The sequence below is a fragment of the Cornus florida genome, unplaced genomic scaffold, assembly GCF_030987335.1.
Source record: "Cornus florida cultivar Cherokee Brave unplaced genomic scaffold, ASM3098733v1 CherokeeBrave_3.0.0_Hap2_Chr02, whole genome shotgun sequence".
In the NCBI taxonomy this organism is placed as follows: domain Eukaryota; kingdom Viridiplantae; phylum Streptophyta; class Magnoliopsida; order Cornales; family Cornaceae; genus Cornus; species Cornus florida.
In genome coordinates, this window is record NW_026775572.1 from 45,237,217 (window position 1) to 45,309,305 (window position 72,089).

The window sequence follows — 72,089 nt, forward strand, 5'->3', positions numbered from 1 at the left end:
GCCGATACATAAGCCAGCAACCCCAAACTCCTTAACCATGTTGTTGGCAATATGACAAGGGCAGTGAGCAGAACAAAGCCGTGTTTGCCTCCGAACTTGAGGCCAGCAATGTGAAAGTCGGTGTTGGGGAACAGCTTATTCAAATTGTCCCCTTCCAATATCAGAAACTCAACTGCAACCAAATAGAGCTCAAGATACATGAAAGTGGACACCATGGCTCTTCCTTTACCCCCAAAGGCCAGCTCGCCTATGTCCGGATAAGTTTTGATCAGCGGGTGAGCATCCATGCATCGTTGTAGTAGTAGTCCTGTGTAAAAACAGAGAACTGCTACAACGAAAAGTATAATCAAGCTCAGCCACCCTCCCTCAGACAGTGCATATGGAATTGACAGTATCCCAACACCTGAGAAAGCAAAGTATGAAACATTAGTCCTCTATGAGTGCATTTACAATAGCCAAAGTCATAAATGTGATTGTATATATTGATAATGTCTGCTTTGCATACTCTCCGTATTCAGGATTTTCAAATCGTCTTTACACAATTATGAGACATCCACACATGTAAGTGCCAACAATCTCTTCCCCAAGTAACAAGGGACATCATTGTTTGGGAGATAATTTTAACTCCTTGAATGATATGGAGTAGGAAATGATGGAGAATGCATCAAGAAAACACACATGCAAACTGATATATATATATATATATTTATATACATAATACATATATATGTAGAGAGAGAGAGAAAGAGAGACCTGATAAGGCATTAAGCCCATTGAAGCAAGTTCTAATAAAAGAGGTGCCTTTGCTTGGTTGCTGTAATTGTGGAGGCTGGTTTTGGCTCTCTATCTTCTCTGCGCTATGTGAGTCCATCTTTTGGTGTCTACAATCCAAAATGTTGGTTGATATAATAGAGAAGATGATGAAATATGAAAAGAGGTGACAAATCAAATACATATATAGTCTTCTTTTTGTTTAAAAATAAATAAATAAATAAGAAATTTTTTTAAATACTTGGTTGTAGAAAGAAGATTGTGAGGATGAGTAGATTGCCATTCAAGTTCAGCATCAAAAAAAATATATATAAAATAAAAAAATATACGGTCTAGTACAATCTCAACAGGCAAAAAATTTGCTTGGTCAGGTACAATCACAATCACATTGCCAGAGTCCACAACCGCCCACTAATAAATCAAATTTCCTCCTCTCTGAGGTGCTCCCTTAGGAAAAAACGTGTATCTTTTTTCTTTCAAATTTTGCAATATTTATTAGCCTTTCTGATCATAACAAACTTTCAATCCAATTCTTGCATATGTACATGCTCAACTATACCTATCACTTAGGAAGCACGAATTCGGAAACGAGTATGACACGATGCGAATATGAATTTGACACGTTATGGACACGAAGATATATAAAATAGATAACTAAATAAAAATATATTATTGTAAAAAAAATTAACTTTTTTCAATTTCTCAATAATATATCATACACATTTTAGAAGATGTCTCCACTTTTTGTTCTATTAATTATTTTATTTCTCCTTGTTTTATGCTTCTTCCTCTTCTTCTTTTGATTTTCTCTCATTGATTTGACTTACATAATCTAACATTTAACACTTCTTACCTTACCAAAAAACAGAAAAATAAAAAAAAAAAAAATTTGGCTTACATTTTGATATGAGAAGTGAAAACAAAGCTCAGGCAAAAGTACAACCAGAAATATGCATACGTTTAAGATATGAATAAGCTTATGTTAGTGTTGGCGTATCCACGCCATACCTGTCTCAAGAAAATAATCATTTAAAAATGTGAACACTCTAACCGTATCTGACATGTGTCTGGCTGTGTTTGTGTTCGACACCATCACACCAATCTCATTGGAGTGTACATCCCCTCCAAGGAATTGTTTGCATTAAAAGAGGAATCGATCCTGAGACCTGATACTTCATAGGGCACCAGGGTCCAAATCTTTTCCAACTAGGCCACCCTTAGGGTTAAGAAATATTCATACTTCTTAGCTTAGGTTTATTGGGTTTGTGTTTTTTAACCTAGGACCGGCATCATCTAATGAGATTGACAATGCACAGTGATACAAAACGCTACAGGATTTATAGGGTAAAGTGAAAATAAATAAATAAATAAAAACTCTCTGCATTTTTCAAAATTGTGTAAATAAAGATCTTCAATTCAAAGATTAAAATACCTAAAATGTCTTCATTTCAAAATTTTGAAATTTTTATAAATAAAAAGGGGGGATTTTGGAGTATTTTAGGGTCTTTACAAAAAAATAAATAAATAAATAAAAATAAAAAAAATGGAATTTTTATACAAATTGAAGATTAAAATACTTAAAATGCCCAATTTTTTAATAAAAATTTTGGTCAAAATTATAGGAATTTAAAAACATTCCACTAACAATGGTATCACCAATAAAAACACAGTATATTTATATATCATTACATCAATTGTTCCTATCCAGAGTAAAAGCTTACCCTTTTGAATTTTGTCTGGTGTGTATTTCCACAACCTTTTTTAGAAGTGCTTGACATTTTTAAGTTGAACACTGAAGGTTAAAGTTGAGAGCGTCAAAAAACATGCCTAAAAAAATATGTAATTTTCAAGTAAAAATGTAGTGGAACATTTTCATATTGCAAAGGTTGAACAAACATGGACAAAGATCTTGAAAAATCTATAGAAAGCCACAAAAGTAACCATGATTGATGTTCACAATATTGAATTATTGTCAATATGGTGAACCCTGATCGAATATGCTAGTCTTTAGTTCAACCAGACAGATTTTGATGCACAAGCCAATCTTTATATAAAAGAAATTCCATTAACTAGAAGGGGAAGGTTTGAACAAAAGAGGGTCACATCTTGCTGGGTAGCAAACTTCATGATGTCATTCAATCAAATTTCACATTGTATTGTGTTTGATGCACCCTTAGTATGGTTGCTGCATTCAGTGCCTAAATAAAACTAACAGTTTTGTTTGAACATATATAAAATGTGAATGTTAATTTGAACATATATAACATGTGAATACTGGGAGGAAATATGAATTTCGGTATTTAGGCCCTTATGAGGGTGGGCTTTGACGCAATGTTAACCTTGTTCCATTGTGATATGAAGGTCACGAGTTCAAATCAAATAACTAGCCTCTTCGCATGCAGAGATAAACCTGTGCACCCTCCCCAAGAGAATATATTTGGTGTGCCTGATACACCGTATACTGGGCCATCAAAGCTGTTTGAGCTTGTGCGTGTTGTGCATGGACGATTCTGATGTGCTTGGTGCACAGTGCACCGGACACACCGAATACCTGCTCCCTCCCTAGACCCTGTGATTACAGAAGTCTCGTGGAGTTAGCCCTTCTCAAAAATAATAAAATAACAACCCAAAAAAAAACTCAAAAAGTCTACAATTGAAGTATAAAATAGTAAGTTAAATAGGAAATGTATAAAATAAAAAATAAAAAGATTTAAGGTATGATCATTTGATGAAAAATAAGAAAAGAAACTTCCATGGGCACATTAGATTGTTTTTCTGCAAATCCAACTGATTTTGTTACCATTTTTATTTGTTTTTCTGCAAATCCAACTGATTTTGTTACCATTTTTATTCACCATAATCAGAAGCAGGATTAAATATATTAAAACTTTGGATTTAGAGGAATTGTGCCTAAATTACCATTTTGTCATAGCAACAATACACTGCATGGTCAGATATAAGGACTAGCAACTTAAGATTATCCTACTCTCTACTAGTATCTTCATATTTATACGCATGACATCACCTGTAATTGTAGAATCAAACCACCAACGTTCAACTAAATTTCATGATGTGTTAGCCACAACATGAATTGAAATGTCAACCACATACAATGTCCCATGATCATAGGAAGTTTGTGTCATCCACATTATGTGGCAAAGACAATCCTATATATGGGGGACCCCTCTCACTCTCTCTCTCTCTCTCTATCTCACACATGGACCAGTCTGTAAATGAACAGTACTGTTATATTTGAAAGTATCAAATTAATAGATTGGATTTACGATAATAGGAATTTTAAATTCAAAGCATTGATTCAATGCTACCAAACGCAATATAAGTGTATTCCACTTTGATTCAGTGATAGAATACTTATCATTCATGATAAAAATAAAAAATAAAAAAAGGCTTCTACATCAATCAGGACGAATATGTGAAGGACACAGTGTGGACGCCCCCACTGAAATTTTTTATTATTGCATTTTACACCCTTAAATTTATACTTCTCTTTATTTATACCTATAAAATTTTGAAATTGTCCCCCACTGAAATTATGAAAAAACCCTTCTATATAAATTTGTCCCCCTCATATGAATTCCAAGATCCGTCCCTGACCTCAATGGTATAATTTCGTTCTCAAATGGAAAAGTTGAAAATTCAAATACCATAAGATATGTTTACTTTAACTTAAATATATATACTCCTATAAAAAAAAAATGTCTTATTTTGAAAACTTGACTTTTTAATAGTGTAGTTTATTTATTTTTTATTATTATTATTATTTTTTTATTACACATGTAAAGAATAAATTTTTAAATATACCTTTCTTAATGGTCCACATAAACTTTAATTACTTTTATAACTTCGAGACAAGGAGGCTAAATTAGGGATATTAAAAAAATAGTACATTTTAATTATTTTGAGACATTTTTGTGAAACGGGAAGTATATATATAGATTATATAGTTACCATTCATGCATAGAAATCATAGGACATGTATCCTAGAGACCTTGGTTTTGGGCCTTTCATAATGCACATTAATTAGATGCCCTTTTATCATCCAATGCTGTAATGCACCTAAATGTCCACGATAAAGTGGAGCGGACTGTTCTAAGATGATGAAGCAAGAGCACTTGAAAAACCATTAAAATAATGCACATTCAAAAGTGACGAGTGCACAGAGCAGAATCACCAGCACCAACTTTGAAAGGAATCCACTTTGGTAGAAAAAAATATCATATAAAGTATTTGCATTAGCAATTATTCTAAAGCAGACCCACAAAAATAAAAAATATAAATTTCTGTTTGATGAGTGTGATCATCCATTTTAAGGTCTCTCGCTGGCATTTCAAGCCATGATCATTCTGCCGTATTCAGGTGTATATTCATTATCTTGTATGGCTGTACCATAAGAAATTATTCTACATTTGAAAGTACAGAGTATTACATTGTTGGTACTATCGAGATATTCAATAATTTTTCACTATAAAAAGTTATATAGTCTGAATTCATTATGTCCTTTTTGATACATGGTATTTATTTTTAAAAATATTTTAAACCATTTTATTGGTTGTTTTGATGCTGCAACTTAAGAGGATTGGAGGTACAACTCAAACTCAATTTGATATATAAAATGTCCAACCCTAATTACTTTACATGTACCCAAACCATCCTTGAAACTTTATTTTCGGGTTAGAATTTTGAGTTAAAAAGTCGGTTAATTCGAGTTACCTATATAGTCAATCTCGTGATCTTGACTTAGTTTCGTATGAGAATACTCCTAGACGCAATTTTTTTTTTAAAAAAAAAAAAAAAATTTAATGCAAATTTCTAAAAAAATAATAATCAAAATTTTTTAAAATTAATTACCCAAAGTTTTAATGTGTAATAAATTAAGATTTAAACAAAAAAGTTTGAAACAACAGTGATTCATAGTTTAAATATTAAATATAATATATTTAAAATAAAATATATAAAAATGAAACATTTCCTGCATTTCAGCATTCCAAAATAAGTGTTCACCTTTACATTTTTATCCATCCAAAATAAGTATCAATATAGTATTTTTGTAATTTTTTTTTTTCCTGGTCGTTACTTACACACATTTGTCTCTTCTGAGACTTGAACCCGTGATTTCTCTTTAGAAAGGAAGAGGCTGGTTATTTTTATAACATTAACAATTTAACTTTCTTGCATTGAACTTATAATAAGTAACCATTCACATCACTGTTGATCCACTCGGACTAAATTTGATAATCCATTCAAATTTCTTAAGAAGTTAGATTACCAAAAAAAAAAATACTTATTTTGAGAGTAATGGAATTTGGGTTCAGTAGCTCTAATTAAGTTTGTCTTGATATTTTTCAACTCAGATTAAAAAAAAAAAAAAAAAATACAAGGCCAACCCTAATTATAAAAATAATTATTCAAACTCGTGAAAAATCAAATTGGATTCAGATTGGTCCGCCCAAATTGTACCCCTAGTCTCGACTTATATTCCACCCGCTCTATTGGGTCAATAAATGGGTTACTTAATCTGGAAGAGTCTGATAAAATATTACTAAAGTTATTGGGTCAATAAATCAAAAAATTGATTGATCTTAAGTTCGAGTTATTAGGTCTGTTGTCAATGGCCCATTATGTTCCGGAGCCCAAGATAAACTGAACCAGACTGGTCGCATACCAGTCAACGACAAACCTGACTAGACCGGACCGGCCATGGACTAACACGCTTGGAAAGCACAAAGCTTCGCGACTCATCGTCTGAGAGAGAGAGAGAGAGAGAGAGAGAGGTGGACGATAGTCTCTCTTGTTCTCCTATCAGAAACCCTAATAACGATAATCTCACAAATTGTTAATTCTTGAATTCTTAGCTGATCAATCATCGTTCGTCACATGGTTTGCTACAGCACTCTCCCATCACCTCCTCTCAGATCGCCAGGTTTTGATGCGACGATCCAATGCTCGTACGCGAGATCGTAAGCCCAATGACGATTTGGACTCGATCAAGCTTCACCATCGCCCAAATTCGCCAGATCGATCCAATGATTTCCCTCGGAACCCTAAACACAACACCACCAATGTCCTCGTAGTCTTCGCATCAATTGCACTTACCCTAGCTTTTTTGTGTTATTTGTTCGTCTACTTGAACTGTTATCGGAATTACGGGAAGCGAAAGTTTGGGATTGTGATTGATGGAGGAAGCACAGGGACTCGAATTCATGTGTTTGAGTATGTGATTAGGGGTAGAGTTTTGGATTTTGATTTGGGGGAAAATGGGTTGGCATCAATGCGGGTGATTCCCGGGTTGTCGGCCTATATGGATGATCCGGGAGGGGCGGGTGGGTCTTTGGTGGATCTGCTGGAGTTTGGGAGGAAGAGAATTCCGAAGGAGCATTGGGGGGAGACGGAGATTCGGCTTATGGGGACGGCGGGGCTGAGGATGCTGGAGTTGGGTGTTCAGGAGCAGATTTTGGAGTCTTGCCGGAGGGTTCTGAGGTCGTCTGGGTTTAAGTTTGGAGATGATTGGGCTTCAGTTATTACGGGTATGAAAGTTTTCATATTAACTTTTAACTTAATTATGGTGTTTGGTTTATGCATTTCCTTTGTTGATTTTTGACATCAATGCTAGTGCTCCTTTTTAGTATGTGATAGTGGCAAATGTGTTTTATCCATTTCCTTTGCTGATTTTTGACACCAATGCTAGTGCTCCTTTTTAGTATGTGATGATTGAACCAAATGTGTTTTATGCATTTCCTTTGCTGGCTGATTTTGACATCAATGCTAGTGCTCCTTTTTAGTATGTAGATAGTGGCAAATGCGAGGTAAAATTGCAGTGTCTAGTTTGACCAATTAATGACATTCAATATTACTAGAATTGAAGATTGAATAAGAAAAAAAAAAATTGAACAAGCTTTTAGCATCTTGTTTTGTTGTAGAACCTAGAAATGGAATACCTGTGTTGTGTGTGTATATATTTGCCCAGTAAATAAAATTTTATATCGAATCAAAGAGAAATAGCAATAGGGGACAAACCATATCCTGGCTGGGGACGACATTAGGGGCTTGACCTCACCAGTTAATATTATAAAAGTAAAATTTACTACATTACATATTACATGCTCCTACAAATTCTTTAAATAAATCAAAACAACCACATGACAGCAGCAGCAAACCCACCTGGTACCATCCTGTTACCAGATTGTTGGCTTTAGCACCAAAATTCGAAGTCTAACATAGCTTGTAGGCTGCTGAAGTTTCTTTAATGTACTTATGCTCATAGAATTTGCCACACATACCTTTTTATATCAACTTAGAGAACCCTTATCATGGAAAAGAATTCTCAAATTCTTCGATTTGTATCTATCCAAACAATTACTATATTAAAAATATATATATAATGTATCTGAATGTTGGATATAATTACCTCAAGTAGGTGTTATATTCTAATTGAAATCACATAATATATGTGGGAGATGATGAAGCATGAACCTGACATGGGATGAACATGGCAATGTGACAAGTTCTCTATAAAAAAAACTACAAGAAACTGATACGATGAGGACACAACAATACATATGCATGTATACATTTGTGTATAAATGTATAAATAACATATTTTTATATGTATGTATAAATTTAAAATAACAATTGTTTGCCATGCTATATATAACTAGCAGTTCTGTATTATATATATATATATAATATACATATGATGAACAATATTTTAGGTGTCATTGTTTTGTACTGGTAAATGTTGGGCTCTCAAGTGTGAAACCAGATTCAAATCCTGAGAGCAGTCGCTTTGTGTAGGTGATGCCAAATGTTAGGTTTGTATCCATTTCACTTCTCCCAGCACCCAGACTAGGTAATGAACCTTTTTCTAAGCAGAGAGTTATGTTGCACAGACATGAACCCTGGACAAAATTAGCTATTCTCATTATGTCTCAATTTTATTATTATTATTATTATTATTATTTTCCTTTTTAAAGAATGTCTTGAGTGCTTGGAAGTTGGAACTATTGTTATGCTTTTGCTAACAATTATAGTATGATACTATGTTTAGAAAATTTACATTTTAATGTTCAAGATTGTTGGTTGTGTATGGCTTATGTGAGAAGTATTAGATAAATGTTTGAAATAAAAAAATTATTTTAAAATTTCGGATACATTAGGAAGTATTGGAAACATATCCACGATTATATAAGGGTATCGGTATTTGATCCTGATATGATACGGATAAGGCTCCTTACAGGAGCATCCATGCTTCATAGGTGGGAGGTTTAGGTTAGATAGGAATTGGAGTCGCATTGTATTTTATTTTATTTTATCCTTTTTTTCAAATTGTTTTTGTTTTATATCCAAATTGAGGGAGATTTTAGATGCTTGTGCTAACTTAAATTGATCTTAGAAGGTCACTAAAACAGGGAGAAACATTGATAGGATATATAATTGTATGATGGATGTCATGCAGTTTTTTTTCAAGGATATCAAAATCGCGATTCTAGGTCGTAGAATCGCACGATTCTATGATCCAGCCACATAATCGATCCAAATCGCATAAAAATTGCAAACTTCTACGATCCCAGCCACAGAATCGATCCAAATTGCAAACAGTGCTTGAATCACCCCAGAATCGGTAGAATTGGGCCTTGAATCGCAGAATCGTACGGTTCTAGCAACTTAACCCGATTCTGACTTATTCCTTTCTTGGGCTAAATTTATGGCCCTGTTCACTTTTTTTTTATGGTTGGGCTTCTGAAAAAACAAAGGCGTGGCCCAAAACAGCAATATAGCATTACAACTCAAATCCGAAGCCCTAATTTTCTGCATCACAACACAACCCGTTGCTTTCGCCTCTCTTCTACTCTTCTCTCGTCTCAAACACATCGCGACACAAGTCACACAACCCGTAGCTCTCTTCTACTCTTCTCTTGAGTCTCGATATCGTTGGCTTCTCGAGAAGTCATCTCTTCTCCACAAGTTGGCTTCTGTTCGACATCGCTGGCTCCTCGACAGACTTCAATCGACATGGATAGCTTCAATTAGGCACTCAAACTCATTTGCTTGCTCTTCGACCTCGATTTGGTTGACAGTTTGACACTCTCTTCAACAGACTTCTCACATCACTCAAACTCAAAAGGTGTACTTCTTTTTCTTTTTTCTTTTTTCTTTTTTTTCTTTTTTTCTTTTTTTTTTTTCTGATATTTGTTCATTTTTCTGAATATGATGATTGAAATTTGTTCCTTACTTCATTTTTTTGTTCAGATATTTTTTTTTGTTCTGCTTCTGTTGAATGATTGAATCTGTTCTCTTCTTTCTTTTTTTGTTCAATTTTTTTTTTTTTTTGGTTCTGAAGGGACTGTTATCCGCCCAGATTAACTCCCTCAAATCAAACCAAACTTCTGTATTGCAATGTTTTACTTGAAATTATGAATCAATCAAGTCTGTGCACTCCTTTATTAGAACACATCTTGCTTCTGTTCTGTTCTAGTGTTCTTTTTTTGGATGAATATGATGATTGGAATACAGTGATTGGACAAAAAAAAAAACACAGTTCTTTCATGTAAGTTAGTAATTAGCTAAATTAGCCTAGTAGTTAGTAACTTAGTACTTAGATAGTATTTAAGAAGTTAGTTTGAACTGTTTTTTTTACTAGTTGGTAGAATCTTACGATTCTCGATCCGATTCTACGATTCCGATTCTACGAAGCCCAAAACGATTCTAGGTAGAATCCCGATTTTAACAACCTTGATTTTTTTTTTTTCCCATTTTATTTGAGAGTGACATGTCCAACACTTGCATGGATACTCTTTACATCTTTTTTGTGCTCACATATGTAGAAACACATACGTGCACTAGTATTTCTATTTGTACTTTTATCTATTTTTATATAAAATTGCTTGTATTGGTGTGTGGTGACATTTGTTTAATTTTGGTTGATAGCCTTTTGGTGGTTACTCTCTCTCTCTCTGGTAGTTTGAACCTCTTGAATTTTTTTCATAACATCCCTTGGTTCATTGTAATTTGATTTAATACTACACAATCTATAAGCTTAATGTTAGGCATTTTGATTATTTTAGGCTCTGATGAAGGGATTTATGCTTGGGTTGTTGCAAATTATGCCCTTGGCACTCTTGGACAGGATCCTCATCAAACAACTGGGATTATTGAACTTGGTGGGGCCTCTGCTCAGGTTCAATTTCCTTTTCCTTTTCCTTTTTTGTTGGTGGATTGTATTTGTGAAAAATGTGGATCATATTACGTGGGACATGGACATGGACCAGTGTAACATATTCTGGTAGGATACATATCTAGAAAAAATTATTGGCCTAAACTTTTGGACAGCAATTTCTCATGGAACATATGGAAGATCTCCAAGCATACTCAATTTTGGAGACCTACATTGTTCATTTTGCACTTAGAATAGTCGGAGCTCCATATTTCGCTTCTTCCTGAGGTAGATGAACAGCATCTCAAGATATTGGATGCTGTTAAAAGCAGAGTCTACTGGGTGGAGTGCTTTTTGGTGCTTTCACCTTGAGAACCAGTTAAAGAGCTAAAGTTTTGTATGCTGATAGAAATATGGTACCTCAACCAATAAATCATTCTATTCTTTCTGTTTCAGTGTTTTTTTTTTTTTTTTTGAAATGACTTAAAACAATTTTGTGTAGTTAATACTGTTGGAAAGCATAAGACGTGATTGTCAATGTGAATGATTGAAATAACTGTTATTTCAGGTGACCTTCATTTCAAGTGAGCCAGTGCCCCCTGAATTCTCTCATATAGTTAAATATGGGAATATCACTTACAATCTCTACAGTCACAGCTTGCTTCATTTTGGTCAGGTAAGCTTTACTTTTTTCCCGCCAAATTATTTGTGTTCACTTGGTGCTATTAAAATGTTTGTTTATAAAATGTTTCAAATATTCAGCTTGCAGTAGTGAAATTCACAAAGTATACCAATATTATTGTTGGTCTTGTCTTCTCACTGAAATATCCTGACGTTCACATGTTTACATGTAGTTTATTTCATTTTTTATTTCTTCTATATACGCATATATTTTATCTTTCAGGCCTTTTCTGAGTTCTAGCTTGCAATGAAACTTCTGCTCTACATTGAGAGCCCAATAGTTCCTCTTTAAGCGGACTTCTCTTCAGAATCTCAGTATCAAATAGTGATGACCTCAAATTGAACATGGGTATCAGCTTTGGATATGATTCCATTTATCACTCAGTTGGGACTGGATTATCACAAGAAGTATGTGTGAATATTGGAATTTTATACAAAAGGTAGGAGCTTAAAACGTAGATGGTAAAATTTCTCACCATTTCTGGCCCATCTTAGAAAATATGATCCAGATTTTGTGATGTTGTTATCAAGAATCTATTCAAAAGTCTGACTCACTATTGATATTTCTCATTTGTTATAGGAACGTGGTCATTAACTAGTGTTAGTCCCATCTATGAAGGATGATAGGAAGGGTAGCCTGGACACAAACCCTTCCTTCAGTATAAATTTGCTCAGTTCGACAATTCTCAGATCTTAACTCAGCTTCTTGCTCTTGGAAGTACCATTGCTTCAAGCAATAGTGCACAACAAGCAGGGCTGCAAATGAGTACTTCCACTCATTATCGAACAAATAGGACATACGTTCGGGCTCGAGCTTGAGCTTTACCTTGTTCCGGCTCGAGCTTTACCTTGTTCGGGCTCGGCTCAAGCTCACCTACATAGTTAACAACATACAAAAAAATATTGATAAATAAAATAAAAAATCGAAGAGATTCAGATCTGTACAGTGATGTATTCGAAGAAGGAGGAAAATCGTTGTCCTCTCTTTCGCTGACCTCCCATTTCCGATCATCTTCCTCAAGAAGACAACGGCGAGTCGGCAATAATGATTCCATCAACACTGATAAGGAGTCTTCACTCAGACTGCCATACAAGTCTATAAATCAAGATAAACTCCAAGTGTCTCGGATGAAGATGAGCATACGTTCCCCCTCCGTGTTGGAGAAGTAAGAGGTATAACACTCCTATTTTAATGCACTTGACAGCTCTATAAAGGGGGTGTTCGGGTCAACAGAAAGGGTACGACACAAGTCCCTAGGCCGGTACCACAACGGTGTCCTCCCAATTATCCTTTTTCTCCTTTCTTTCCCACAAACGGTGCCAACTGTTGATGCGGGATTCCGCGGCGACCCGAAGCGATGTCGTACCTGGAAAAGAGAGGAAAAAAAGGATGATCGGGAGGGCACCGACCTAAGAGCCTCAGACTATCAAGTTAGTACTAGATCGGCCGGTACCACAGACGGCACCAACTGTTGATGTAGAATTTCGCGGCGACCCGAAGCGACGTTGTACCTGGAAAAGAAAGGAGAAAAAGGATCATCTGGAGGGCACTGGTGTGGTACCGGCCTAAGAGCCTCAGACGATCAAGTTAGTACTAGATCGGCCGATACCACAGACGGCGCCAACTGTTGATGCAGGATTCCGCGGCGATCCGAAACGACGTCGTACCTAGAAAAGAAAGGAGAAAAAGGATGATCGGGAGGGTACCGGTGTGGTACCGGCCTAAAAGCTTCCAACGATCAAGTTAGTACTAGATCGGTAAAGGGGAGAGAGAGAGAGGTATTGCTTAGGGACTTGAGTTGTACTTTTTATGTTAAGCCCCCTTTATAGAGTTGTTAAGTTGCATTAAAATAGGAGTGTTATACCTCTTAATTCTCCAACACGGAGGGAGAACTTATGCTCATCTTTATCCGAGACACTTGGAGTTTATCCTAATTTATAGACTTGTATGATGGTCAAACTTCCTGGGTGAAGACTTTTTATCAGTTGCCCCCCATTCTCGTGTTTATATGTCAAACGTAGAGAATGTAAATATTTATGTCTTAAGTTATCCTTCACCCTGACATATTTAACTAGGTGAATCAGTAGAGATAGCATATACATATTTTATTTGCTGAATAAATACACATTAGTCTCATGTAGCCCACATGGTTAGAGCCTCTTACTACTATGCCAGAGGTCTTGGGTTCAAATCCCTTCTAGCACTAAAATCCTCTTTTTAATTAAAGGAGGAATCTTGCAGGAAGAGGCCGCCACGTGGCGATATGTGGCTAGCATACTATTGGAGTATGCTGGCTGGCATTGTATGTTCAGAAATCAATTAAAGTAGACTAAAAAGTAGACTAAATGGTGGGAATCAATGTACAAGCGGGAATCAAATAAAGTAAAAGCAAATAAAGTAGGTAATTTGAAGAATCAAATTAAAGCTATGAAGCATCCAACAAAGCTTACCGTGGTAGGCAACCGAGCAACATGCTTCAAAAGCAGTCAAAGCAGCTGCACGCCTTCATCAAATTTTTTTATTTTTATAAATCACCTTTTCTCCTTATTTAAGGACCGTGAAGGGAAGAACATCACTCTTGCTATCTTCATAATCCTAAAAGTAAACTTCCTTTCTCTCATACTGTTCTTCGTCTCTTTGTAATGGACACTATCAATGTAAATATGGGAGACAACGTCCAGTCTTCTATTTCGGAATCTGATTAGATAAATTTCTGATTTGTGTAATCCATTCCTTCTTGTATTTCTGTCTGTGCTCCCTTTCCCCATGAAAGAGCTTCCGAGGCTCCAAATGGTGAACTTTGTCTTTTTGAGTGCGCTTTTCTTGCTGGGTTACACCTACCCTTTCCCCCCTTTTATTAGAGAATTTTTCTCCTTCCTCTGTATTACACCCGGACAATTTACCCCAAATGCCTGGAAGGTTTTAATAGGGTATGTTGTCTTATGGAAGGCGTGTGCAACCCTTCCTTAACTATGAGCGAGATCCGACTCTGTTATATTCCGAAGATGGTAGATCGATGGTGGTGGAACTAGACCAGTCAATGTGAATGTCCCTTAGTTGATGGACCATCCAAATCTAATGCGGAGTGAAGAAGCCGTTTCTTCTTTGTCTCAGGAAGGAATTGTGAATTTTCTTACCAAGATACCCGTGTTGAACTAGGCTTCACCGTTCCCCAGACTTTGGGTCAATTAGATCTCAATGGTGGGTTACTTATGTATGCACGTTTTATTACATAGTAGATGACATCTACTTCTTTTTGTAGGTTTTCACCCGTCGTCTGCTCCACCTGAGGCAAAGAAAAATATAGACAGAGCCACTCTGCATTCGTCAAGGTCTTTCTCCACTTTGGTAACCCCACTCTCCCTCTTCTCTGCTGGACTTTGTCACGTGGTCAGGATTTCTTCTTGTCAAACCTCTACAGAAGGTATGACTCTTTATGACTCCCACTTTGTATGACACTTTTTTTTTTTTTTTAATGACTAAGTTCACTATGTCGTCGACGCAGAGATTTGGGAAGGACATTCTTGCCCCAGGTTCAGGAGGAACGCTCTAAAAACAAAGCCTCGCCACAGGGCTCCGATTCAACCCCGTCAACAAGGAGATTTGGGAGTAACATTCTTTCCCAGGTTCAGGAGGAGCGTTCTAAGGAGAAGACTTCGTCTCGGTATCCTAAGAGAACTCAACCACTCCAAAACCAAGGGAACCCTCTCCGACTGACGGCTCGCCTTCCCTCGTAGTCCCCACGACCATATTTTCGAGATGGGAATGCACCTCCCTCTAGATGCATTTACCCCATCTACCTGGCACATCCGTTGTGAATGATGTGACTTATGCCTGGTCGATCAGGTGCTACTTTTCATACTTTCAGGCTTAGAATGTTTGTCGAATAAGGTTATCTTACTTCCTCGCACTTAAGGACTCAGGATGAATGAATCACGTAATCCTTATCCTTGTACTATAAGGGATATATACTCGAATGACTTGCATTAAATGGGTTAAGAAGAGAAGGTGTGCTGATGGAGTTCTAAAAAGAAAAAAATAATAATATCACCCTAGTCGAAGAAACTTAAAGGTCCATACTTATAACAGTAACAAACATTGTTCAAAAGGAAATTTAATAACGACATTCACACATTCACAGCATAGTAGATAATGCCCACTGGCTTGGGTTTCCCTGGCTTGGTCCTCCTTGGCGCGGTCCTCCTTGACTCCGATCTGCAGGAGCAATTGGCCGAAAATGATGGAAATCCAAGTCTTCATAGGCAGCATTGGCTCAGTGTCTGAACTCGTCAAATCCGTTAGAATACCAATTTGCATTGTTCAAGTCAAATTTAGAGGAGAACTTGTACTCCTCCACGACTGAAGATTTTGCAATGGCTAATCTACCAAGGAAGCTCCTCTCGAGCCTCTCTTTCTCTAAAGCCCAACCGATTTTGACCTCTTTGCGAGTCTTCTTTTCAGCTGCAATTCCGCGTCCAGGGCAAGTGCACTCTCCTTGGAGAGCTTGGCGTGTCGAGATAGCTCTTTAGCATATGCCCCCATCTACGTGGGAAAATAGAATTATTTACATGAGAGGTTAGGTTTTAAAAAAAATACCTTAATAATAATAAATACTCCGTAATAATTAAGGGTAAGAGGAAGCAAGATAACCTTACCCGACAAACATTCTGGGCCTAAAAGTATGAAAGGTCCTTGGTGAGAAGTCCCTTGAGCCTCTCAGAATCATATGGAAGCACTAGCACCTGATCCACCATGTCATTGGCATAAGTCACGTCATTCACAACGGATGGGCCAGTAGGAGGGAGGTGCACTCCCATCTCGAAGATCTGGTCATGAGGGACTACGAGGGAAGGCGAGTCGTCAGCAGGAGAGAGTTCCCTTGGTTTTGGAGTGGTCGAGTTCTCTTGGGATACCGTGACGAAGTCTTTTCCTTAACACTCCCCCTGAACCTGGGAAAGAATGTCATTCCCAAATCTCCTTGTTGACGGGGGTGAATCGGAGCCCTGTGGCGAGGCTTTGTTTTTAGAGCGTTCCTCTTAAACCTGGGCAAGAATGTCCTTCCCAAATCTTCGCGCCGACGACATAGTGAGTGAATCTAAGTGAGAAAAAGTGAACTTAGTCATGAAAAAAAAAAAAAAGTAAAAAAAAAGAGTCATACAAAGTGGGAGTCATAAAGAGTCATATCTTCTGTAGAGGCTTGACAAGAAGAAATCCTTACCACACGACAAAGTCTAGCAGAGAAGAGGGAGATGGGCTACCAAAGAGGAGAAAGACCTTGATGAATGCATCGATGAATGCAGAGTGGCTTTGTTTATATTTTTCTTTGCCTCGGGGGGAGCAGACGACGGGCGAAAACTTGCAAAAAGAAGTAGATGTCATTTACCATGTAATAAAATGTGCATGCATAAGTAACTCACCATTGAGGTCTAATTGACCCCAAGTTAGGGGAACGGTGAAGCTTTAGGTCGACACTAGTATCTTGGTAAGAAAATTCCCAGTTCCTTCCTGAGACAAAGAAGAAACGGCTTCTCCACTCCGAATTGGATTTGGATAGTCCCTCAACTAAGGGACACTCACATCGGCTGGTTAGGTTCCATCACCATCGATTTACCCTCTTCGGAATATAACAAGGTAATATCTCACTCATAGTTAAAGGAGGGTTGCCACACGCCTTCCATAAGACAACACACCCTATTAAAATCTTCCAGGCATTTGGAGTAAGTTGTCCGGGTGTAATACGGAGGAAGGAGAAAAATTCCCTAATAAAAGGGGGAAAGGGTAGGTGTAACCCAGCAAGAAAGGCGCACTCAAAGCGACAGAGTTCACCATTTGGGGCCTCAGAAGCTCTTTCTTAGGGAAAGGGAGCACGGATAGAAATACAAAAAGGAATGGAGTACACGAATCGGAAATTTTATCAGATCAGATTCCGAAATAGAAGACTGGACGTTGTCTCCCATGTTTACATTGATAGTGTCCATTACTTATCAAAAAAATTGATAGTGTCCATTACAAATAGTCGAAGAATAGTATAGAGAAAGGAAGTTTACCTTTAGGATTATGAAGATAGCAAGAGTAATGTTCTTCCCTTCCTTAAATAAGGAGAAAATGTGATATATAAAATTTAAAAAATTAAAAATAAAAAAATGATGAAGGTGTGCAGTTGCCTTGACTGCTTTTGAAGCATGTTGCTCTGTTGTCTACCACGGTCAGCTTTGTTGGATGCTTCATATCTTTAATTTGATTCTTCAAATTACCTACTTTATTTGATTCCTGCCTGTACATTGATTCCCACCATTTAGTCTACTCTTTAGTCTAACTTATTTGATTTCTGAACATACAATGCCAGTCACCATACTCCATTAGTATGCCAGCCACATATATCCCCGCAGCAGCCTCCGGCATCAATACATGTCAGCCTCCGCCGCTGCCACGTGGCAGCCTCCTCCTGCAAGATTACTCATTTAATTAAAAAGAGGATTTTGGTGGTGCTAGAAGGGGGTTTGAACCAAAGACCTCTGGCATAGTAGTAAGAGGCTCTAACTATGTGGGCTGCATGAGCCTCGTGTATTTATTCGGCAAATAAAATATGTATATGCTATCTATCTCTACTGATTGACCCAGTTAATAAATATGTCAAGGTGAAGGATAACTCCAGACATAATATTTACATTCTCTATGTTCGACTTGCAAACACGAGAATGGGGGGCAATTGATAAGGAGTTTTCATCCAGGGAGTTTGACCGTTATACAAGTCTATAAATTAGGATAAACTCCAAGTGTCTCGGATAAAGATGAGCATAAGTTCCCCCTCCGTGTTGGAGAAGTAAAAGGTATAACACTCCTATTTTAATGCCAACTTGACACCTCTATAAAGGGGGCGTTAGGGTCAACAGAAAAGGTACGACACAAGTCCCTAAGCAATACCTCTCTCTCTCTCCCCTTTACCGATCTAGTACTAACTTGATCGTCAAAGGCTCTTAGGCTAGTACCACATTGGTGCCCTCTCGATCATCCTTTTTCTCCTTTCGTTTCCAGGTTCAACGTCGCTTCGGGTCGCTGCGGAATCCTGCATCAACAAACACTATAACGGGAGTGAGAGACATGAGAGAGAGATCTCTGTTGGAGACTTGTTTCCGGAGAGAGAGAGAATGTATGAGAGTTTGGGCTTACAATGAGTAAAGGAGTTTGGCTTACAAAAGATGTATGAGTTTGGGCTGAATTTATACCAACTATTGTATATAAGAGTTTTAAAAAAATATATTTAAAAATGGGCGTTTAACCATACAAGCTGAGCTCAACATTGTTCAAGCTCAGCTTGTTTACCAAATGAGCCTAAAAAATGTGTTCAAGCTCGGCTCATGTACTTCACAAACGAGCCCGAGCCAAGCCCAAGTTGTTCATGAAGAGATCGGTTCATTTGCAGCCCTAACAACAAGCAGTGACCTATGTGTCAGTTGTTATATATTAATGAAATAACCATTTACATGGATTGTATTGTTGATGTTTCATTGACAAATTTAGTAGTACTAATATTAAATATATTGTTGCTGAATAGCAACACTATGCATACTTCTTTATTGTAGAATTGTCATTGATTTATAATTTAGAAATCTTAAACTTGTTTTTGCAGAATGTTGCATTTGACTCATTTCGGGAATCACTTGTTACAAGAGGCATAGAATTTGGTAAGTGCACATACTTTTCTCTCAGTTTTCGTTTGGTACATTTAATGGCTTGCACAGCGTTAGAATTTTGCATTTGGCTTATTGTTGAACTGCTTGCTTTGAGAAACCTGGGATTGGGCAAATATATACGCTCTTCTGTCACCTTCGGTTCTGTATAGTAAATATTCTTAGGAACATGTTGTGATTCTTTATCTATCATGAAACTCAGATCATTGAAATAATCCATGTTGAATACAATGCTTAAAATGATTGCTGCAAGATCTGCTTAAATGAACCTTGGCATGCTGTTGGAGATTTATGTTTAAATTTTCTGGCGTGTCTTATCACAAACATAATAAGCTGGGAATCTTATAATTGGAAATGAGTCTTTGCATGTTAAATTCTTTATAATGGGTTCCCATATCTTCAAGCATTAGTTGCTGATTGTATATATATTCAACTATGCAATTACTGAAGATCAAGAAAGGGTAGTTGATCACTTGATCCGAAACTTCAGCAGCACAAGAAAGTGCAAACCTGGAGAAGATAAATAGAACTATGAAATTTGACTTTATATGTCACTCCCAGTTGTCTTCTTTGCCTTGATGTTTTCTGCTCATGTTCGTAAAATGGTAGGCGAAATGTGGATGTTGAGGAGAGGGTAATTTATGATAGGATGGAGAATAACAAATCTAGAAATGATTGTATTTGTATGAGAAATAGACACAAACAGTTTGGTATAGTAGGCGAAATGTGGATGTTGAGGAGAGGGTAATTTATGATAGGATGGAGAATAACAAATCTAGAAATGATTATATTTGTATGAGAAATAGACACAAATAAGTTTGGCCATGTGGTGAAATCCAATAACTACATCAATGGGGGAGAGTGATGTGTTCCACATTGGTGGTAATGCTAGGGGAATGAATAGACCAAAACTAATATGGTTGTGCTAGGAATAAAGACATCGTACAAGTTTGGTGGATTAAACCACTCATATTTTAATTTTACTTGGGATGGCAAAATACCCCGCCCCGTCAGGTACCCGCCCCACTGCGAGCCGTTTAGAATGGTTATGGGGGTGGTTAAATTGTTTTGGGGCGGGGATGGGGTTTAGGATTGAAGACCCACATGGTTATGGGGCAGGGATGGCCCCACACCATCCCGTTTACTATGATAAATTACAATTTTGTCCTTACACTTCATTTTATATTCAATAATATTAGGTATATATTAAGCAAATTCTAATTTATTCTATTTCAATCACTAAATATCTCTTTGTATTGTTCTTATTTGAGAACTTCTGTGTATATTATTCTGGTGTTCCTACAATAAAATTAAGTCTCAAGTGAATTGAGAAGATAAATCTTGTTTTTATCCGCATAAGACAAAAATATATATATTACCATAGTTGAAAATTTATTTCATTATTTACTTTCGTTAGATTCTGAATACAATGACGAAAATACTCTACAAAACCCATCCCATCCCCGCCTCGCCCGCCCCGTTTAATAAACAGTTTTTAATGAGGATGAGGGTAGTTATGCTAAACAGGGATGGGGATGGTGTTCCCGCCCCGTTGCCATCCCTATACTTGGCTTATCCTTACTCCCGTGCTTTAAAGTTTGAGTCTAGAATTTTTATAGGATTGGCATATATACATGTGGTATACTGACATAATTTGTAAATCCATTGGCTCAAATCTTAGCTTTATTTATTCTTCAAGTTTACTCGACTTGTCCTGTGCTTTCAAGTGTTTGAGCCTAGCTTTTAGTTGTGTACGTGAACTCTCCTGTTGCCACCAAGTGGCAAGAGCAAACCTAATGCATTTCAATGGGCCACATCTTAACCTGTGCACAAACTATATAAGGTTTTTTTTTTTTTTTTTTTAAAATAAAAAAAAAATTACTAGTTGTGTATGCATTTATGCCCAAGTGGTTACGGGTGAACAAACGCTTAGTTTGGTGTTCTAGTGATTCTTCAGTCCTTTGATTTGGAGAAGACTCATATCACTCTCTTAGGTGCTGTTTGATAAAACTGAAAATTAAGCACTAAAAATTTCAAGTACTGAATTTTAAGCGCTAAAACTTTAAGTGCTGAATGTATTAATTTGAAAACTTGTTTGATAACATTTTAATTTTAAATGCTGAATTCATTAAGATTGTTTGTTATTAACAAAAGCTGAAGTCTGAAAGTTGTACATATTACATTTTTGCCCTCAATATCTAATACTCATAACAGTTTTATATTTATAATACAAAAATATTAATAAAACAATCACATTCACTCAATGAAATAAATAAATATGAAAATTTAAAATATATGAATTTTATATTACATAATATTTATATATGGTATCGAAAAGGGTGTTACAAAGATTAAAGAAAGTAAAATTTAAAATATATGATTTTGGATTGAATAATATTTAGGTAAGGTATTGAAAAGGGTGTTACAAAGATTAAAGAAAATACTTGAAAAATAATTCTTATTTAGGAATAAAATTCTATTATATATATAACTGATGGAAATTTTAAATCTATCGGTTTTGGATTACATAACATTTATGTAGGTATGGTGTTACAGAAATTAAAGAAAGTAAAATTTAAAATATATGTGTTTTGAATTACATAATATTTATGTAGGATATTAACAAATGGGTCACAAAAATTAAGGAAAATGAAAAAGAATTCTTATCTAGGAACATAATTCTATTATATATTTTCAGGGCCTCGTGGGATTAGTCGGGGTGCGCAAAAGCTGGTCTGGACACCCACGATTACTAAAAAAAAATAATAATAATTATTATTATTATTATATTATATAAATAATTAATAAAAATTTAAAATATATAGGTTTTGGATATCAAAATGAATGTTACAAAAGATTAAAGAAAATAAAATTTAAAATATATGGGTTTTGGATTATAGGGTATTGCAAAGAGTGTTAAGAAAGTACGTGAAAGACAATTATTCTATGAAAATTAAATTCTATTATATAAATAATTACAAAATATTTATGTAAGGTATAAAAATGGTGTTAAAAATATTAAAGAAAGTACGTGAAATTGAATAGAATTTTGTTATATAAATAATTGTTTTCTATAATGAATCAATATAAATGGTAACCAAAAGGCTATATACGTGTTTAAAATATATTAGGTAGAGAGAAACCCTAAAAGATAGAACACAATTATATGAGGGTAAAGTAGTCATTAAAAAGTTATTTTTTAAACCCAACCACTTACCGTCTTCTGCGATATGCAATAAGTAACATTCCTAACGCTTAAAATTTTGGCCTCTTTTAAACGGTACTTACCATGTTAAGTGGTGTTCTAAAATTTATCAAACAAACTTATTTTTAAAAATCACTTACCGTATACTGCATTCAGCGCTGAATAAGGAAATCAAACAGGCCCTTACTCTGTTCAACCACTACTCATTATCTAATGGTTGCACCTAGGACCTTGAATGACTAATTTGCAAACATCACAGCCAACCCACCAAATTGCATTGTTCTCTCTGAGAATACTGCGGCCCGGTTTGAGATTAGGCCCGCTACAATCAGTCTGTTACCCAAATTCTACGGATTTGAAAGTGAGATAAATCTTATATCCATTTAGGAAAGTTTTTACCTATTTTGTAACACTTTCCAAAACCAGAATTTGGATGAAGAGGGTATCAAATTGCATCTTTTCCCCCTATCCCTAGGAGATAAGATTGCCTCATGGCTAAACTCCATCCCTCCAAATTTTATTAGATTATGGGATGAACTTGCAAAGAAAGTTATGAGCAAGTTTTGTCCCATGTAAAAGACCAAGCCAATGAGAGATTCTATACTTTTAAAGGGAAAAATGATGAACAGTTTCACCAAACTTGGGAGCGCTTTCACGATTTGCTTCTCAAATGCCCACACCATGGCTTTGATAAAGCACGACTAGTCCAAATTTTTTATAAGGGGCTTTCACCTATGAACCGAACCATGGTCAAGTTTATGCACTCAAGGCACAAACCCTTGACCAAGCCTACACATTTTTAGAGAAACTAACTGAGAATGCCCAAAATTGGAATTGGAACACTTCTGATGATGAATTTTCTAAAATGACCAAACTAATAGAAAATCTAGTCTAAATGAGATCAAGCCTGAAGATGAATTAAAATTTGTGATGCAAAGTCTAGCCGAATGAGTGAAAGACTTGGGCAAAAAGTTTGATGCTTTTGTGCTCATGTCCATACGTGCGCAATGCAATGTGTGTTCTAGTTCATCTCAACCCATTGATTCATCTGAACGTTCAGATGCACAAGTGTGTGCCTTTAATACATGTTGGAGACCAACGGCTAATAACTTTAGCCAAACTTACCATCCTGATACTAGAAACCATCACACTTTTCATGGAGACAAAATTTGCCTCCACAAACTTAGGTGGTCCACTCAGTTTCCAAGGTAACTCCAATAGGCAACCACAACCTTAAAGATTACTTGTTCCTTAAAGGTCAGTTCCCATCGACCAACCAGTTAAGTAACAAAGATGTAGTACTTGATTCCATAAGCAATTACATTTCTCTTGCCTCACAGATGCAACTTGTTTTCAACTATGAGGACACTCTTAAGATACTTGAACTTAATCTTAACCAATCTAAAAGCAATCCAATCAAAAAATTCAAAAGTTAGAGAGTCATTTTGACCTCTTTACTCAAAACCAACTGCAATTTCAATAGTCGATCCAAAATGTTCTGTTTGAAAGGCAGAGGGGTACCTTGCCTAGCCAACCTGAAATCAACCCTAAAGGCAAAGGGGTTAATCACATAGAAACTTCCTCTATCACTAATCAATCAAATGGCTATGTGAATTCCATCACAACACTTGGGTCAGGAAAGTAAATAGATAACAAGGTTGAGCCACCAACCCAAGAATAGACTACACGATCAAAGTTTCATCCATCAAACCCTCCCAAAGCCAAGAAAGACTAAGGTCCTGAAACTATTCAGCCATATGTTCCCCTGCACCTTTTCCTACTAGACTAGTCGACAATAAAAAAGGATTTGCAATATAGTGAGATATTAGAGATTTTTCAAAATGTTTAGATTAATATATAATTTCTCACTACCATTAAACAAATACCTTCCTATGTAAAATTCATCAAAGACTGTCAAAAGAAAAATCAACATCCTTAAAGAAGCCTTCATAGCCCAACATTGTTCCTCCTTCCTACAAAATCAAGCCATTGTCAAACATAAAGAACCCGGAAGTCCAACTATCACTTGTAGGATTGGAGAAAATTATGCTGATGAAGCCTTGTTGGATCTAGGTGCTAGTGTATACTTGTTTCCTTTATTCAGTCTACCAAGGTTGAATAATTTGAGGAAAATCAATGTTAGAATTCAATTAGCCGATCGATCAGTTAAGATTACAAGGGGTAGAATTAAGGATGTGATTGTCAAAGTGGCTGATTTTTATTACCCTATAGACTTCATTGTGCTAGATACCCAACCCACTCAGGGTAAGCAGATTCCAATCAGTTTAGGTTGACAATTCTTAGCTACCACTAATGCATTAATCAACTGTTGAAATGGTAACATGACCTTGTCCTTAGGTAATATGAAAGTGGAAGTCCATGTGTTTAGCCTGATGAAACAGCCTCGACTCAGATTCCATTGAAGTGGTCTGTATCATTGTCCTTGGCAGCTCACACCATTGAGCACTCCTACCTTGAGGATCCACTCAAGTAGTGTCTAGCATATTTTGGTGCTGATTTTGATGAGGATAGTTACATTAGTGAAGTCAATGCATTTTTAGCTATCACTCTAATCTTTGAAACGCCCAACTATCTGCCTAAGTTTTAATCATTGTCTTCGCCATATGCCACTGAATCTGACGAGGTGAAGAAACCCCTTAAGGTCAAATTAACGCCTATATATGATTCTTTAAAATACTCGTACCTGGGTGAGGCTGATACTTTTTTGTGGTAATAGCTTCTGACTTAACTGAGCTCTTGAAACCCAACTACTTGAGTTTCTTAAGGCAAATAGGGAAGCCATAGGTTGGTCCATTGATGATATCAAAGGCATTAGTCTTTTAGTGGTGCAATATCGCATTCACTTAGAAAACGATGGTAAAACTTGTAGACAACCCCATAGGAGAATACATCAACACTTAAAAGGGTGGGCCAATAAAATAGAATGGGTTGTTGGGGCTAGTCATTCTGTTTGGTAATCTTACCTAACAGTTGGCATTTAGGAAAAGTTTGACAGTAGATGTGGGTGTCCTTAAAAAGGTTGGGCAACTAAAATCCCGATTGTAAGATTTTTGCAGTGGTCATTTTGGAGCTAAAATGGCTACATGCCTCATCATGACAGAAGGAAATAACAGACTCTTGGTCTACCTTGGGGACACACCTACGGATTATTTGATCTAGACAATACTTAAACAAGTTGTGGTTGTCTGAAAAATATTCCTTAACCTTAGCTAGGAATTTATCTCTCTTGCTTCGATCAAGTAGAATGGATTTGACCAGTCACAATGTAATTGACAATATCGGCATACCATGGTGCATGAGATACCCCAAAAAGTTGCTCATCAGGGAAATAATTAGAGATAGGAAGGGAGTTGCTAATCGAATCAACAAGACGGAGAAAAATAATCAGCGACTACATTCGATGAGCCTTTCTTATCACGGATCTCAAGGTCAAACTCTTGAAGGAGTAGGATCCAGTGTATCAACTAGGTTGGGCATCTTTCTTGGAGAGAAAATGCTTCAACGTTGCATGTTTGGTATAAATGATGACCTTAGATAAGATCAAATAAGAGCGGAATTTGTCAAAAGAGAACACTATCGCCAACAATTATTTCTCAGTGGTGTTTGGCTTCGTTCAGGGTCTTACTAGCATAATAGATGACATAGGGTGCTTTATCAACTCTTTGCCCTAAAATAGCCCCGACTACATCACACATGATCTCAAAAGGTAGGTTCCAATTAAGCGGGCAGATTAAGGGTGTAGTAGTTTAGGTGGACTTTAATTACTCAAAAGTAGAGTGACAAGCATCTATAAACTCAAATCAGTAAACTTAAATGGGGCATCCTTAGCTAGAAGATGGGTCAGAGGTCGTGCTATCTTACTGAAGTCTTTGATGAATCGCCTTAGAAACTAGCATCACTTAGGAAAGCTCTAATGTCGTGAATCATTTTGGGAATAGGGAAATTGGAGATGAGGTCAACTTTTGCTTTATCTACCTTAATGCCTACACTGGAGATAGTATGACCAAGGACAATTCCCTTTTGTGCCTTGGAATGACATTTTTCCCAGTTAAGAACTAGGTTAGTATCACAACAACATTGAAGCATGAGAGTAAGATGGTGTAGGCATTGCTCAAATGATGAGCCAAAGACAGAGAAGTTATCCATGAAGACTTCTAGAAACTTGTCAACCATGTCACTAAAGATACTCATCATACACCGCAGGAACATAGCAGACATTGCAAAAGCCAAACGACATGCGACGATAAGCAAATGTACTGAATGAACAGGTGAAAGTTGTCTTATGTTGGTCATCGGAGTGGATAGGTATCTAAGTAACCATCTAAAAGCTATAAAAAGACTGATCAACTAATTTCTCTAACATTTGGTGACCAAAGGTAAAGGGAAATGATCCTTCCTAGTCACACTATTAAGCTTCCTAGAGTCGATGCAAACTCGCCATCCAGTTTGGACACAAGTAGGAACTAATTCATTACGGTAATTGGGATAGCGATGCCGAACTTCTTAGGAACTACTTGGACTAAACTTGCTCGCTGGCTATTAAAGATGGTTTATATGATACCACCATCAAGAAGTTTAATTACTTCAGCACGAACAACTTCCTACAAGTTAGGGATACTACTTGGACTGGACTTACCGACTGGCTATCAGAGATGGGATATATGATACCAACGTCAAGAAGTCTGATTACTTAAGCAGAATCAACACAGATAACTTCCTTCAAGTTAGGGTTAAGTTGCCTCTCGGATTGCTTACATGTTTTAGCATCATTCTGTAAGTGAATACGATGATGTACCACTGAAGGACTAATGCTTTTGATATCATCAATCCTACAAGTGATAGTCGGACTTCCGGCATCTTTATGTTTGACCATGGCTTGGTTTTGTAAGAAGGAGGAATAATGTTGGGCAACGAAAGCTTCCTTAGTGATGTTGATTTTCCTCTTGACTAAGTCATTGATAGACTTTGCATAAGAAGGAAGTTGTTTAATAGCAGTGAGAAATGAGATATTAATCTGAATGAGTGGACACCTACACCTACTGTCTAGCTTGTCCTAGATGCAGACGGGATTTTAATTGCCCACCATTTTTAAGGACACCCATACCTAATGTTTAGCTTGTCCTAAATGCCAACTGTGAGGTAAGATTACTAAACGGAATGAGTGGCCCCAACAATCCATTCTACTTTAGACACTGCTAGAGTGGATCCTCAAGGTAGGAGTGCCCAAAGGTGTGAGCTATTAAGACAGACCTCTTCAATGGAATCTTAGTCGGGGGGCTGTTTCATCAAGCTAAACACATTGACTTCCACTTTCATATTACCAAAGGTCAAGGTTATATTGCCATTATTACAGTTGATTAATGCATTGGTGGTAGCTAAGAATGGTCGACCTAAAATTATTGGAATCTGATTTCCTTAAGTGGGTTGGGTATCTAGCACAATGAAGTCTACAATGTAATAAAAATCAGCCACTTTGACAATCACATTCTCAATTATAACCCTTGTAATCTTAACTGATCAATCTGCTAATTGAATTATAACATCAGTTTTTCTCAAATTATTCGATCGTAACTATTGGTAGACTGAATAAGGTAACTCTTGGTCAGCAAAATTTTCTCTAATCCTGTAAGTGATAGTCGGACTTTCGGGTTTTTGATGCTTGACGAAGGCTTGGTTTTGTAGGAAAGAGGAACAATGTTGGGCTATGAAGGCTTCCTTAAGGATGTTGGTTTTGCTCTTGACTAAGTCTATGATGAATTTTGTATAAGAAGGAATGAGATATTAATCTAAACATTTTGAAAAATCTCAAATATCTCATTATATTGCGAATCCTTTTTATTGTTGACTAGTCTAAGAAAAGGTGCAGGTGTAACATATGGCTGAAGAGTTTGAGGACCTTGGTCTTTCTTGGCTTTGGAAGGGTTTGATGGACGAGACTTTGATTGTGCAGTCTCATCTTGGGTAGGTGGCTCAACCTTGTTATCTATTTACTTTCCTGACCAAATTGTTGTGATGGAATTCACATGGCCATTTGATTTATTAGTGGTAGAGAAAGTTTCTATGTGAATAACCCTTTGCCTTTAGGGTTGATTTCAAGTTGATTAGGCAAGGTACCCGAATGTCTTTCAGACAAAACAGAAGTGAGTTGACTCAACTGATTTTGGATTAACGGTTGAAATTGCAGTTGGTTTTGAGTCAAAAGGTCTAAGTGACTCTCTAACTTTTGAATTTTCTAATTGGATTGCTTATTAGATTGGTCTAGATTAAGTTCAAGTATCTTCAGTGTGTCCTTATAGTTGAAAACATGTTGGTTCTGTTGGACAGGAGAAACAAAAATTGCTCATGGGATCAAGTGCTAGATCTTTGTTACAACCTCAAGGAACAAGCAATCCTTGAGGTTGTTGTTGCCTATTGGAATTACCTTGGAAAGCTAGTTGACCACCTAAGTTTGTGGAAGAAAATTTTGTCTCCATGAAAAGTTGGGATCGTTTCTAGTATCAGGATGACAAGTTTGGCTAAAGTTATTAGCCGTTGGTCTCCTATATGTATTAAGGGCATACACTTGTGCATCTGAAGGTTTAGATGTACAATATACCGGATATGAATCAGTGGGATGAGATGAACTAACTCACGTTGCATTGCGCACTTATGGACATAAGCATCAAACTTTTTGCCCAAGTCTTTCACTCATTCGGCTAGATTTTGCATCACAGATTTTAATTCATTTTCAGGCTTGATCTCATTCAGACCAGATTTTCTATTGGTTTTGTCATTCCTAGAAAATTCATCATTAGAAGTGTTCCAATTCCAATTTTGGGCATTCTCAGCTAGTTTTTCTAAAAATGTGTAGGCTTGGTATGGGGTTTGTGCCTTGAATTTACCTTGGTGCATGGACAAGGCCATGGTTCAATTAATATGTGGAAGCCCCTTATAAAAAAATTGGACTAACAGTGCTTTATCGAAGCCATGGTGTGGGCATTTGAGAAGCAAATCGTAAAAGCGCCCCCAACTATGGTGAACTTGTTCCTCATTTTTCCCTTTAAAAGTACTTATGGAATCTCTCATTGACTCAATCTTTTGCATGGGATAAAACTTTATTATAAATTTCTTTACAAGTTCATCCCATGATCTAATAGAATTTGGAGGAATGGAGTTTAACCATGAGACAATCTTATCTTCTAAGGATATGGGAAAAAGACGCGATTTGATACCCTCTTCATCCAAATTCTGGTTTTTGAAAGTGTTGCAAAATAGGTAAAAACTTTCCCAAATGGATATAAGGTTTATTTCACTTTCAAATCCGTATAACTTGGGTAACATACTGACTTATCAAAAAAAAAAAAAACTTGGGTAACGTACTGATTGTAGCGGGCCTAATCTCAAACCGGGCCGCAGCATTCTCGGGGAGAACAATGCAATTTGCTGGGTTGGTTGTGATGGGTGCAAAGTAGTCTTCAAGGTCCTAGGTGAGCCATTAGATAATGAGTGGTGGTTGAAGAGAGTAAGAGAGTGATAGGAATCTTCTCCAAACCAAGGATTGAAGAATCACTGGAACACCGAATTAAGCATTTGCTAGCCTATAACCACTTGAGCATAAACGCATAGACAACTAGTTTTTTTTTTTTTTTTTTTTTTTTTTTTTTTTTTTTTTTAAGCTTATACAGTCCGTGCACAGGCTGATATGGGGTTTATTGAAAGGCATTAGGTATGCTCATGTCAGTACATGGATATCGGTATGGTGTATGTGTTTGACACATGAACCCAAATTAAAATGTTTATCAACTACTTGTGATGATGAAGGAAACCCTCTTTCTTCGCCATATAAATACCAGTAAAACCATATAATTACAATATTCCATATAATGTATTTAAATATGCAAGACGTCTCTACATATCTGTAACTGACCTTTTGATACATTCCAAGCCAAGTTCCCATATCTTGAGTTTTCAGATTTAAAGAGGTCTGTCACACCTACGCACATCTGCACCCAAGACATGTATCCTAATTCGTGTAACACGTTTCTTGATGGTTCATCCATAGTGTTCTGATAGATTTTGTGGCAATGAGTGAAGTCCTTTGAAACCTCTAAGCATTGATCAATGATGTCTGAGTGTAGTCACTCCTAATATTAATTGCCTAAAAAACATTAGATTTTATTGTTTGAGCTTTCCTATTCCATTTAGTCCTCAATCTAGATTAAAACTTTGACACTTCTATTTCTTGTAGGTGGTGATATCACAACCTATTTTCCTCTTGTCTTGTGTTCTCTTTATTATCTAACTTATCAAAAGAAAAAAAGTTGTCTTTATTTTCTTTTTAGGCTGTTGACACTTCAACACTCGATCTTATATTCATAATTCTTTTTCTTTGTCCTTTTCTTTTCTTTTTTTGATGCAAAATGAAGAGTTTTCTACTTCTCAGATGGAGAAACTAATGGAAACCCTCTTTTCTCACCAGATTTCATTTGAAATTAAGTATATAGTTAAATATCAGTAACATCATACTTTACAATATTCTATAAATTATATTTGTTCTTAAATATCAGTGACACCAGACACTACAATATTTTGTAACAAATAATATATATATATATTGTGACAAATAATGTATTTTTACCAAATGGCAGTTATTTGGGTGGTGCTATGACCGGAGAAGCTGTTGCGAATTTGGGATTGATTAGCACATTTTGTTTTTGGTTCCTTTTTCTGTTTCCAATTACTTTATTGTAGTATAGGATTCTTAAATAGGATCTATAATGTCAGATGCTATATATACAAATGTTGTTAAGAGTTACACTAGTCAGTATATGGCTTTTTCTTTTTTCTGTTGCCTACAATTAGGCTTATAGTTTCATTATTTGTAGAAAACGGATGTTCAGACACATTCTTCATTGTTTTTTCCATTAATGCAGCTACTGAATCTCTTCAGAGTGGACAATTTGTAAATCCTTGCATCCCTAAAGGATATTCACATGATACAAAATCGTGGAATCTCTCTCCTGGTTCTTTGGCTGAAAAGAATTGGTATCTATCCACGCTGCATCCTGGGGGTAATTTCTCAGAGTGCAGATCTGCTGCATTAATGTTGTTGCAAAAAGGAACAGGTATACAAATTTTTTTAGCAACGCTGCCTCATTTCAGCATTAATCTGGGAGTTGCTGATTGTTTCTTGTTGGAAGTAATGAATGATTTTTTTTTTTTTTTTCCCTTCTACGAGGTGCAGAGAAATGCTCATATCAGCACTGTTACATAGGATCAACATTCATACCAAAGCTTCGGGGGAAGTTTTTGGCAACAGAAAATTTCTTCCATACATTGAAGGTTTATTTTTTTTCTTTCATAGTTCAACAGTTCTATGACTTGCTCATATGTCGCAGGAAAACATTAATGCTTTTCGGAGATTTGTACTTCCACTTGCCACCATAAAGCATATTCAGGTGTATTTGTTGTATGATATTGGGCTAGGGCTAGTCTAGTACATGAGGCTCCCGCCATTGTGGGGTCTGGGAGGGTAGGGCTGATGTATGCAACCTTACCTTTGCATATGGAGAGGCCGTTTCCTGTATTTGTTGTATGATGCTGGGGAATAACTATTTTTTTTCTGCGAATCTGTACTCACTTGTCATCGTTAAGCACTTTCTGACTTGATTGTTGTATGATCTTTTTCACCTTTCCTTTTTTCCTTGCTTTGGACAGTTCTTTGGGTTGTCACCCAAGGCATACATTTCTGATCTGATGAGGGCTGGACAACAATTTTGTGAAGAGGATTGGTCAAAGTTGAAGATAAAATACCACTCATTTGATGATGAGGACTTGTTGCGATATTGCTTCTCTTCAGCATATATTGTGGCCCTACTTCATGACAGTCTTGGAATTTCTCTAGATGATGGAAGGTATTGCTTTTTTCCTCAATTTATGCAAACAATGCCTCCTTGAATACAGAGCTTTTAAAAGTTGTGTGCTTCTTTGCATAAAGCTATGGTTAAGCTCTCTCTCTCTATCTCTATCTCTATCTCTATCTCGCTGTGTACGTGCGTTTATTGGAATTTCTGTTTAGCAGCATTGGGTTTGTCAATCAAGTGGCTGATATCCCACTCGACTGGGCATTGGGAGCTTTCATCCTACAGAGCACAGCTGACTTGGACGTAGAGCTTCCCAACTGGATTTCCTACATTGTTAGAGATGACTCACCCTCACTGCTCGCTTTATGTGTAATCTTGATTGCATTGATGTTTACCGCATGGTCGGTATCAAAGTGGAGGAAGCCGCAATTCAAAACAATCTACGACCTTGATAAATGAAAATACATAGTTACACACGTCACTAGATGTTGATATCTTCTTTAAGAGGTGTCGTAGCACATTCTTTTCCTCGTTTCATAGAATAGGGAGGAAGGGGGCTAGGAGCCAAATAATCTCAGGTGTGCTTCCTTGGTCTTAGTGCCCTTGTTAAAGGCTCTTCAATATACCTATTGAAGGAAGAGGGCAGATCTTAGTTTTGCGAGGTTTCACAGAGGAGGATAGATATAATGAATCATTCGAGCTCTTATGTAAAAGGATAATGTTGTAATTTGTATTTATTGGGAGCCAAACATGCAATTTGCTCCCATTTTCTGAACTAGAAACAAGAATCAATATCTGCTGGGTTGCAGAGGAAAGATGGTGGGGGCTGTATATGGTGGCCCAGAATATCCTTTTGTTGCAATAGGGAAAAATTGTTGCAAGAAGATAGTTGTCATGTCCAGACCGTAATTGTGTTTCTTTGCCAGCTATTTGTGTTTAATGCCCTTTGGTAACCCTTGTCATGGAATCTAGGAAGCACATGTACGGATATAGATATGATACAATACGGATACAATGATATGACTAATTTTAAAAAACAAGATAGGGGTATGTCAGGATACGCCAATAAAAAAATTAATAAATTGTATTTTTATATATTTAAAAAAATTAATTTTTGGTCAAATTTTAAAAAATATTATGAATCTAAATGTAATTATTAATATAACATAGAAGTTTGTTTCAAAATACATAAAACGAGTATCCTTTGTTATTACTTGATAAAATTTAATTTAATTTTTTATAACAATTATACTATGTTATTATTGTTATAAAAGTTACATTTTAATGTTCAAACTTATTAAGAATGTGATATGAAGTATTTGAATACGTAGTCGAAACTCGAAATATTTAAGAAGTATTGAATATGTGTTAGAAATTAAAAATTATGGATATGTTTAAGAAGTATCCAACATCTATCTGTGGAGTATCGATATTCAACACATAATACGTTACTCTCTTAAAAGTATCGGAATATTTAGACCAGTTTTCAAATTGTCAAATTAGTGATATGACAGATTTAAATATATGATGTTGAAGGGTTTTAACTTTTATGGCTGGCAATTAGAATTCGAGTATGAATAATGTCATTTTCAATAACTCGGCATGGGCAAGTTTAATAGAGTTGCCATTTCAAGTGCGTTTGTAGACCCATGAGTGTGAATTGAATGTTATTTTAAATTTTTTGAAATGAAATAAAATAAGAAATGTCAATATTTACACATCTCATTATTTTTCACACGAGAGAGTGTAAACCTTGTCTATCAATATTAGTCACACATGTTGTTTCAGTACACAAATTAATTGACTTACTTTTTTTTTAAAAGGAATTTTTATTGACAATTTCATTACGTTTGGAAGTACGAAAGTAACACTTTCGAATAATTACTTTATTAAATAGTTCGAACTTTAAATTTGATTTATATTTTTGTCCAAAATATTGTACTGCATGGGTAAACAATTAAATTAAAAGGAATTGTTTCTAAAATTGTGGTTAATGCAAAATAGTGACTTTTGAAAGGTTCTACCTGCAAATGGAGGACTATGCATGGTGTCTAGATGAGAGTGTTCCACATTTGTCCATAGAGTTAGAAGATTGAGAAGTTATGTAGAGTTAATATCTATGATATTTCTGATGCATATAAATAAGTGAAAAAGTCATTTGAAAACTTCAAGTTATACAGATGGGACTAATCATGTCCAGTTTAAGCGTATGCATTGGAATTTTTATTCCATTTTCCAAATTAAAGGCCTCATTAATTCAATTTTATTGTAATGAAATCCCACAACATGTTATGTCATGAAAGTGCAATAGGTTGGACTTGAACAGATTATAAAACAATCAAAATTTCAAATGTCGCTCCAAATGTAGCTGATATTGGACTTAAACATATATTGAAAATTTGAAATATTTTGACCAGGTGCAAAAGGTATAACCGATTGGATTGTCCAAATTACAATTTTTAAACTCAAAATAAGATAGAGTTAGAACTTATTCACGACTTGCTAAAAATAAAAAGATAAAATAAAAAATAAACATTTGCTAATGTTCTCCCGCATTATTTTATTATATTTTCTCAATTTTATTATTTTTTCATTTTATTGTATTTTCTCAAATTTATTATTTTTTAAATTAATGTCATGTTTGTTTGTGTAATACAATTTTAAGGTTTAGAAATCTAAAATAGAATGCATAATAAGCAAAATATAGATTTACCATAAGACAGGTAACTAAATAGGCTAACTATACATACCAAATGAAAATATATATAATTGAATGGATGGATGTGGAATGATGTAATCTTTTCCCTTTTTGTCCCTCATCCCATTTAGTTGATCAAATCTTGGCGCCATTAAATTTGCAAAAATATAACCTGACCTACTGGATAAGATCTTTTTGTTCAGTAAAATGGTTATATTGAATGATGAAAAAGAAGCCCACGTTGAAGTCCAACTGGCGATGTGACAAATTTGGGTTGGGTTGGGTTGGGTTATATCTTGCTGTTATCCAAATTTCATTTTTATAATTTTCTGAATCCAACTTGATACCAGTAAGTATCCAACCAACCCCAAACTGTTTATATTAAATAAAGGTAAGTAGTTTGGTCGTTAGAAAGTTATGCACAGCTAATAAATTACGAGAAATTATTTGATGGCTCTCATTCATTGACATTTGATTAGGGGTGACATTCGTTAAATGGGTTTTGGTTTATTTTAAATAGTTTCGGATCATAAATAAGTACTTGTGACGATCCGAATTTTCACAAATCCTAATATGTTAATGTGACCCGATAACGGATTCGGAATACGGAAGCGAAAACAAAGAAAACAAGGTTCTTAGGGATAAACGGCATCCCAAGAACGCAAGAGTGACTTAACGGATCCGGAATGCGAAAGCGAAAACAAAAAAACAAGGTTTTTAAGGATAAACGGCATTTCAAGAACACAAGAGTGACTTTCCATGAAGTTACAGAGTTTAAAAAGCAAACAAAACGCGGAAGCGATATTTTAAAATTTGATAATTTTAGCCCTAGGGGCAAAAGAGTAATTTTAAAAAAGTTATGGATACTATCGAGCACACCATTAGATAAATAGTGAAAAATTAACGAAGTTAGACTTAAAAATCATATGATTCGGAGTCTGAACGGAGAACGGCTAAAAACAAAATCGGCTTCGCCGCGGCCGAGGGGGGGCCAAGACCAAACCCCTCCGTTTAGTTAATCTAATTGTGTTTGGGTTAAGATTGTTCAACCTGTATAACTCTTTTATACTGGTTTAATTATACGTGCCATAAACAACTTTATATTTAAGTTTCTAAATAACTATCTAAACGCGTTTCTTATAATTTACTCGTTTATAGATTAGAGATTATTTAGTAATTTAGTTGGATTAAAACTTAGATTTTTTTAGTATTTATTATTTGATTAAGTATTATTAATAATTTAAATAATATAGTAGTTTTTTATTTTAGTAAATAGACCATTAAACGTGTTATACGTGTAACCTAGGGCTGCAACTCGAGCTGGGCCAGCCCGAATTTACCCGAGCCCAGCCCGAAATTTTCAGGGCTTGGGCAGTGTTTTTCTGTTCTAGGTTTGGGCTTGGGCTAAATATTCTGAGCACGAATTAAATTCGGGCTGGGCTTGGGTTGATATTATATAAAGCCCGAAGCCCAGCCCGAGCTCGAAAAGGGTATATTTATTTTAAAACTATGTTATTTCACAAGTGTTTAATAGCTCAATTGGTAGTGTGTTTGGGATTTTTCTTGGAGGAATTTTGTTCAAGTCGTTGTAGTTGCACAAATTTCTTATTTTTTACATTCTGAATATAGAGGCGTGGGCTCATGGGCGGACTTGGATAGGAAAAGTTAATTATAGGCTGGGCTTGGGTGGCTGGGAGTGGGCTTTAGGCAAGCTCGGGCTGGGCTTGGGCAAAAAATTTTGTACATGGGCTGAGCCCGAATTAAGTCTTCAACCCGCCCAACCCGCCCGAGTTGCAGCCCTAGTGTAACCCTCTAATAAACATGTCGGTTTAGTGTTGAGGGTTCCTAACATGAATATTAAACAGGTTGTGTTCGGGTTGAGCTATTTAGTAGAATACACTTAGGTCAACACGACACGATTATGACCCGCGAATACGAATTGCCACCCCTACTTGGTAGACATGAATCATAAGATTTTATAACTTCAAAAATGTATTAATATATTACAAAAAAAAATTCAACAACGATTTCGACTGAACTGGTCCACCACGTGTCAAATGATTGAGGACCAATTAATAATTGCTTAACCCTCTATCCCACGTTGAAATTTTTGAGAAATTCAACTTTTATTGGTATTAAATTTTTATTTTTTTTTAATAATATTGATAATAGTAAAATTTTAAATTTATCCTTATTAAAAAATAAAAAAATACTCCGTAATGAGCCCCCATCAAATAACTCAAGTTAATATCAAAGAATAATTTTAAAATATTATAAAAAAAATAAAAAATAAAAACAGTACGTTTAATTTTAGAATTAAGCCATGTATTTTGGAGTTAGTGTCACTTTTGGTGCAAATCTATTTCATGCCTTATGTCACTTTTTATGTGATCCTACTTCATGCCTTATGTCACTTTTCATTTATTGGTTGGAATAACAAAATATAATCCATACCCTTTGAATAAGTTATTCATTGCTAAAGAGGAAAATACTGGGAAAGTCATCCCTAATACGTAATACATAAGACATTATTTAATACGTATTAAAGAGGACATATTTAAGAAGTATTGAATATGTGTTAGAAATTAAAAATTATGGATACGCTTAAGAAGTATTGAACAAATATCCGTAGAGTATCGATATTCAATACGTAATACATTACTATCGATATTCAACACGTAATACGTTACTCTCCTAGAAATATTTATACTATTGAATGTTTGGACAAATTGTCAAATTGAAGTGGAGAGGAGTCTCAATAGCTGGATGTCAAGCTCTCAATGCATCAAATTGGTGATACGACAGATTTAAATATATGCTGTTGAAGGGTTTTAACTTTTATGGCTGGCAATTGGATATCCTAAATTCGAGTATGAATAATGTCATTTTCAATAACTCGGCATGGGCAAGTTCAATAGAGTTGCTGCCATTTCAAGTGTGCGCTTAGACCATGAGTGTGAATTGAATGTTATTTTAAATTTTTTGAAATGAAATAAAATAATACGCATCACATTATTTTTCACATGATAGAGTATAAACCTTGTCTGTCAATATTAGTCACACCCGTTGTTTCAGTACACAAATTAATTGACTTACCCTTTTTTTTTTCTTTTAAGGAATTTTAATTGACAATTTCATTACGTTTGGCAGTATGAAAGTAACACTTTTGAATAATTATTTTATTAAATAGTTCGAACTTTAAATTTGATTTATTTTTAATCCAAAATATTGTACTGCATGGGTAAACAATTAAATTTAAAGGAATTGTTTCTAAAATTGTGGTTTTTTTAGTTATTTTCCCAGAGCAATACGAGGATAACTATGAAGCAAAGGACATTTAAATTAAAAGGAATTGTTTCTAAAATTGTGGTTTTTTTAATTATTTTCCTAGAGCAATACGAGGATAACTATGAAGCAAAGGACATTTTCAAATGATAAACAGAGTATCATTAAATGCAAAATAGTGACTTTTGAAAGGTTCTAACTGCAAATGGAGGACTATGCACGGTGTCTAGTCTGTCCAGATGATATAGGTAAAGTTAAATTATAGAGTGTTCCACATTTGTCCATAGATTGTAGAAAGAGTTAGAAGATTAAGGAGGTACGTAGAGCAAATATCTATGATATTTCTGATGCATATAAATAAGTAAAAAAGTCATTTGAAAACTTCAAGCTATACCGATGGGATTAATCATGTCCAGTTTAAGCATATCCATTGGAATTTTTATTCCATTTTCCAAATTAAAGGCCTCATTAATTCAATTTTATTGTAATAAAATCCCTATGTCATGAAAGTGCAATAGGTTATAAAACAATCAAAATTTTCAAAAGGTAGGTGATATTGAACTTAAACCTATTCAAAATTTGAAATATTTTGACTAGGTGCAAAAGGTATAACATTTTCCAAATTACAATTTTTAAACTCAAAATAAGACAGAGTTAAAACTTGTTCAGAAAAAAGATATAATAAAAAACAAAATTTTCCTAAAGTTCTTCCGCATCATTTTATTATATTTTCTCAATTTTATTATTTTTTCATTTTATTGTATTTTCTCAAATTTATTATTTTTTAAATTAATGTCATGTTTGTTTGTGTAATACAATTTTAAGGTTTAGAATCTAAAATAGAATGCATAATAAGCAAAATACAGATTTACCATAAGACAGGTAACTAAATAGGCTAACTATACATACCAAATGAAAATATATATAATTGAATGGATGGATGTGGAATGATGTAATCTTTTAGTTGATCAAATCTTGGCGCCATTAAATTTGCAAAAATATAATCTGACCTACTGGATAAGATCTTTTTGTTCAGTAAAATGGTTATATTGAATGATGAAAAAGAAGCCCACGTTGAAGTCCAACTGGCGATGTGACAAATTTGGGTTGGGTTGGGTTATATCTTGCTGTTATCCAAATTTCATTTTTATAATTTTCTGAATCCAATTTGATACAGTAAGTATCCAACCAACCCCAGACTGTTTATATTAAAGAAAGGTAAGTAGATTGGTGGTTAGAAAGTTATGCACAGCTAATAAATTATGAGAAATTATTTGATGGCTATCATTCATTGACATTTGATTAGGGGTGACATTACTTCAATGGGTTTTGGTTAATCTTAAATAGTTTTGGATTATAAATAGGTATTCGTGACGATCCGAATTTTCACAAATTTGGATATGTCAATATGACCCGATAACAGATTCGGAATGTGGAAGCGAAAATAAAGAAAACAAGGTTTTTAGGGATAAACGGCATCCCAAGAACGCAAGAGTGACTTAACGGATCTACAATGCGGAAGCAAAAATAAAGAAAATAAGGTTTTTAAGAATAAACGGCATTCCAATAACGCAAGAGTGACTTTCCATGAAGTCACGGAATTTAAAAAGAAAACAAAATGCGGAAGCAATATTTTAAAAACTGATAATTTTAGCCCTAGAGGCAAAATAGTAATTTTAAAAAAGTTATGGGTGCTATCAAGCACACCATTGGATAGACAGCAAAAAATTAACGAAGTTAGACTAAAAAATCACATGATTCGAAGTCTAAACGGAGGAGAACGGCTAAAAACAAAACCGACTTCGTCGCAGCCGAGGGGGGGCAAGGCCAAACCCCTTCGTTTAGTTAATCTAGTTGTGTTTGGGTTGAGATTGTTCAACCTGTGTAACTCGTTTATATCAATTTAATTATACGTGCCATAAACAACTTTATATTTAAGTTTCTAAATAACTATCTAAACGCGTTTCTTATAATTTACTCGTTTATAGACTAGAGATTATTTAGTAATTTGGTTGGATGGAAACTTAGATTTTTTTTTTAGTATTTATTATTTGATTGAGTATTATTAATAATTTAAATAATATAGTAATTTTTTATTTTAGTAAATAAGTTATTAAACGGATTATACGTGTAACCTGTTTAATAAACAGATCGGTTTAGTGTTGAGGGTTCCTGACACGAAAATTAAACCGATTATGTTCAGGTTAAGTTATTTAGTAGAATACCCTCAGGTCAACACGACATGATTATGACTCGCGAATACAAATTGCTACCCCTACTTGGTAGACATGAATCATAAGATTTTAGAACTTAAAAAATATATTAATATATTACAAAAAAAATTCAACAACAGTTTGGACTGAACTGGTCCACTACGTGTCAAATGATTGAGGACCACTTAATAATTTCTTAACCCTCTATCCGACGTTGAAATTTTTGAGAAATTCAACTTTTAATGGTATTAAATTTTTAATTTTTTTCTACAATATTGATAATAGTAAAATTTTAAATTTATCCTTACTAAAAAATAAAAAAATACTTCGTAATGAGCCCCCATCAAATAACTCAAGTTAATATCAAAGAATAATTTTAAAATATTATAAAAAAAAATAAAAAATAAAAACACTACATTTAATTTTAGAATTAAGCCATGTATTTTGTAGTTAGTGTCACTTTTGGTGCCAATCTATTTCATGCCTTTTGTCACTTTTTATGCGATCCTACTTCATGCCTTATGTCACAAAATATAATCCATACCCCTTTGAATAAGTTATTCATTGCTAAAGATGAAAATATGGGAAAGTCATCCCTAATAAGAATTCACTTTTACGAGTCAAATTTTTTTTTTTTTTATTTTAAAAAAAAGGTCATTTTTTTTTTTTTTGACTTCAGATCAAATCCCAGATCAAACATGTCTCATTTCAAACCCTAGTCAACACTATTCCTCGATAATTTATTTTTCCTCATTACTAATTTTTATTTTAAAAGGCCTTCTAATTTATTTTGCCTTTACCGTCATCTAATTTTCTTTTCCTATTTTTCATCCAAACACACTCTTTATTAGTAAAAACAACACATTTATTTTATGAACATGCTTCGAGAGATAAGAATCATCCCATTTAAATATAGATAATAATTTGAAATTCAAAAGTCATACAATTTCAACTAATTTTTGTAAGTGGGTGCTTATATTATCGTAATGTCATTAATATTTATAATATCATAATAACATCAACTCCTACTCCGATTCAGACTCTTTTCGTCACTCTTTTATTGATCACGTATTATGTCATTGCTTATGTTGGGCTAACACAATTAGTAACCTAATGACCGTAGTATAGCCTAATGCCCTAGTGATACTTTTTCATATTTGAATGGAGGTCGGGTATAAATTCCCGTAAGAGCATTGTGGCTCTTAAGTATATGTTGATAACGTGTTATGTCATTGACTATGTTGGGCTAACACAATTAGTAACCTAATGACCAAGGCAGTGTAACATAATATGTTGATAACGTATTATACTTTTTCGTCTTTCAACGGAGAAAGTCGGGTTTAAATTCTCGTAAAAGTATTGTGGGTATGTGAGTATTTCTCGTCGATGGACAAAAATAAAATAAATAAATAAATATGTAACCAAATGTCTTTATCCAAAAATAAATAAATAAATAAATAGATAGACCATCCTATTTATAACTGACACCAAGTTGGTTGACATTTGTAAGATTACATTGACCACAAAAGGGACCACCGATCACCGGAGAACAACTCAAAGTGGGTAGACTGGTTACGCGGCAATATGTGAATTGACACAATTGCCCATGGTAGCCGTTGGATGAACGTCACCGGACCTCCATAACAGGCTCGGCAAATCCGAGCCTACAGCCCTATAAATACCAACCTCCTAATTCAAGCAAATTCACGAGTAACACCAGCTAACACAAGAATACAAACGAAAACGCGGATCCTAGAGAGAGAAAGTGTGAGTAAGAGAGAGAAAGTACCTTTTCTCTTCGATCAGCCACCTAACACGCGGTTCCGATTTTCCATCTTCTTCCTCAGGTACTAAATCTCTGCAAATTTTTCAATTCAATTTCATTTCGTTTCTTTTGAGTTCAATTTCACCAAATATGGATTGAAATCCCTTGATCCGCTTTGTTGATCCGCGTGATCTGTGAATTTCTACGGTTTCCACAATTCCATGTGAATGCAAATGTATTTCTAGGGTTTTTTTTTTTTTTTTTGGGAATTATATGTGTTTTATTGTGTTTCTTAGGTCTATAGGTGTTTCATGTGATGGGTGATCATTTGGTGCTGTATGTGGACCAACTTGAGAAGCCGGTGAACGCACGATCGATTAAGGAGTCTGAGGTCGGTGCGGAGAGGCGGCCGGATGAGGCGGGACCGTCGTGCTCAGTGGTAGGAGGGGATGAGAAGGTGTTGGTGAGGGGGAATGATGTTTCCGATGAGGAAATGCCGCTTATAAATATGGCCGAGTGCCGAATTTGTCAGGAAGAAGATTCTGTGAATAATTTGGAGACTCCTTGTGCTTGCAGTGGCAGTCTTAAGGTAATGTTTGGTACTCATTTTGCAATAGGGCAACAACATATTCGAATTTGTTTGCTTTTTGTTTAATTGTTCTTCTATAAATTGTGAATAGAAAGTTAGCAGAAGAAGAATAGATGTTTTAGTTGTAGAATTGTGGCTTTAGAAAGGTATTGAATTTGGAAGTTATTCTTCTTTCAAGTAGTTGTTCCTGGTAAAAGATTTTTTCTTTTTTGCTTTTTGTTTCAAAAAAAAAAAAAATTGAGTGGCAACTGGCATGTGAATGGGAGTGGTAAATATAGTACAGAAAATATGTTGGGAGCTTGAGGGGACAAAGTGGTTTTGAATTAGACAGTGGGCTTATGTTTTTTTTTTTTTTTTTTTGGACAAATATTGCCAAGCAAATAGAAATGTTGGAGAAATCATATGGAAACTGGAAGAGAAACTTTATGGTGAGAATTTATTGGGAATTATGAGAAATGTTTACACATCATTTTTTCAATGATTTAAAAATCAGAAATTAATGTAAACATGTCTCCGGCAAACTTTTTAAAAGTTATGTAGGATTTTTTGAAAAAACTATTATTGTATTGAGAAGCTTCCCCAAGAATCTGCTGAATTTTTCTAAGTTTCCTGCTAAATTTGTTCATGACAAGAGATGTATTCATTTATTGGGCACAAGGTGGGTCAAATTCTTCATGACTTAACGGATATGACAACATTGTAATTCTCTTTTGAGACCATGTAGGTATTTTTCTGCTTTCTCATTTTGATGTGTTGTGCTGGTGGCGCAGCATCATGTGTGACCTTCAATTATTTTCTTGAATGATTACACACTCCTATTACAGTCTCAGGCGAATGGTCATAGCCAATTGACTACATGCTTGCTCTAAAGCAAATCTTTCATTCTGTTTTTATGTTGAAGTCCCGATCCCTTTGGACATCATAATTTCACATTGGAATGTAACATCCTAAACTAATTGAGTCCATCTAGGGGCATACTTGTGTAGACATGGTAACATCTATATATACCTGCGATCAATACAGCATTGCCATTCCTCTTATTTAATTATTTATTTTCCTTTTCTCGTCTCTTTTCTCTATGTTTTCACTTTTCACTTTGATGCTGTTAAGTCCTTCCCCTCCCTCCTCCCCCAAATAAAATTAAAACTTTTTGTACCATTGTTTCTAAATGTATTAACAACACATTACAATTTATGCAGTATGCTCACAGAAAATGTGTTCAACACTGGTGCAATGAGAAAGGAGATATAACTTGTGAGATATGCCATCAGGTATCCTTGTTGTTCCTTATTTCTTGATTGTCACTATTATGAGGCCAATACAAGTCATTCTATGTTATATGAATGCTCAGGATTATACCAATATATTGAAGTGGATCAGATTTATATTGTGAAATGTAAGCTTGTATCACTCGTAAAGATTTTGAATAAATATTTTAGAAAAATATAAATAGGTCAAGAAACTCCAAAATAAGTTTTAGGTAGTAGCCCATTGACTACTTAGTATAGAAGAACATGATAAATAAGCTGCATTTATTGCATACTCCCTTTATAAATAGTGTAAAACTATTTTGCCCGATACCTATGAATACCAGAATATGTGGATTTCCAGTTTTGTCCACGACCTGCAAATATCAAACTATTTAGGTTCTAGCTTAGTGCATATTCACTATAACTAGTGAACGGTTTTGTTACCTTGGCTTTCACAAAGAGGGGGAGACTGAAGATATGTTTCTCATAGAATTTAAGAGAATAGATTGAGTGTGAAGTGTTCTGACATATTATGTGATCAAGGCATACCTCTAAAATAGGAAGGTAAATTTTATAAATATCTATTACAGCATTCTTACTATATGTGATAGAATATTGGATAATTAAGAGACAAAATAATGAGCATAATAGTCAATATGTGGATATTGGAATGGATAGCACGTAAGGCCAAAAAAAAAAAAAAATAGGATTTCTCAAAATGAATAAATTTATGAGACGAGGAATTCTCACTAACAAATAAAAGAAAATTGACAGTGGTTTGGTCATGTGTAGTGAAAACCAACAACGCTAGTGAGGAAGAGTGATGTGGCCTTTATTGAGGATAATGGTAGGGGTAGGGAAAGACCAAAATTAAGGGAAGATATAATAGCATGCAATTTAACTGAAATAATGAACTTAACTAGAGCAGAATGTTGAACCTGATTCATATAGTTGACCACAAATAGTTGGAATATGGCTTTATCGTGTTTGGTAAGTCTAGTTATAGTAACCAAATCATATGCATGTTCATATTACATTGTACCTTTCAGTAGTAACTAGTAAGAAAAATAGACTGCATGTGCAATATATGAGCATTCTGCTCTTACTAGGACTGCAGTTCTTTCCTATCATTATATTTTGCTTATGGTGCACAACAGTTTTATCTTTGATTGATGGTATTTTGCATCTCGTGTACAGCCTTACCAACCTGGTTATACTGCTCCTCCACCTCCGCCCCCCTCTGAAGAGACTGCCATTGATATCGGGTAAGCTCTCTTTTCTATATGTCTAACTCAATTTTATACAATTACTTACATTCTCTTTTTGTTTCTTGTTGGAATTTGTTTTGTATCTACTTTCTTGCTTTTGACAATTTGGTGTACATGAGAATCATGGATTCATTATGATGACATACTGTCTTGTATTCTTTTGGTTCTGGGATCTGTTTTACAGTGGTGTATGGACAATCTCTGGTACTCCTTTAGATTTGCATGATCCTCGCCTATTGGCAATGGCCGAGGCAGAACGTCACTTTTTGGAAGCTGAGTATGATGATTATGCTGCTACAAATGCCAGTGGAGCTGCATTTTGTCGTTCAGCTGCTCTAATTGTAAGTTCTCAGAATTACTATATGTAATCCATCAAACATTATTCAGGAAAACGAACTATCAAGCTCTCAGATTCATTTGTTGCTAGAATTTCCATTGTTAGTTCTGTGTTGCTTTCAAAAGTCAGATAAAATGGAAATGATTTAACACTGAACTCTTTGAGCGAAGAGGAAAACTTTATTATGTTTAAGAGTTAATCTGATTCATAAATACGCTCTTTCACAGGGGTCTAAGTTTTTGTTATGTAAACCTTTGTATAATTGTTGAAAGATGCCATCATTGTCCAAAAGTTTGTCGTACTCTTGCCTTTGAATTTGATTTCTCATATGCTTTTGATTTCTCATATGCTCCATGCAATTAAGATTTGAAATTACTGTTTTCATTGGCAGTTAATGGCTCTTCTTCTCTTGCGGCATGCATTGACAGTAACGGATGCTGATGAAGATGATGCATCTACCTTTTTCTCCGTGAGTGGATTGAACTTCTCAGTCTATTTTATGGCTGACGTATTTCTGCGTTTTGCTGGTTTATGATCATTTATGTTTGAACTGAATTTATCTATGCTTTGCAGCTTTTCTTGCTTCGGGCTGCTGGGTTCCTTTTGCCCTGCTACATTATGGCCTGGGCCATCAGTATATTGCAGCGTCGAAGACAAAGACAGGTTAATATCCCCTTTTGCTTCTGGTGTAAATCATAATTCTTTTTCTGTCATTATTAGGTTGTCTGTGATAATTGTATTATTGGGTTCCTCATTGGTAATCTTTTTTTCATTTCTTTTTCTACATTTGATTAAATATCCATGAATATATATATATATATATATATATATATATATATTGCATAGATGTCCTTGAAGAAAGTGATTGTATCTGTATACTTTTGAAGAAAGTGATTATTCAGGATAAATCATGATGTGAACCCCACATCCATGGTTTAAGAGTTTGAATTTGTCTTCCCTACACTGGAGCAAGATCCAATGTAATATTTGTATATAATTAAGGTACCGTATATATGTGTGTGTGTAGATGAGCAGGTAAAGTTTTTGAAAATTTTCAAATTTAATTTTAGATGCTCTCTACTTGAAGGATAATTAGATATGCAGAATAAAATTTTAAATTTTGAATTGGGGAAAACGATGAATGGGACAAGGTTCAGGTAACAGACACGTTAACACGTTTTTCTTTAATTGAACACGTTTTTTTCACTAACAAAAGTAGGTAGGTCAGTATAAAACTATAACTTGACTAGGAACTTTTCAGATTCTTATTAAATAAAGCATTCATTAACTGAGAAATCAGTCTTTTGTGTAGAAAGAGTTACAGAGAGAGAGAGGGAGAACATGGGAAGGAGATACTGCCAGAGAGATTATTTTGGGAAAACATGCAAGTAAAACTCTACTGTATTTTGTATTTTGATTTCAATTTATAGTATTTTAGGCTAAGAAGGGATATAAAAATAAATAAATAAATAAAATCATGGAAGTAATCCTATTTAACATGTGAATTTTATGAAGTTCTATAGAATAATGATTAACATATAACTTGTATTTATGAGCCTATCTATGTACATGCATATATAAATGTAAATACATGTAAATAGTAACATACGTATGTTCTATAGAATAATGATTAACATATAACTTGTATTTATGAGCCTATCTATGTAGGTGAAAATATATATACAACTGCTATGACATACCCATGCATACATGAGGCTGTTCGATTACATTTGAGCATACTGGTTTAATTGTCCATCTTAGCATGCCATAACAATAAGGCAAGCAATTTTGCAAGCTCATTGGTATGTCATAGCTGTCATACATACTTAGCATCTATACACTAATGATGCCAACTATCAATTATTCAATCACTTGCTGCTTCCACACTGCAAGAGATATGAATGTTACTATTTATATATTTATATTTATATATGCATCTACATATGGATAGGCTCATAAATACATGTTACATGTTAATCATAATACCATTTAACTTCATAAATTCACATGGTAAATCAGATTAATTCCATGACTTTTTTAGCCTAAATAGTTATACAATCAAAATCAAAATACAGTAGAGTTTTACTTGCCTGTTAATTTTCCAAAATAATCTCTCTCTGGCAGTAATCTCCTTTTCAATTTCTCCTTCTTTTAGTTAGAGAGAATCGTGTGAACATTGTTTGTTATATGAACTACGTTCCATTGATCATTTCCCCCACTTCAAAATTTAAAATTTTATTCTTCTATTCATATCTAAAATTAAATTTGAAAATTTTGAAACACTTTATCTGCTCATCTACACACACACACACACACACACACACACACATATATGATACCTTAGTTCTATACAGATATATAAAATCATGGATATTACATACTCTGAATGGTGAAACTAATGATCTCTCACCCTGTATGATGGTTACGTGGATATAGATTTCCTATATTTGGAATTTGGAACTGTTACAACGATGCACGTACAAAACATACAGTTGAATATTAGTGGGAATTTTTTTTTTGTTTGTAAATTGTGTGTTGCGATTTAGATATCCTATATTTGGAATTTGGGACTGTTACACCAATGCACATACAAAACATACAGTTGAATGTTAGTGGGAATTTTTTTTTGTAAACTGTGTTGCAATTTGATGAACAGGAGGCTGCAGCATTGGCAGCAACACAATTTGCATTTGTGCTACAATCAGGGCAAAACAGGGGTCTGCAGTTTGCCATTGCATCTACACCGACGGTGACACCCCACCAAGGAACTGCTTAATTTACATGGACAACTGCGAACACAGTTGCTCTGAAAGCCATTTGATGAGGTTGTTTAGTGATTATCGCACTTGCGTGTTTAAAAAGACCATGGATATCCATTCTCTTGCTCTATGTTAATGTGTATATAAGTGTTGCATCTCAGAATATGTTCTCTTGTTAGACATGCACATCCACATCAGCTGTATTTCGTATCCTTTTATAGTATGCGCATTTTTACGTGTCCAATTTGTGATGTTAGTGGTGTGGACAGTATAAAATTTGCCAGTGAAAGGCCATAGATCAATATCCTTTGTCAAAAGGGAGTAGGCAAACATGCCATAAGTTGATCTAGGTGTTTAGGAAGACTAAATCGATATTTTCAAATCTGTGAGTTATTCATAACAATCCGAGTTTGGCTTGATTCAGGATTCAAGCAAGTTGAGTTTGGATTCTTGACGCCAACTCTGATCGATCATTTTCAAGCAACCTATACGTGACACCAATTTTGCTCAGCTTGTTGAAATTTGAAGGGTTAAAATTTGTAGGGAATGTGTTAATAATTTTAACACAACATAGTAAAACTTTAGCTTCTCAGTAAAAGTTTGCCTTGTCATAACTTTGTAAAATTTTTTAATTGCCCTGAAAATCAAATGCGTTAACAGCATCATGGTTTTCTTGTTGATGACCATAGTTTCTTCTCCCGTATTTTAAATTTCACTGCATGAGCCAATAAAGTAACAAGCATATATTCTCCTCATACTCATGGTAATGATTTTTTTCCCTCCCTTTTGTAATCATTTTTTATGAGTATGATATGGACAGAACAATCTTAAAGTAGAACAAGCATCTTCTTTTAAATTGTGTTTTGGTGACATTCTGATTGTAGGCTATGCTTTAGCACATATGTCCTAATAAGCATCAGATTCATCAGGAAACTTACTCTCCTCAGTTCAAGTTTAACAGTCATCATATTTTGCATGCGCTGCGATATATTCATTCACTTGGGGTGCCGAGACAGTATCAGACACTTTGACACACTCCGGACACGTATGTCCTGAAATTTGAATAGTTTGTTTTTTAGTTAGACACCGCAATAACATGACATGGACACAACAATGACACATTTTTGGCACACTCTCAAGACACAGCGGAGTGATTTTATAAATTTTCTTTTTAGAGAAACTTTAAAATCTTTTATGGGTTAATTAATAAAATAAAATAAAATTTAGAAAAACAAAAATAACAAACATGTGGGTTTAAGTTCCAAATTAGTGATTTCATTCATAATTATATAATGTTGTTGCATTTTTTAACGTATCTATACTGTTTTTATGTCCTATTCTTTTGAGATTTGCCATAACGCCGCGTCGGCATCATGCCATACCTGTGTCTCATGTTCATATCCATACTTCCTAGACACCTAAATAAGGTTTTAAGAGAGAATTGATTTGGAGAATCATTCAAAGATAGAGAAATGATGTGTGACGACATACAAAAATTAAACCAAATAAGCTTTGATTTTCTCTTTTTCTTTTTCATTGTCCGGCTTAGTATCCATCAACTGAAATAGAGCCCACAGTTTCCAAACAAAAGTTCTAAAAAGCCACTATCTTAATACCACCCTAGAGAATCTACAAAGCTACTACATTGTATATGCATATATATACTTTAAATCTTTAAATCACTTGTATCTTCACTTTTTTTTCTTTCAAAGAGGGGCAAGGATCATACTAACTCCTTGAGATTCCAATAATAGATAACTTTAATGGAACGCAAGAGTATGTTACAAGTACATTAACCATTAAATGGTACGTACCCGTACCTCAAATTAAAGCAAAAGGCTTCATCCAACACTCTATTTCCATTTCTGGCATTGGCATGTAGGATTACAATTGAACAAATTTTGGTTCGAAATAGGAAACAGTCTCTCTATTGATAAAATTGTGTACCTCTAATCCTCTCAGACACCGCAATAACACAAATCTCGTGTAGTGGGTTGATTTTTTTTTTATTAAAAAAACACGAGAAATTAGCCATTAATTTTACAACATTAACCCGGTGATGAATGAAAAGGCTGCAATATAGGATCACATATCAAATAGAAAGTAACAACTCAATCACTCTTATTGCTTTGATCAAAGAATAAAAAAGGGCAGAGAATCAGTTTAGTATGATAACACAATATGAGAAAGAGGTTTGTATTGCTTGGACCATGACCAGTCATTGTTCATCATAAGAGGCCTTGGAATCCCATCATGCAATTTTGATAAAGCATAAGAATCTATGCTTTGGAATGTTCCAACTTGTACCTCATTTTGGATATAACAATAACAATGATAATAATAATAATAATAAAGAATTAAATAAAGGAAAAGATGGTCTACATACTATATGGATAAAGGAGAAAAACAATTACAAATTGTGTTTGTGTGTGTGTTTGTGTGTGAGAGAGAGAGAGTTTGAAGTTGGTCTTCTTTGAAACATTGAATGGGGGAATTAGAGAATGGCAAGCAAAAGAAAAGCATAAAGAAACACATTTAGCACAAGGAACCAAGACTGTCATTTTTGTTGGCATAGAGAAGAGAGCTTGGAATTCTAAAGTCAGATCTTCAAACATCATAAAGCAAGTGTTTGGTTTTTTTTAGGGGGCTCTTCTATTCCTCCTCATTCTTTTCCACTCCATTCTTTCTATATGAAAAATAATGCCTCCTCCTCTACTAATCTAGTATTAGTTTTGGCACCCTCATGAGTCTTGCTCAAAGGTTTCCTTTCCTTAACATCTAAGGAATACAAATTTACCAAGATACCCCTGGCAATAGACTAACATATATGATTCCTCTCCTATTCCTCACCTGTCGTGTGTTTGTCCTATGCACTACTAAATCAACCCTGCAGCACCTATGTAACATATTACATTGTGTTGCAAAGCTGTAACACCATTAAATCAAGAATTCAACACCTTTACGTTTATCAATTTAAAGTAGTTGTATTGTTGATTTAAATGCACTGAATGATAGAGAATCAGAAACGGCACAGGAGAGGATCGTGAGCCACCTGTATATATACAAATTTACCAAGATACCCTTGGCAGTAGACTAGCATATACGAATCCTCTCATATTCCTCACCCATCATGTGCACTATTAAATCAACAGTGCAACACCCATGTAACATATTACATCGTGTTGAAATGTTGCGACACAATTAAATCAAGAATTCAACATATTTACGTAGTTTGCATTGTCAATATAAAGTTGTTCCATTGTCGATTTAAATGCATTAGATGACACAGGACAAAAATTGCATAGGAGAGGATCGTGATCCACGTGTATATGTACAAAAACTTGTACACGTAAGCACCGTCGGGTGACATGGCAAAGATGGCTAGGATTCCAAGGGACTGGCTTGGTCTTTGTATTGTAGACAAAAGCAGGCCAACTGGGAAAAACATATGGAAAAAGATGCTCAGCTTCTCAAGGGTGTTGTTCCAACACACACCTTTATTTTTGTCCCAGTCAGATTCTCCTATAACAACACCCTTTATTTTGAGGCTTATGATTGGGAAGAATCCAAATTCCCTCTTGGTAATTTAGGGCCCCTCCTCCAACATTGCTTTACCCTTTAAAGCTCCCTCCAAGTCCCATATATAAGAGAAATAAATCACAGGCTTGTATCTACAGGGATGGGTCATTAGACTACAACAATTATTCTTTAACACACTTCTATTTCTAGTTTTTTGCTTAACAACCATGGTTTTCAGTGCTCATAGAATGTTTGTCATTTTCATCTGCATTGGAGTCATAGCAGTTCAACCAGATAAAATTTCTGGCCTGAGAAGTGTAGACCATGTCCTAAGATGGATTGATCATCACGGGCTAGCGACGAAGAATCATCGTATACTCAAGGCGGCTGCCATGGAGGACCTGCATACAGAGAAGAAACCGGCACCAGTAAACGCGACAGTTGATCCAAATCAATCCAGCAAAAGAAAGGTTCGAAAAGGATCGGATCCCATCCACAATAGGTCTTGAAGATGGTGGATTCTAATGCTCCTTTTAAGGGTCTTTTATCTATTGGCTTTTCTGCATTGTTTTTAAAGAGGTTTTGCTATAGAGATATATATATGTGTATATTAGAGGATGGCCGCGGAAGGCACTCAACGAGCCACCATTATCTCTGCATTGTGTCATGATCAAGAGGAAGGTACAATGAATTAGATGGTTTTGGCTCTGGAAAACTAAACAAAAAAATTATATATTTGAATTCCTCAATTTTTTGTTTTAAACCAGAAAGGTTTCATCCGTTTGTATTCGTTTACTTTAGTTTCTTGGAAATGTAGTGAAATTCTTTCCTATTTCTTCCACTATTCCTTGTTTGTTTCAGACTTCAAACATGAATTACATTCTTTTCTTTCAAGTGACACAAATACAAATCACAGTTATATGAATATTCAAACCAAAATAGTGTGCTTTATGCTCTTAATATATTCATCCAAAAACAGCATACAAGTGCTAGCCACACACACGTACTAAAGTTTCATATTCAGATAGATATTCATTTGAAGTTAGGTATCAAGAACTGCTCGTTGATGCAACTGTGCTATGGCCAAATTTAATTGATGAACTATTTTGGAAAGAGTCGTGATATGGAGTTCAACAATCAAGACTGCATTGATGTGAGTTGGGGTCCACTCACATCAAAATAGTCGGAGTTGTCCAACTCTCAGACCCTAAATAATTTTCCTCTTGGAATTTTACATGATTGAGTGATGTCGACAGGAATAGAAAGAACAATACAATACTTGAGAGAAGATGGGGTTAGGGTATCTTAATTATCTTTTAGCTTTGATCTCTTAATGACTGAGAAGTAGTAATGATACTCTGCCTCTGTAGAAAAATATTGGGGAACTGTTTGGATGAGAAATTTATTATGTCATCTCAAGTCTCAACTGAAAATTACATGCTTAATTAGTTTGAATAGTGACACTATTTGATTGCGGTCTTCTTTACCTTTCCAAATATTTGTCTGGACAAATAGACTAGTTCTATTACAAATATCTGATTCACAGAGTTAATCAATCCACTAAAGAAAAAATTGAACTCTGAACAGTCCAAAAAAAGAAGTATAGTTCAGTTTCATTGCTCTTCGTCACAAAGGAGTTTTTAGTAAAGAGCAAAAACTTCTTTGTGGGATGTGTTCATCGGTCAGAAGAGCAAAATCGGCTCTTCTATTCGGCACAGTAATTTTGGATGATGTATCATAAATCGATGAAAATTAGTACTTTATGAGTTGATGCTATGAACCAAGTAAATTTACTACTATAATATTAATATCACCATTACATATTTTACACTTCCTTTAAATAAATAAATAAATAAATTTAAAAAAATTTAAAGAGTGCTTGATTTAACACTAAGGGATCCAGAATTATTGGGGTGAAATGACAATCTTCTTTCAATTTTGACTACAAGCTAAGTTTGACTCTCACCAGAATAAGTTTTTGGCTACAAGAGGCCCCATATTTATTGGCTATGTGTGTGATCTTGGATTCATGTCTTGAAGATCTGTTACTTCATTTGGATTGGGCTTTTATTGCCAATATTTTGGGGACCTAATTTTATTCAATTCTTCATCTTATTCCAAGCACTCACAGTATTCAATTACCATTAAGAGCCCAATTAGAAATTCCTTACAGATTGTAGGCCCGGTGAAGCCCAGTTAGAAAAACCTTCAGCCATTTGAAGTGCAGGCCTGATTATCTAGACTTGGGTTGGGCCAACACTTCTAGCTTAAATCAGTGGGTCAGAGTTGTTGACTTTTGAACCCTGAATGATTATTATGACTAAAATTGTTATATTTTCTGTGTGTCCTTTTTAAGTCGGACGAACCAAATTTTAAAATGTCACATGATTTGATACACTTTGTTATTATTATTTTTTTTTGTTTCACACTTGTTATTACTAACAAGATCAAAGAGCATCTAACCAATGACATAATATTTATATCTTCGAAGAGAATAGAAGGGTTCCAGTACACATGAGAATAAAACAAAACAAAAAAGTGTTTGAACAAAACAAAATCATAAGAATAAAAGGGAATTCAACATTTGAAGAGAATAGAAGGGTTCCAGTACACATGAGAATAAAACAAAACAAAAAAGTGTTTGAACAAAACAAAATCATAAGAATAAAAGGGAATTCAACATTTGTGATCTCTAGTAGGATCGTTCTTATCCCATTTATTTTATTTATATTTTTTTTTTTCTCTTTTGGCAGGATTAGAGAAGATATTTTCTTGACTTCTTAAACCTTATCTTCGATCTTCTTATTATGTGATGCTGGTCTAAAAGAGAACATAAAATGCTCTTTGGGTGGTGCTCATCCGCAATTCGGATGTCATGCCAATATAATTGTAGGGGTGTCCCTCTATTGTGGGACCCACGCCACTTTATGGGCGGTGGAACCATCGAATCTGATTCTCTCTCTCTCTCAGTTCTGTAGGGATGAGGCGCACACAAGCCCTTATCACCTGTTTGCAAATTGCAATTGAGACCATGGGTACATAATTTTATACATATCAGAATTTTGGTGTAATGGTGTACATTTACAACAAGAATGTAATATGATTACATTGGGCTTGTTTATTTACAGAAAATAATAATAATAATAATAATAATAATAATAAACAACAATAACTTAAATTATCAAGTAATATTGTATATCCACTCATTTATACTTATTTTTAGGAGTAAGCCAGCAATGGCCATGGTTCTCCAAACTTTCTTAAAAATTTTATTTATACCCCTAAATATAAATTACTTTGTAGGTTTTGCCTCTAAAATTTATTAAAATTTTCAATTAGTCCCCTATTTTTTTCAAAACACTTATATATTAAAATAAATTTAGTTTGTATTTTTTTTGAAATTTAGTAATTCTTTCAACTTGGACTCTTTTAATTACATAGTACAAACCCGGCCCCCCCGACCTCAAATTTCTAGCTCCGCCCCTGCTCATTTCACTTTTCATTCGGGTCCGATATGGGACAAGTATCCCTTATAATATTTTCCCTCACCGGAACTTGCAACGCCCTCGTTGTGGTCGAGCCACCCTGCTTATTCGGGTGGGCTCACTCGGACATTGGCGTGACACCGGGTCAATGACTGGTCTGACTCTTATACCAACTGTAATGGGTGAGCGTTTGCCCATTTATCTAAAAGTTTAAGTTATTAGGTAATACTACATACCCACTCATTTATATTCATTTTACTTCCCATACAAATCCGATGTAAGGCAAGTACTCCTTAGCCCAACTTTCCAAACGAGTTAAAATACAATATTAATCATGAACAAAGTCAGAAATTTATGTTTAGGGGACCAACTACTTACACTTGCGTTGCTCTTTTGAGGACTCGAACATTCACCATCCACTTTAAAAGATAGAGAAGAGATACCAATAGGACACAATGCTCTTAGTCATTTATAAACAAAATATTTTATAAACCATGAATACAATTTTGCCATATATAATATATATAAATGGACCAAATAAATTTGCAGCAAATTATATCGATGTAATTTGCTGCAAAATATAGTATTTTTAAATGAAATATATTACACCAGTGTTGAACCGAAATATCTCTCGACGTCGATACAATTGTATAACATAATAAGGTCACAGTTGTAGGGCATAGTCCTCAACAGAACCTCGATTATTGCATAAAAGGCGTGTTGGTTGCAATGTTGACCATGACTGGTTTGAACATGATCTCATTAAAAGATAACATGAATATATATATATTCATGTTATCTTTTAATGATCGTTTAGATCTGATGAGTAATGATATTACCAAAAGTCTACATCCAAACATTGAAGGGTTACCCTCATGGATTCAACTTGTCAGCAACTTGTGCCCAATTTGCTGTTGTGTTCATCCTTGACGTTATAACTGCATGACGACACACACATGAATATAAGGGACAAATATAGAATTATGAATATAAATACAAACAGTACAGAAATAACATGACACCAACGTCATAATGCGACAAATCTCAAACGAATCCAATAGTTTAATGTTATTAGGGTAAAGACGTAAAGTGTATTAAAAAAAAAAAAAAAAAAAAAGAGCACAAAACAAAACAAAACAAAACTTATTATATTATACAGAATTTGTGTATAAACTCCTTACATTTTTAAATTTTGAACTAATAAAGATATTTTGTTAATTTAAAAATTGAAATGCCTAAAATGCATTTAAGGAAAAAAAATAATCTAATTTCATAATCACTGATTAATAAGCGTATTTTGGAATTTTTATATAATATAGGATAAATTAAAAAGATAATTCTATAAAAATAATGTTTTGAGGGGCCAAATGTAAAAAAAGTGGAGTCAAACTCTAATTTTCCAAATTAATAGAAATTTTACAAATGCTGTCTTAGACATGAAAAGTTAGTGTAGAATTTTATTTAATTCCTAAACTACCCTGTTGCGAAATTACCTTACTACCCATTCAATTGATTGCGCCCTCTCTCTCTTCATCTGAGACCGAAATCTAAAAGTGACAGAGACCCATAACCGGCGCATCAAGACCCAACCGGTTTCAAGCATGAGGGAAGTCGGTGGCAAGGAAGCATCACACACTATGAATAACTGCTAGTTTGGTAGTGTTTATTTTTAATACACAAGCAGACTATACATTATATAAGTATATTTGATTAATTAATCTGTAATTTATTGTGATTGGGTTAGACTGATTAACTTCCATCAACGGCGACAAAGCCGTCACCGGGTTCAATCTCCCCAATCTCAAAATCAATACCTCCAGTTGCCCGACGTGGCTCTTCCTCCGCAACAAACCTGAACCCGGAGACCCACTCCTTACCCCCTGGATCTCCCCCACGATAAACCTCTGACCACCTCCTCCTTTCAGCGCTGAAAAGAACCTTACTTTCTCTTCGTAAGCACAACACTGCCCTCAAACAAAACCCAGAAAGATTAGATATGATGGGCAATTTGGGAATTAAGAGATTATCTACAGTACATTCCATGTCCAAGTGCATTTGACCCACAAAAGACCATTTTTATGAAATTATCCCTAAATTAAGATGACATCACCTGAAGTTTACCCTATTCACAGTCATATACAAGTTTGTTATTTTTTTAACAATAGCACCCATTACCAGCTGTTACACATAAAAATGCTATGAAATGTCTAAATTACCCTCATATTTTAAAAGTTTTTTAATAAAGAAACAATAGATAAACTAAAAGACCATTTTGCCCCTAATATTTAGGTGGAAAGAAATGGTATTATTTAATTATAGGGTGATGATATAATTGATGTGTGTATATATATATATATATATAAGATTTTGGCACTAGCTAAGATTTAGTTAATATATGCAAGCATGCATATTATAATATTTATGTTAATATTAGTTAAATAATGCGTGAAGCAAATAATACTATTTTAACAAGTTCAAGTAAAATGTACAATACTTGTATTATTTGCTTATATATATATATATATATATATATATATATAGTATCTAGAATACTTGTACTTGTTAAAATAGTATTATTTGCTTCACGCATTATTAGTTATATATATATATATATATAATCTTGAATAAACATCTTGTCAAATAATAATAATAATAATAAATAACAGTTGCACAATCACTAGTACTTATATTGCTAATTTTCAATTCTCTCAAATTAATATGTCTTTTGCTATATATTAAGTTTTTTGTCCTTCTAATCATGTCATTGTGTTTATCATGCTATCAATTAGAACAATAAATCATATTATTTGACGATAAAATGTTAATGAGGTTGGAAACCAATAAAATGTTAATAATAAATAGAGCATCTCCAAATTGCGTAAATCTGATGTATCATAGTAGATTTACACACAAATTTTGAACTACTCATTTTTAATTTCAGCCATCATTTTATACCCTTTGTGTAAAAATGTATATCTCATAATAACAACTAATCACGTGTCATGCCCAAAACCAACATAACTCTTACAAACCTACTTAATATATTCATGAAATGAAAAAGAGGGAGGAGAAAAGAAATATGCTGATATGGCTATGTAAAAAAATTGTGTAAAATACACCACAATTAGACATTGGTGACGTGACAATGTATCTTAACATATTAGTGGAGATAAAAAAAAAAATTTACACATTGTGTATATTTTACACAAAAGGATTTTTTAACACAGCGTTGAAGACGCTCGAGTACCAAATTTAGTACATAGGTTATTGTCTTTTTTTAGTTATGACTTTGTAAGAAATGGAAGAAACTAAGTTCAATCTTTTTAATTATGTCAAATTACTAAAACCATACTTGTCTCTCACAAATACTATATAGAGAGGTGGATGTTAAAGTAAATGAATTTATTTATACCTTTAAAGATTTTTATCCTAATATATATATATATATATATATATATATATATATATATATAGTTGGTAAGAATGGTATGTAATCAGTAAATTTATTTATATATATATGTATCTTATATACATAGTTTTGTCTAATTAATAAAACAATTTGTAAATGTTTGAAAAAGGTAGGTCATGGTTCAAATAGGTCAACTAATAGAGTAAACATAAGAGGGTGTGAATGTAATATATCCTAGAATATATCATACTTGAATTCAAAACTTAATTGAATTTATATATTTTGTTAACTGCTCGTTGGTTTTGCTCGCAAGTGATGAGAAGTAAGAGCAATGATAATGTTTTACTAGTTTTATATAAAATGAGTCTTCTCAACTTTAAATGTACATTCCAGCATTTACAAATTTCAACCTTTATCCCTCACACCACAAAGTATTATATTCTTTGAAAAGGTTAAATAATCTTATTGTGTAAAACGAAAGAGAAAGTTGAACGCGACAACAGCTTAGAATTAATACAAAGCTTCTGAATCATCTGTTGTAGTGGTTAAATCATGTTCTAACATTTTTAACAGTTGCTTTGCATTTCAAACACATTATTTTGTGGGATAAAAATTTATTAAAATCTAAAATAAATATATTGAAAATAATTTAAGTAACGCCCGTTGTCCCAACGACCCTTACCGAAGCCTATCATTTGAAAAAAAAAAAAAAAAAAAAAAAAAAAAACTCACAATCCTCTATACACATAAATTGCTTCTAGAATTTCATAAAAGCAATTCCATTTCATGTTTCAATCTTTGCCTTTTCAACTTATTGCTACAAGCTAAGTCTTGAATATATGTCATTATTTACAAATTACACACATCATTTAAATTGGAGTATTTTTGCATCATAAGATGGTGGAGCTTACTATTGGCCTTTAAAATTCCTTAATCACCAAGGCCATCCATGCTTTATTGAAAATGATTTAAGGAACACACGCCATCCCAACAAACCCTTCCCGCGGATGATCTGGACCATAACGTAGAAAGCCATCATTTGAAAAGAAAAAAGAAAAGCACCAACGCCTTTTGAACTGGTTGCCACAAAATAAATCTTGAATATATTTATTATTGCAAATTAACGTATATCATTTAAATTAGAGTATTTTTGCGGCTTAAAGACGTTCGGGATTACTAATTCCCTTTAAAATTCCTTAATCAATAAGGGCATCCGTGCTTTACAACTTGCTTGCTTGCGCGTGCTTGTTTTGACAATGACACAATTGTCAGGGCACTGTTTAAATCAATCAAAATGGGCATTGACTCTTTAAAGGCTGAGGAATTAGTAGTGTTGCTCATTTTTCTTTCCCAAGTTGCTTTCTTTTCTCCCTCTGTTCCTGCAGCAAATTTAACGGCTTTAATTGTAAGCAAGTACTAGCATTGCATAGCATTAGACTCTTTTGTCTTTTCAATGCTCATAAAGAGATTGGTAAAAAGCCTATAAAATCATACATATATTTGAAGGTAGATTTTTTTCCCTTTTTCTTTTTGGTGTCTTGGATTCTACTGGTACATGATTAAGGATTTAAGAAGCAATTGGATTGGATTGGATTAACATAATTCACTTTTTTGAGATCACTTTTAATGAAAAAGCATGCTCATCCAATCACCAATTACGTGGCTATACAGCTATTAATAGTGACCAGAGTACTGTTTCTGAGTAAGTTGAGCTTTCTAGGAGTTGACCGCCATTGCTATGGATGTCCAAGCATGCGTTAGATTTGAGGCAATAAATCATTTGAGCAGGGGAGAACCAGATTATAATTAAACTTCTGTTTTTTACCCCAACAAATGCTTAATTTTGAGAATTTATTGACAGAGCATTTTTAATTGGTTAATGTATACAAAATATAAGAAAATATGACCCCTCACTTCATATCTTACATAAATGACAAATAATGAATATTCGGTTAAAGAATTTTATCAAACCCTTTATGTTGTGTTTGGTATTCATGGATGAAAAAAAATGCAAATATGAATGGAATAAAAATAAGAATGGAATGGAATAAAATGGTCATTCTCATTCTATTATTTGATTGCACATATAAATGTGTAGAAACCAGTGTTTAGTTTGACCGAAAGTTAAAATTTAGAATGGCAAGAATGTCAAATTGAATTCTTTAAAATATCCCTCTTAGTGATAAATTAATAAAATCTATTCTTCTATAATATTTTAAAAAGAAATGGTAACAGTGGTGGATGGCGGTGACGATGATGGTGGAGGTGGAACGAGGGAGTAATGTAAGTACTGGTGTTGGAAGGCGGTGGTGGAAGGAGGCGGTGTTGGTGGAAGCAATGATGGAAGACATCAGTGGTATAAATGACGATAGTGGGTGGCAATGGTGTAGGTGGTGGTGGTGGTGGTGGTGGAAGGCGGTGGCGGTGGTGGAAGTCGGTGGTAGAGGTGGCAGTAGTATGGTGGTAGTAGAAGGCGGCGGCAGTGATATTAGTGGCAGTGATACGGTGGTGGAAGGCAGTAGTGATATAGGTGGTGGTGGAAAGCGATGGTGATGACAGGGGTGGAAGGCAATGGAGGTGGCAGTGGTCGAAGGTAGTAGTGGTGGAAGTCGGTGGAAGGCAATGGAGGTGGCAGTGGTCGAATGTGGCGATGGCGGTGGCGGCGAAAGGCAGTAGAGGCGATGACGATGTGGTGGTTGAAAGCAGCAGCAACGATGGTGGTGGTAATGGCGAAAGGCAATGGAGATGATGGTGGTGGGGGTCGTGGCAATGGTAACTATAATGACCCGGTCATTTTCCTTCCTTTTTTTAATTTTACTCAGATTTTATGGATTTTTTTTTTTTTTTCCGTTGATCTTTTCTTTTTTTAGTTCGGTTCTCGTCACTTAGTGTCAACTTGAGTGCTCGAAAATGGTTTCCGAGACTCTTTCTTTTGGATTGACAACTTCCTTTAAGGACCGAGTCATTTTCTCATTTTCACTTTTTAGACACTATTCACTTTTCGTCTTTTTCCCATTTGTCACTTTGTTGGCACAACCTCACTTTTCATGTTCGGAGTTAAGTTTTGACTTCATGAGTTTTCATTCCAATTGATTTCCTCGAAACGCATAACTTTACTTTTTGAGAAAAACCGTCCGTTGTTTTCTTTTCTCGCAGGGGCGTTGATGAAAGGAATCTTCAAAAACATTCTTATTTCTTGGAGTATTTTTCATAAATATCTTTTGAAGATATTTATTTCAGGAGTTTTTAAGAAAATATCTTAGTTAACACTTTTTGTAGGGGCCATTGTGCAATTAACGAAAGTTATTGCAAAATGCCTCGTTTTGAGCCTGGATTTTCATGCGGGATTCATTTTCACTTTTCGTCGAGTCGCGTACTCTTATAATTGTCTTCTGATTGTTTTCCCCAATTTTAGTATTTCTAACCGCAGTTGTCGCCGAATTTGTTCGGGGCATATCTTTTTGCTCGGGACTCAATTTTCGATGCCGTTTCTTCCATTATTCATTTTTTCTCATTTCAGTTCTTTTTCGCACATAGTATTTTACCGTTTGAGCGCGTCTGCCCAAATTCTACTTTTTCAGACCCTGCAGGACCCGTTCGGGACACTTTTAGGATTTTTTTTATAAATAGGGGGTTCTAAAATGAAAAATCAAACTTTTTCATCTCTTTCCCCTCTCTTGGCCGGTAGCCAAGGGGCTGCCACCGTTTTTCTTCTTTTTTCGGCCTCTTCCCACGTGATAAATACCGTTGTGCCTTAGTGTTTATTGTCGGCCTTAATATATTAAATCGAGAACATTTGAATAAGTATTGCAACTTTTATTTAATAATTTTCTTTTTATGAAGATTTAATTAACATGGTTGTAACTAGTATGAAATCAACTTGTAATGTGATAATTAAATAGGCCTTGGTATGTTCTTTAACCTATGTTAACTTGAGGATATTTGAAATTATTTTAAAATCTAAAAGAAATTAACTACTTAGATTAATTAATTGTATTTTAAGTGTTTTATTCACTTAATTGGATTTTAAACTTGATATTGTCGATGACCATGCTATGTCCTTTAACACACATTAATTTGAGGCTATTCAGAATTGATTTGAAATCTAGAGAATTTAAATATTTTTATTTAATTAAATTTTATCTAGTTGTTCCATGGATTTAATTATACTTTAGAAGTTGTTTCTATGTATAAATCATGGGATTGGACTTGTTGTGTATTCACTTAGTTATGTTTTAAGTATTAAGTAACACTGTTGTTAAAATTTGTATTCATGATAACATATTTTCAATATTGAATATATTATTATCTTGTGTAATGATTTGCACACTTTGTATTTGACATTATATATGCTATTTTAGAATTGAAACCTTAAGGCATGGATTGTGTGGTTTCAACTTACTTGTGCATGAAATGTGGTTTCGTGCATTGTTTATTTGAGTATAAGTTGTGAACTTATTTATTGATTTTAGAGTCACTTGGGACATTGTTACAAAGGCATGGCTAGAGTTTGGCTCTAATGTGGGAGGTACGAGTTTTCCCCCTTTTATAGTACGCACTAGGGTGGTATTCCCAGCGAATTAGTGCCCAGAATAACCGTTTAGGTTTTGGTTTTACTCCAAAATTTGATGTCCAAGTCTTCCACTATTTGATTTCGCATTCAATTTCAAGTTAACAACCAATGTTTAATTGTGACTTGTGATTTTGGTTATTGGCGATTTAATGTTGTTAAGTACATTTATGCATTGTTATTTTTAATGAATCATTGCAATTTTGATGTTGTTAAGTACATTTATGCTAAAATGTTCAAATGTAGTTTAGGAACGATCCTATAGATTCATTTGGAACATAGATGTTAGGTGGCATGACCCACTTTAGTTGTTTTCGCATTTTGGATTTCAAGTTGATAATTTATATATTGTTGCGTTGTACCGTATGCTTCTATACTGTTTAATTGTATAAAAATGTGGTTTTATGCTAGAAATGTTTTAAGGTAGCTTAGGATACTCCTTGAGTCTCACTTTTGACATAGACGTTAGGTGGAATGAACCACAAGGATTTATTTACACGAATTTGTAAAACGTTAGGTCTATACATATTCATTCCCTACGAGTAATACAGGTTACTCACCCCTCGCTGAATGCGACCTGTTTCAGGTAAAAAGACGTGGTTTCGGGATGCATAATATCCCTAGGTCGTTATGTTAATTCGAAGTTCTTCTAATGTAATTTTGTTCACACGTAAGTGTTAGTACGTTTAAGTTATGCTTATAAAGTTGTGATACTTAATTTGGTTTAATATGCCCTTTTTGCCTTATGATATGTAAAGTGTACTTAGATACACAATTTATAACCTATTTGATATGTATGACACGAGGCTAAGGGTTACAAACTTTAAAATTCAAGTGTATGCATTTAAATTTCAAGTTTTGCCTTTGAAATGTAATTTTTTCTAACTTTGGAGGTTTCGCATGTAATTTGGAGTAAATGATATGCAAGAAGGCCATGGGCCATTGTAACACATTTCAATATGTAAAGTACATTTGTTGGCATGCTGGCACAGCTTTAAAGTTTGTTTTTAGACCATTTCATGATAGGAATTGAGGTTTAGGTTAAGCGTCAACACTTTTGGTGTATAGCAGGTCTTTTAGCACCTTCTCGAGTTATTTCAGCAGACCGAAATGTCATTTCAATCGACCGATGGCTTTTTGGATTTAATGGTACAGTAAAAAACTCATTTTCCAATAGCTTAGGTACTGTTTTGGCCACAACCGATCGACCGATTCATCATTTCAGCCGACCGAAGTGTTTTCCTTCATTTTCCAGATTTTTGGTCATTCTGGGGTCATTTTGGCCGACCTAAATGCTCAATCTGACCGAAATGTCATTTCGGCCGACCTAAATGCTCAATCCTTTTTCACCTTTCAGTTTTGTATCAGCTTTGTTTTTCTGACTTCAAATGGTCATAACTCCTTCATTCCTAATCCAAATTAGATGATTCTTGAGTCTAAACTCAAGGATTTTGAGTCAGCTTTCCAATGGTACTAATTCCATTCTTAGATTCAAATCATAATGGGAGTTAATCATCTTTTAGTAAGACAGTGTTAGATTTTGTTTAAACCAGGAATGGGAGTCATGTGGGATTCTTAGCCAAAGTTCTTAGAACCTCTTAAAATGTTGTGAAATGATTAGTTTAGGTTGTGTGGACCTCATTTGACTTGCTTGGAGTCATATTTTCCTTCTCATTTGTAAATTGACCATTTTGCCCATTGATTGACGGATTTTGCCCGTTTTGACTCTCGTTTGCTCTTTCGTTTACTTTGAGTTCCGTAACTTCATAGAAGATCACATTGGTGTCTTAGGGATTATTTATATCTCTAGAGACTTTGGTTTATCTTTAACTTCCACATTTCGGACCTGTTACCGGATCAACTTTCGGGTCATCTCTAACACACCGGGTTGCAAAACTTGGGCCATCACAGTGACGGTGGTGGAAAGCAATAAAGGTGGCGATGGCGGAAAGTGGTAGTGATGGTGGTGGCAGCAGTGGTGGAAAGCAGTGGAGGCGGCAACGGTGTGCTGGTTGAAAACAACAACAATGGTGGTAATGGCAGTGGAGATGACAGTGGTGGAAAGCGATAGTAGTGGCGGCCAGTAGTGGTAATAGTGGTGGAAGGTAATGGAGGTGGCGGTAGTCAAATGTGGTAATGGTGGAAGGCAGTGGCAGTGGTGGTTTTTGGACTTGAAATATGAGGGGTTTTTTGGGAACTTAATTTTTTTAAGGGTAATTTACACAGACCTCCCCTATGGTTTGTCATAATTACAAGCAGCACCCTTCCTGTTTCAGAAATTACGCGGACCTCCCCTACTTTTAAAAATATCCTACACGAACCTCCCTTTTGTGTGACGGACCGTTAAATACACCAACGGAGCTGTCAAAATTACTGAAATACCCTCTCATTGACATCTTAAATTACTAATCTACCCCTCTCAGTTATTAGCTTGTCATCTTCTCCAAAAGCAAAATGTCAATGAAAATTTTCATGTGTGTGTACAGAACAGAGAACACCATTAGATTTGAATTGATCATAATAGATCAAACAAACCGATACCAATATCATGATTTAAAACCCTAATCACCTCAAATAATAGTTTACTTGAACCAAAAAAACATAAAAATTGGTTGAAAATGAATACTGAATACCAATCTGAAGAGACTACCACTGAAAATAGAAAAGCTCACCGGCGTTGGAAATACTTGTCGGCGTCAAACAATAGCCACCGGCGAAAGAGAGAGAAGATGATAAAATTTTTTTTTTCCAAACTCTGAATTCACAATTTTTTTTTTTTTTTTCACTTTCGGATTCCAAGTTTGTTAAAAGTTCTGCAATCTAGGTTTTTTTTTTTTTTTTTTTTTCCTCTGTGTTTTGGAAATTTGTGATCGTTTTGACTAGAAATTGGTGGTGGTCGAAGATGGAGATCGCACTCAGGCGAAGGAATTGACTCATTGAACCTTCGAAATTTCCTTCGAGTGAAAGACGAAGAGGAAAGCCGTAATTCATTGGTCGGACTGACTCTAAGCGCAATCCTGGTGAGCGAGAAGAGTTAATACCCACATAAAGACATATATTCCGGCCACGAAGATCACCGAAATAGCGGTGGGTAATGAGCTCTTCACCGGCGGGGACATAACGAAAATTTCCAATCTTGTACCAGCTATGGTCAGCATTCAGCAAATTCATGTTTCTAGTCTAAATTCTCTTGCAGTGCTGGAGGAATCGTACCTGCCTTCGGCCGGAACTTTCAAGTCCGAGCTCGTCGAAAATCATATTGACTTACAGCCTCGCCATCACAGATCCTCGCCGTCGCCATCTCACAGCCTCACCGTCTCAAACCCACCACCACAACCCGTCGCTGCCACAAATCCTTGCCGTCACAAATCCTCACCGTCCCCATCTCACAGCCTCGCCGTCGCCATCTCACAGCCTCACCGTCTCAAACCCACCACCACAACCCGTCGCCATCATAGATACCCACCACCACAACCCATCGCCGTCACAGGTCCTCGCCGCCGTCACAGATCCTCGCCACCATCACCAACTAAACCAGATGAAGGCTTGATATATATATATATATCTTTTAAATATAATATTTATTTAATTATATAGACAAGGGTATTTTAGGGATTTTAATAAAAATAGTAGCTGACGTCATCAAGTTTCGTCGTTGACTGGCGTTGACCGTAACGGAAGGGAGGTCCGTGTAGGATATTTTCAAAAGTAGGGGAGGTTCGCGTAATTTCTGAAACAGGAGGGGTGCTGCCTGTAATTATGGCAAACCATAGGGGAGGTCTGTGTAAATTACCCTTTTTAAAAATTATTTACTTGGGAATTGAATGGTTTTCTTTCCAATGAAATGATCATTCCCACTTTAAATTATATTTCAAACAAATGGATGGTTAGAATGGGTATTTCATTCCATTCTATTCATGGACACCAAATATTACATAATATGATAACTTAGGGATGGCAATTTGTACTGCCCAGTCGGAGCCCCGCCCCTCATAGCACAGGTATGGGAACCGTTTATGTACCGTAAGAGCGAGTATGGATTTAAATTTTAAACCCGTCGTGGGTTACGGGCGAGTACGGGTTTTAAGAAACATCCGCCCCTCCCCGCTCTTTATACTTTATTTTGAAAAAAAAATAAAAAATTATATATATATATATATATATATATATATATATATATATGTAATAGGACATATATGGATTTAGGCAAACTAGTCCATACTTGCCTCGCTGCCATCCATAGGATAACTTTATCTACTGATAAATCGTGCATTATGAAAATAGTTGTGAAACAATGTCTAAAAGTCGAACACATCCAACTATACTTATGTGAGTGAGAGATAACATCCACATAAAAAAATAAAAAGTCAGATGTGTCTTAATCTTGAACAACTTATCATTTTTCATCTTGAAGAATGAAATTTAATATTCAACAAAAAGTTTTGTTTTTTTTTTTTTTTTTTTTTTGGGTTATGGTACAAATTGTATCTTTCTAGAGTACTAGTAGAAATTTTTTTTTTATATTTTTTTTATATTATTATTATTATTTTCATTTGGAGAGCTCTTATATATAAACTTGTCTCATGTACAAAGGATGTTTTTTTTCCCTAGGGGTTCGTTTGGTTAGCCGGAAATTGATGATGGAAAGTGAAAGGAAAAGAAAGTAAAGTAAAAGAAAAGAAAATTATGTTTCTATCATGCATTTGGTTAGCATGATTTTTTTGTAAAAAATTTGTGGGAAAATGTTGTTTCATTAGTTTGGTTAGCAAGAAAGTGAAAAGAAAATGATTTATATACCAAAATTACCCTAATGAATTCAATACTAAGTGAAATACATCATGCAACAAGGATAATAAAAAATATAAATAATTGTTTTATGTATAAAAATATATGTGCGTGCATATATATATATAGAGTCCCAATTTAAAAAGTCAGAAAATTATAACTTAATTATGAGTCCTAATTTAAAGAGTTAAAAAGTTGTAATATATGTAGGAGTCCTAATTTATGAAAAAGAAGTTGTTCCTTTTGTGAGTCTAAAAAGAAGGAAGAGAAATAACTACAAAGGGTATAATTGGAAACTAACACATGATGATATAACTTCCACGCGAAACTGAAATTTTCGCGTGTTTTATAGAGCAAACATTTTAAGGAAAATCAACCAGTTGCGGTAATATTACTTTCCTGAAAATTTTTCCTTTCACGCTAACCAAACTACCAAATAATTTAAAAATTTTCCGTTTCTTTTTCTTTCTAGCTAGTTGACGCTAACCAAACTAACCCTAGGTGAATAAAAGAAATTGAAAGAACAATTATACAAAGCATTGTTTTCAATGACTAAAGTTTTTTTTTTTCTCTCCAATTTTCTCTAATATGGTTTCAGAGCCATAAGACACCACAATTGGTCATGTTTGCTCTAATAGCAACAATTTTTCAAGTTTTGAAGTGATGCCACTACTTCTTCTCAGTGAATATTCATGTGTGACCTATCAAAATGATTTTTTTTAAAAAATATTCTTTAATATATATATATATATTCCTGTAATAATAAATGTGATTGATATGTATACCAAACTATACATGAATTTAACGTGGTGTTTAAGCGGCCTAACTTTGAAATTAAATACTAATAAGACCAGACTTATACCTGTTACATTGAGGGGTTAGGGTAAAAAATATCTCAAAATTAAAATAAAAAAAGCATGTTTGTCATGAGGTGTGAGCAAACTTTTTCTTTTTTTTTTTTCAAGGCGAGAAGTGTTAAAAATTATATTAATAGATCCAGGGGTGGACCTATAACTTTAGGAAAGGGGGGCAAGACTAAAATTTTGTAATATTTCAGGGGTGGCATTAGCAATATTTTAGGAGTATATATTGAAAAAAAAATAATAATAATAACATGGTATATTAGTAAAGAATTACCCCTCTTCACTTGTTAACAGGTCCGTCCCTGAGTAAATGAAGAGAAATCTGGCACTTCAAAATCCACCGAAGATATTAACCCATGAGTTATCGAGGCATCTGTCGGTGTGAGCAACCTTACACTCAAAAAAAACATAACATAAGTTTGTGGAGACATGTGTGGGAGCAAACTTACCTATTAAAAAATAAAAATAAAAATGTGTCCTAGAAGATGGACAAAGTACATATACTATTTTTTTTTTAAAGGATACTCTCACTCTTAAAATATATATATATATATATATATATATATATATATATATATAATGTTTTTAAAACCATAGTGCTCCCATTTTCTTTTTGTGGGGTTGTTAATAATCTCCTCTTCTACTACCTCTGTCTCTGAATAGAAGTCCATGTTTAGAAATTGGAGTTTTTAAGGATACATGCAATTAATGCATTGTCCCCCTTTAAAATAACCAAACTGTCCTTTTTAATTTAAATATATATAGTTACAAAATTTGAAATTTTTAAAAAAGATAAAGCACAATGATGAAAATATAATGAAAAGATGGTTTGACTTTTTAAAGATAACAACTAATTTGAGACATGTAAAAAATAGACTACTAATTAGGAATGGATAGAGTATATCCTTTCAAGATGACTTATATATATATATATATTGAGAGAGAGAGAGAGATATAGAGTCTAATAGCAAAAGCTGTCACCTCACTTATATATATATATATATATATATATATATATTTTCTTCTTGAAATGCATATAAGATGAAAAATTGCATGATTGAATTTCAAAGAATATAATGGAGAAAAAAATTAAATGCTCACATTTAAGTCCAATTTGAAGAATGAGAGAAATAGTACAATAATTTAAGCCATGTTAGAATAAAATCACAAAAAATAAAAATGACAATGACGGGAGAACATCCCTACTCATTTAATTTGTTCTTACTTGGTAATTGAACCATCCAATATACATATATATACACATTTTGCATGGAACTATGTTTTGAGGAGGTGAAAGGAATATTGTAATGCTATTGCTATCTCGTTCATGATAAATCTTTTTTCTTTTTCTTTTTCTTTAATCTATGAACATATAACTACTCCTCTCAATAATTTTTCAGGTATGCCACATCTTTTCAAAGCTGATAAAACAATCTACATGCTACTTCCTGATTCTAATATTTAAACAATCAACGTTTTATATATTTTTTTCTTAAACCAATAAAACGAGTAACTAACTCCAAATTAAATCACTCCTCTCTTTTTTATTTTCCTTATAAATAATGTTCGAAGCTTGTCATTTAATAATCCAACATAATATTGAATAAATTTAGTGTTTATTTAATTAAGTGTACTTATAACATAACTTAGATATTACTTGCAAGAATTTTTTTTTTTTTAAAAAGGAAGAAGATTAACTTGTCACTGAAAACTTAAGATTCAAACAAATATAAAAAAAAAAATACTCAATTTATATTTTGCACTAAAATTTAGTGCCTAGAATTTTTATTGCTTAAGTTTCATTTTTATCAAAGACATATATATTTTAGATAGTACATAAATTTTGTCATTAAAGTAATTGGATTATCGTACATGCTATAATAATTGTCTGAGGGGCATGGCGGCATTAGTAGGGATTCGAGAAGTAAGTCATTGAGGTCTCATTTTCGAATCGCGCCCCCTGACTTGAATGATGAGTGTATTATAGAGTCGATATACGTACCCTAAAAAAAAAATACATGCTATAATAATTATTTCATGTCAAAGTTATGGTGTTGAATTATTTATCATAAGGAGGAAGATTTTGACGCGCTGATAATATTGCTCTATTATAATTTAGACGTTGGAACACTACTCAATGACTTAGTTGCACACTCACCTAGTCTAGTTAGTGTGTCCATATTTGAATCCCATCTCCCCTAATCGAGTAACATTGTTTTATTATTTCAGATACAGACTTCACAATAATTAAACTCGCATGCTCTAAGTAAGTCGTCGCAACGAAAGTTTTGTGCAACAACTATCTTGTTTTCAATATCATCGTCAGAAGCAATCCATATTTTCTCTTGGCGGTTCAAGTTTTCTTCCATTTCTGACACTGAAATGAAGGGCTTTGCCCCCAAATCAGAAAAATTGATTCAGATCTAGACATTTATTAATTACACACAACAAACCCTAACAAGTGGGTAGATGTAACCTAGAAATTTTTTAACCTCATAATAGAAATGCCGAAACCCCACACACACTATAAACAAGTGGCGTTCTTGATATTTTGAGGAAAGGCCCTCCACTTTTTTGTATCCCTCGACTCTTTCTCTATTCCCATTCCCCACCCAAACCCCAATTTGCATAAACCTCATGTTTCAATCATAATCACCCATAACACCACCATCATCATCTCTCTCTTGTATAATCTAGTGAGAGAAAATCAACAATGCCATCAATTCTCAAGAAACCCTAACTACCAAGATTTGTTTGAACCCATCCCAATGGACCTCACCACCACCAAAATCCCTGAAAATGGAACCCCACCAAAGAGCCAACCAAACAAGTCCTTAACCTTCAGCAACGGCGCACTCAAAAGACGCAACTACCACTACCACCACCACCACCACCTGACACCAGGCCCACC

At 34.7% G+C, this 72,089-nt stretch overlaps 5 protein-coding genes and 1 non-coding gene across 8 annotated transcripts in view; 4 read left to right on the top strand and 2 right to left on the bottom strand.

Moving 5' to 3' along the window:
• The window catches only part of LOC132294851 (amino acid transporter AVT1I-like), a 3,046-nt gene extending 2,104 nt beyond the window's left edge, over positions 1-942 (bottom strand). The window contains exons 1-2 of the mRNA XM_059792855.1: positions 754-942; positions 1-403 (exon numbers count right to left, since the gene is read on the bottom strand). The exon at positions 1-403 is cut by the window's left edge and continues 208 nt beyond it. Coding sequence (XP_059648838.1) covers positions 1-403; positions 754-871 — 521 coding nt within the window. The 5' untranslated portion in view covers positions 872-942. The remainder of the gene's footprint in view (positions 404-753) is intronic.
• Positions 943-6,373: 5,431 nt separating this feature from the next.
• LOC132294852 (probable apyrase 6) lies at positions 6,374-33,310 on the top strand. Its single transcript, XM_059792856.1, has 8 exons — positions 6,374-7,316; positions 10,854-10,966; positions 11,511-11,618; positions 19,255-19,309; positions 31,454-31,645; positions 31,759-31,862; positions 32,238-32,434; positions 32,599-33,310. The coding sequence occupies exons 1-8, from the start codon at positions 6,719-6,721 to the stop codon at positions 32,840-32,842; spliced, it is 1,611 nt and encodes a 536-aa protein (XP_059648839.1). The 5' UTR covers positions 6,374-6,718; the 3' UTR covers positions 32,843-33,310.
• Positions 23,103-23,208, bottom strand: LOC132297810 (small nucleolar RNA R71). Its single transcript, XR_009479416.1, has one exon. It is a non-coding gene; the product is annotated as a small nucleolar RNA R71 (small nucleolar RNA).
• An 8,864-nt stretch (positions 33,311-42,174) lies between the features above and the next one.
• LOC132294853 (uncharacterized) lies at positions 42,175-48,791 on the top strand. 3 transcript variants are annotated; one of them, XM_059792858.1, is made up of 8 exons: positions 42,175-42,426; positions 42,649-42,933; positions 44,133-44,204; positions 45,381-45,448; positions 45,636-45,792; positions 46,180-46,257; positions 46,362-46,451; positions 48,445-48,791. In XM_059792858.1, exons 2-8 carry the CDS (start codon positions 42,661-42,663, stop codon positions 48,562-48,564), a joined length of 858 nt encoding a protein of 285 aa, XP_059648841.1. In that variant the 5' UTR covers positions 42,175-42,426; positions 42,649-42,660; the 3' UTR covers positions 48,565-48,791. The 3 variants fall into 3 exon arrangements, with proteins under 3 accessions (XP_059648841.1, XP_059648840.1, XP_059648842.1); XM_059792857.1 differs by having other exon boundaries at positions 42,213-42,426; positions 42,641-42,933; XM_059792859.1 differs by having other exon boundaries at positions 42,232-42,426; positions 42,703-42,933.
• A 3,502-nt stretch (positions 48,792-52,293) lies between these two features.
• On the top strand, positions 52,294-52,575 carry LOC132296165 (CLAVATA3/ESR (CLE)-related protein 45). The gene has a single exon (XM_059794390.1). The coding sequence runs from the start codon at positions 52,294-52,296 to the stop codon at positions 52,573-52,575; it is 282 nt and encodes a 93-aa protein (XP_059650373.1).
• A 19,160-nt stretch (positions 52,576-71,735) lies between these two features.
• Positions 71,736-72,089, top strand: part of LOC132294854 (zinc-finger homeodomain protein 9-like) — a 1,452-nt gene continuing 1,098 nt past the window's right edge. Inside the window, exon 1 of the mRNA XM_059792860.1 lies at positions 71,736-72,089. This exon is cut by the window's right edge and continues 1,098 nt beyond it. Coding sequence (XP_059648843.1) covers positions 71,947-72,089 — 143 coding nt within the window. The 5' untranslated portion in view covers positions 71,736-71,946.

What these genes read in the sequence shown, in the direction of transcription:
- LOC132294852 (XM_059792856.1), top strand. Translation starts at nt 6,719, where the DNA reads ATGCGACGATCCAATGCTCGTACGCGAGATCGTAAGCCCAATGACGAT. An exon ending in TACAAGAGGCATAGAATTTG is followed by an intron (nt 19,310 to 31,453) that starts GTAAGTGCACAT and finishes CCATTAATGCAG; the next exon opens with CTACTGAATCTCTTCAGAGT. An exon ending in GTTGTTGCAAAAAGGAACAG is followed by an intron (nt 31,646 to 31,758) that starts GTATACAAATTT and finishes CCCTTCTACGAG; the next exon opens with GTGCAGAGAAATGCTCATAT.
- LOC132296165 (XM_059794390.1), top strand. Translation starts at nt 52,294, where the DNA reads ATGGTTTTCAGTGCTCATAGAATGTTTGTCATTTTCATCTGCATTGGA.
- LOC132294853 (XM_059792858.1), top strand. Translation starts at nt 42,661, where the DNA reads ATGGGTGATCATTTGGTGCTGTATGTGGACCAACTTGAGAAGCCGGTG. An exon ending in CTTGTGAGATATGCCATCAG is followed by an intron (nt 44,205 to 45,380) that starts GTATCCTTGTTG and finishes TCTCGTGTACAG; the next exon opens with CCTTACCAACCTGGTTATAC. An exon ending in GTCGTTCAGCTGCTCTAATT is followed by an intron (nt 45,793 to 46,179) that starts GTAAGTTCTCAG and finishes TTTCATTGGCAG; the next exon opens with TTAATGGCTCTTCTTCTCTT.